This window comes from Lactuca virosa, chromosome 7, assembly GCF_052849685.1.
Source record: "Lactuca virosa cultivar CGN04683 chromosome 7, Lactuca_virosa_CGN04683_v6, whole genome shotgun sequence".
Taxonomy (NCBI): Eukaryota; Viridiplantae; Streptophyta; class Magnoliopsida; order Asterales; family Asteraceae; genus Lactuca; species Lactuca virosa.
The window spans coordinates 239,349,170-239,421,258 of record NC_136432.1 but is presented as its reverse complement, the minus strand read 5'-3'; the positions used below and the strand labels follow the sequence as shown (position 1 = coordinate 239,421,258).

At 40.5% G+C, this 72,089-nt stretch overlaps 4 long non-coding RNA genes across 4 annotated transcripts; all 4 read left to right on the top strand.

Annotated features, from left to right (window-relative positions):
* Positions 1 to 25,102: 25,102 nt before the first annotated feature.
* LOC145124506 (uncharacterized) lies at positions 25,103 to 26,714 on the top strand. The gene is made up of 3 exons (XR_013715642.1): positions 25,103 to 25,145; positions 25,236 to 25,320; positions 26,673 to 26,714. It is a non-coding gene; the product is annotated as an uncharacterized LOC145124506 (long non-coding RNA).
* A 6,664-nt stretch (positions 26,715 to 33,378) lies between these two features.
* LOC145124507 (uncharacterized) lies at positions 33,379 to 34,990 on the top strand. The gene is made up of 3 exons (XR_013715643.1): positions 33,379 to 33,421; positions 33,512 to 33,596; positions 34,949 to 34,990. It is a non-coding gene; the product is annotated as an uncharacterized LOC145124507 (long non-coding RNA).
* A 6,664-nt stretch (positions 34,991 to 41,654) lies between these two features.
* Positions 41,655 to 43,266, top strand: LOC145124508 (uncharacterized). Its single transcript, XR_013715644.1, has 3 exons — positions 41,655 to 41,697; positions 41,788 to 41,872; positions 43,225 to 43,266. It is a non-coding gene; the product is annotated as an uncharacterized LOC145124508 (long non-coding RNA).
* A 6,664-nt stretch (positions 43,267 to 49,930) lies between these two features.
* LOC145124510 (uncharacterized) lies at positions 49,931 to 51,542 on the top strand. Its single transcript, XR_013715645.1, has 3 exons — positions 49,931 to 49,973; positions 50,064 to 50,148; positions 51,501 to 51,542. It is a non-coding gene; the product is annotated as an uncharacterized LOC145124510 (long non-coding RNA).
* Positions 51,543 to 72,089: the final 20,547 nt, after the last annotated feature.

Sequence of the window (72,089 nt, the reverse complement as noted above, 5' to 3'; positions counted from 1 at the left end):
TAATTTATTTTAATTAAACCTCATTAATTAATTTAAATTCTTTTTTTTTTATATTTTTTATTTTGTTTTCTCGTCTTTCCAACGCGGCTATTTTTTTGAATTCTTTGACTTTTTGATCTCGTTTTTCTTCGTGTAATTTCTTTCACTTCTTTTTGCGGATTTTTGCACATTTTCTTCTCCTTTTTCTTCAGAAATGATTTTTAGCTGTAAAATGGAATTTCAAACTTCATAAGTACCTTTTATCTTAAATCATACCAAAATATAGCTAAAAATACATAAATATCGCTCGAAATATATGTATAATTATTGCGATATCAATAGCCTACGCGTCGCGACAACTGAAGCTGCACGAGACGAGATACCATACTCATGATCTGGAGTTAGGAGTGGTGGTATTCACTCTCAAGATTTGGAGACATTATCTCTATGGGGTCCGCTGTACCATATACACGGACCAGAAGAGTTTGACACACATCATGGATCAGCCGAACCTGAACATGAGACAATACAGGTGGATGGATGTAGTCAAGGACAACGACTGTGAGATCCTTTACCACCCAGGTAAAGCGAACGTGGTTGCAAAAGCTTTGAGCCGCAAGTCAGCTGGATCTTCTACTCCGACGATATGTATGAGGATATCAGTGGATTCTCCACTAGTGAGTTTGACCAGGGAAGCTCAGGCTGAAGGTATGCGACAGGAGAAGTGGAAGCTCGAGAAGATTAGGGTGAGAACACCCGATTTGTGTAGGATAGTCGGGGATTATTGACCCGTTGCGGTCGGGTCTGGGTTCTGATGTCTGGTGGGGTCAGACAGGTTGTTCTGGAAGAGGCTCATAAGTCTCGCTTCTCTATTCACCTGGAGGCCACCAAGAGGTACCGGGATTTGCGATTGAGTTAATGGTGGCCATGCATGAAGAGGGAGATTGCATGGTACGTGGAGAGGTGCTTGACCTGCCGGATGGTCAAGGCCGAGCATCAAAGGCCGCACAGCCCGCTGCAGCCCCTGGAGATTCCCATGTGGAAGTGGGAACATATCACGATGGATTTTATCACCAAACTGCTGAGGACGGTGAAGGGCTTCGATGCTATTTGGGTCATCGTGGATCGGTTGACCAAGAGCGCCCACTTTTTAGCAATACAGGAGAGTTTATCGTCAGAGAAGCTGGCCGACTTGTATAACTGCGAGATCGTTGCTCGCCATAGGGTATAAAATTGGGGGAGAATTGTAACATCCCGACTCCCAGGTATAAAATTTAAAGTTTATAGTCATGTTCTTGGACCTACTCGGCGAGTTGGATTCCCCAACTCGTTGTGTAGATACTATTCAAGCTGCGTGACTTTATGAGGTCTACCCGACGAGTTGGAGGACCCCAACTCGACGAGTAGGAGCTGGAAAATGAAACCCTTTCCAGGGTTTTGCACCCTATTTAAAGGGTCATTAGCCTCCCTCAGCCTCCCTTACCATCCTCCTTGAGCTCAGAGAAACCCTAATCGTGCCTACTCTCCATTCTTGTGTGTTAGGAAGCTTGGAAGGTGGATATTGTGAAGAAGGCTTGAAATCTAAGGAGCTTGGAGCAAAGAAAAGCTTGTGGATCTGACTCTACTTCATCATGGCATCATTTTGAAGGTAACAAGTCGTTACCTTGACTTATCTTCAGCTAGATCTATTCATGCATAGGTTTAGGGCCATTTTTAGCATATTTGTGAATCATTTCAGGTATTGGTCATGATCTGAAGTTGTAACTTCAGATCTGGACTCCTCTAAGTCCCTATAGTAATAAAGTTATCAGATTTAGCAATCTTTGGCCTTTCTCCTTGGGTTAAACCTTTCCCTTAGCTTGGTTTTGGCATTTAGGACCATGCATGTACGCATAGTTTGCAACTTTACGTGCAAACCATGCCCTAGGAGGTTAGTGATAGGTTTTCAGCATTCTAACACTCCTATGGTGTACATGCAACCCTAGAAACCTTGGATCTATGTTTGACTAAGATACATGCAAATAATTATTTTTCCAAGGTTCTTATCCTAACTAGCATGGCATGGGGTACTTGAATCAAATAAAACTAGTAGAATTACTTACCTTGTAGTAGTAGTTGATTGCTTGGAGTTTGAGAGCCTAGCACCAATAATGTGGATGCCTTAAATGGAAGTCACAAATCACCACAAACTTGGAAACTTGAGAGAATAGTCACAAACTTCTTGAAATCGGCCCTCTTAGTTTACACACATCAACTAGTGCCATTTCAAGAACCAAAGCCTCCTTTATATAGTATGGTGGATTAGGGTTACATCCATGTAAACCCTAATACCCATGTCTTTTCATTTCCATGAGATCCATGGGTTAAAGCTCCATGGAGTATCCATGGACTTTCCATGCAAGCCTAGCCCATTCCAAATAAGCATTAGCCCACACTATATAAATACAAGAGCCCATATTTAATTAGTCATACTTTTGATCTCTAAATTAATTCTAAATTAATTATAGATCAACACTAATTAAATAATATGATTTTATATTAATATATTAGAATTTATAATATATTAATAAATCATAACTTATACTATTCTCAAAAGATTATCCGTAAATTGTTCGGGTGAAGTGCAACCCAAATGGACCATGCCGGGTCGGGTCAAGTACATACCAAATATAGTTATGGACTTAGACACTATATCCAACGGTCTCCCACTTGGATAAGTCTAATAACTATAGTTGCAAGTATGACTTCAGGAACCGATCAGCAATCGTAGCTCTTTAAACTCTGTTGAACTATGAAGCGCCATTTTAGATAAGTGATCATATAATCCTCTGTTCTAGATATCAGCCGGACAAATACATGGAACATGGTCTTGCTTATTGTCCAGCATTTGTTTCCCGATTTCCGATTTGTTTGACATAGAACTTAACTGAACACATCAATTTAGTTCTGACCGGGCCCGGTACATAGGTCAAAACAAAATCATCGAGGGGCCCAGATATCGCTTCTAATCCTAGAAGGAACAGATAAACTTCGACTCATATGTTTGCTCTACTACTTGTTGAACTACACACAAAAGCACGGTTTATAACATCGAGTTACCAATGCATTTTCGTGCAATCAATACATAACCAACTCATAGGCAACAAATCATATCTCTAGGTTTGAAGACTTATAGGATATTACCGTCTCACGATCACTCGAGATAAATTCCATGAAGTGATACAAGTGAGCGTGGGTTGAATCCAATACTCAGAACTTATGAGAACTCATGAGTGCTGTAGCCCCGCTTTGTCTAACATCTTAAACCTCTACAAGCCAACCCATGACAATCTTGATTCATATCTACTTCCAACATATGACCAACTGTGGAGAGTTTGAATAATATGATATAAACCATAACATAATTATTCTGGAAGTCAAAACATGCAAAAAGAAATAATAGTAAACGATTGACAAGAGATAGCAACACTTTACTCATAAATAACAGCTTCTATTTATCATCAAATGTCAATTCCATTTTACAAATTTCAAGATTATCTAACTACTAAAACTAATATCATCCTTCAGCCCTATGCTCCGAGCATGCTGGAGATGCTTAGCCCGAGTCAGTCCCTTCGTGAGGGGATCTGCTGGGTTCTCATCCGATGATACCCTCTTTGCCACGAGGATTCCTTCTTCTATTCGATGTCTGATGAAGTGAGATTTTCTGTCAGTGTGTCTGGATCTCCCATGATCTCTTGGTTCCTTAGCTAAGGCAACCACACTATTGCTGTCACAGAAAATCTCCATTGGCTCCTTTATAGCTGGTACAACTCCAAGGTCTCCGATGAAGTTCTTTAGCCATATAGCCTCCTTTGCTGCCTCGCTTGCTGCTATATACTCTGATTCACAAGTGGAATCAGCCACTGTCTTCTGCTTGGAACTTTTCCAAGTAATTGCCCCTCCGTTTAGAGTAAAGACCCAGCCCGACTGAGAGCGGAAATTATCCCTGTCAGTCTGAAAGCTAGCATCACTGTACCCTACAACTCTCAAGTCCTCACTGCCACCGAGGGTAAGGACCCAGTCCTTAGTCCTCCGTAGGTACTTGAGGATATTCTTTACCGTAGTCCGGTGTGCCTTGCCAGGGTTCCCTTGATACCTGCTAACCATGCTCAAAGCAAAGGCTACATCAGGTCGAGTACACGCATAACATACATGATCGATCCTACAACTGAAGCATAAAGTATTCGACTCATTTCTGCTATCTCAGCCTCAGTACTAGGGCTTTGTGTCTTACTCAATCTGGCGTTACTCTGGATGGGTAACTCTCCTTTCTTGGAGTTATGCATGTTGAACCTTTTCAACACTTTGTCCACATAGGTGCTTTGACTAAGTCCAATTAGTCTTTTACTCCTGTTTCTCAAAATCCTTATCCCTAGGATATAGGCAGCTTCTCCAAGGTCCTTCATAGCGAAACACTTCCCAAGCCAGGACTTTACTTCCTGCAGGGTTGGGATGTCATTTCCTATGAGTAGTATGTCATCCACATACAGTACCAAAAAGCTGACTATACTCCCACTAGCCTTGATATAGACACAAGATTCATCTTCACTCCTTGAAAAGCCAAATTCTTTGACTTTCTCATCAAAGCAAAGATTCCATCTTCGAGGTGCCTGTTTTAATCCATAAATGGATTTCTCGAGCTTACACACTCTACTGGGGTACTCTGTACGGACAAAACCCTCTGGCTGAACCATGTAAACATCTTCAGCTAACTTTCCATTAAGGAAAGCGGTTTTGACATGCATTTGCCATATTTCATAATCATGAAATGCAGCATTGGCTAACAGAACCCTAATAGACTTAATCTTGGCCACTGGTGAAAAGGTCTCATCATAATCACCTCCCGGAGTTTGAGAATAACCCTTTGCAACCAGTCGTGCCTTATAAGTGTGTACATTACCATCCATGTCGGTCTTCTTCTTGAAGATCCATTTGCACCCAACTATCTTACGATCAGGTACATTGTCAACCAAGTTCCAAACTTGATTGTCATACATGGACTGTATCTCGCTATCCATAGCCTCTTTCCATTTAGCAGCCTCAGGGCCTGCCATGGCTTCAGTGTAGCTGTTAGGCTCATCCAGATTTACCAGTGTGTTATCACTGATAAGTGTCTCACCTTCTGTAGTAATATGAAAACCATAATAATGCTCAGGTGCATTCCTAACTCTGGTGGAACGCCTCAGAGGTATAGATTCTTCAGTCGGCTCAACAGGAGTTTCCTCCTCAGGTTGAGGGCTAGGGTTTGAGGTTCCTTCACCACTTGACTCTTGAATTTCCTCAAGGTCAATTTGCCTCCCACTGTCTCCTTGGCTCATGAATTCTCTCTCTCGAAAGAATCCTCTTCTTGCTACAAACACCACATTATCACTGGGTCTGTAGAAGATGTAACCAAAGGATTTCTGTGGGTAGCCGATGAAAATACACCTTTCGCTTCGGGGTTCGAGCTTATCGTGAGTCTCGCGTCTCACGAAAGCCTCGCAACCCCAAATCTTGATGTGGTCTAGATTGGGAACTTTTCCAGTCCACACCTCGTGAGGTGTTTTGGCAACCTTCTTTGTAGGGACTAGATTAAGGATATGGGCGGAAGTCTCTAAGGCATACCCCCAAAATGAGATTGGTAGCGAAGCTCGACTCATCATGGAATGAACCATGTCCAACAAGGTCCGATTGCGCCTCTCAGCTACACCATTCAACTGTGGTGTCCTAGGAGGTGTCAATTGTGAGACAATCCCACATTCCTTAAGATAGTCAAGGAACTCAGTACTAAGATACTCACCACCACGATCGGATCGAAGCATCTTAATGTTCCTGCCCAACTGATTCTCCACTTCTTGCTTAAACTCTTTGAATTTCTCAAAGGTTTCTGACTTATGCTTGATTAGGTAGACATATCCATATGTACTAAAATCATCAGTAAAAGTCACATAGAACCGATTAGCATCTCTTGTGGCGGTTCTGAAGGGTCCACACACATCCGTGTGTATGAGGTCCAACAAACCTTCACCCCTAGCACAAGTGCCAGTAAAAGGTGACTTTGTCATTTTACCAAGCAAACAAGATTCACAACTATCATCTGACTTTAGGTCAAATGACTCCAAGACTCCATCCTTTTGGAGTTGGCCTATGCGTTTCTTGCTTACATGTCCAAGACGACAATGCCATAAGGATGCTTTATCTAAGCTAGTGGAAGAGTTAATACACAATACATTATTTCCTAGATTATCTACAACAGATACAGTTTCATACACGCCATCACAAGGTAATGCTTTAAAATAAAGAACATTATTAAAGAAAGCATCAATACTACCATTATTATTATCAAAATAAAAGGTAAAACCTTGTTTATACAATGCATGAAAGGAAATAACATTTCTTGCCATTTCTGGCGAATAATAACATTTATTCAAATCTAATGTAAACCCACTATTTAGCACTAAGGAATAAACTCCTATCTTGGTGACAGGTGAAGCTTTCCTGTTTCTCATGATCAAGTTTATCTTTCCCTGCTCCACATTCTCACTTCTTTTTAGTCCCTGCAAATCACAACATATGTGAATACCACAACCTGTATCAAGGACCCAAGACTTAGAATGAGGTGAGTTATTAGACAATATAGTGTATATACCTGCATGGTTGGGTTTTACTTTCCCATCCTTCAAATCTTGCTGGTACTTTGGGCAGTTTCGCTTCCAGTGCGACTTTTCATGGCAATAGAAGCATTCAGCCTCATTAGGGTTAGCAGAAGGAGTGACGAAACCTTTCTTGGTTTTGCTTGAAGAGGAGCCTTCAAGGGTCTTACCCTTGGTACCCTTGGAAGGGTTCTTTCTCTTCTTCCCTTTGCCATGCCCGATTGCCAAGACATTGGCCGCAGTTGGAGTAGGAGTAGGAGTAGTAACAACCGACTTACCCTTTAGACCACTTTCGGCGGTCTTCAAGAGTCCTTGAAGTTTGCTGAGGGTGACTTCTTCCTTGTTCATGTGATATGTCATGCGGAATTGATCATAACACGATGGCAAGGAGTGCAAAATGATGTCTATTGCTAACTCCTTGGGGAAGTTCACATTCAGCTTCCGTAAACGGTCCACATACCTTTGCATTTTCTGCATGTGGCCCGTGATGGGTTCACCATCCTTCATTCGGGTTGTTATCATGGAGGAGATTATTTCATATCGCTCTTGACGAGCACTTTGATGGTAGCGCTCCATTAAGTCCTGGTGCATCTCAAAAGGATAATTGTCCTCATAGGACTTTTGGAGCTCGGCTGTCATGGTGGTCATCATGATGCATGCCACTTTTGTAGCATCTCTTTCATGTACCTCATATTCAGCAAGCTCTTCAGGAGTAGCAGTTGGCTCGGGTACCTTCAGCTCCTTGTCGAGAACATATTCTTTGTTCTCATACCGAGTGACCATCCTGATGTTTCTGATCCAATCTGTAAAGTTGGACCCATCAAAGATGACTCTCCCACAAAGATTCATGAGAGAGAAGGAGCTAGTAGGGTTTGAGCCAGAAGCATTGTTATTGGAAGACATCTGAAAAGAAGAGGGAATAGATTAGATTAGATATAGAGATAGTCCTTAACAAAACACCCAAATGTAATATTAAGGCTAGGACCCAACACAATATTTTATAACTTAGAAGTGGGATGCCGTAAGCTAAACTATAAGATATTTGAAGGTAGGTGAATGACGATTCACCAATTTCCACCATGAAAAACGAAATATTTAATTAGGTTTTAATTGGTTTAGAAACTCCTAGATTCTTTGAGATTCATTGAACTTTCTTCAATGGCATGTTTCAATCTCGAGTGTGCCCTTCAAGTTTTGTGACTGGGATGCCGAGGATCACAAAACAAGGTGTGAAGTAACCATGCAAATTACTTGGTACCCTTAATGTATTATCCATCAATCGATGTGCCGGTTAACCACACACGCTCCATCGATACTATGATAAACATTAAGTCACCCTTTACCTACCTTGTTAAGTTCAAGTTAGTGTGCCGGTTAACCACACACGCTCCACTAACGACTTAAACAAAGTGTAAAGTGTAATTTCATGGATTAGCACCTTATTCACATTTTCCTAAAATAACTAAGATTGAGAATTCAATAAAGTTTAGTTACTTTAGTATTATCATTATACTTTTAATGAGAATTTATAAGTCCTTGTCCTACCCGTTCGGCTAACGACCCTCCACCGATCAAGGAAGCGGTGGGTGAGAGTGGACACCCATTAAGTTGCCATTTTATAGGCAACAACCTTATACCCCCCTTATAGACCGGCTTCGTGAATGAGGCGTACCAGCGGTAAGACGACTTGATCTTATACATATATAAATATTATTAAACTTATAATATTATAAAGTATAAGGGTTGAATTTTAACTTTTCAAATTCTAGGGGTTGGAACTAAAGTTTTTAATATGACTTTACATGTTCCAAAACTTGAGGGCAAGTTTTGTAAACTTTCAAGACTTTTCATTTCTCATAATTTATGAGTTAATGGTTATTAAAAATGAAGACTCTTCATTTTTTGTAACCTATGTGTTCTTTTAATGGTTATTTATAAATGTGACTTTTGGTTATCCATAACTTAAGAACTAGTTATGGACTCTATTAAAACACATAAAGATCAAGAATTAATCTAATCAATTATTAGCACATAATTTCTATGATCTTCTAAACTCATATGCTTATGAATGTTCATATCAAAAATTTCAAGAATCGTAAGTACATATACAAAACTTGAAATTTTGATACGAGCTTTTGAACAAAACTTCGATTTTCAAGTTTTTTTTTTTTGCATCAAGTATCAAATAAACAAACCAGGCTCAGACACCACTGATGGGTTTTCAGCATTCTAACACTCCTATGGTGTACATGCAACCCTAGAAACCTTGGATCTATGTTTGACTAAGATACATGCAAATAATTATTTTTCCAAGGTTCTTATCCTAACTAGCTTGACATGGGGTACTTGAATCAATTAAAACTAGTAGAATTACTTACCTTGTAGTAGTAGTTGATTGCTTGGAGTTTGAGAGCCTAGCACCAATAATGTGGATGCCTCAAATGGAAGTCACAAATCACCACAAACTTGGAAACTTGAGAGAATAGTCACAAACTTCTTGAAATCGGCCCTCTTAGTTTACACACATCAACTAGTGCCATTTTAAGAACCAAAGCCTCCTTTATATAGTGTGGTGGATTAGGGTTACATCCATGTAAACCCTAATACCCATGTCTTTTCATTTCCATGAGATCCATGGGTTAAAGCTCCATGGAGTATCCATGGACTTTCCATGCAAGCCTAGCCCATTCCAAATAAGCATTATCCCACACTATATAAATACAAGAGCCCATATTTAATTAGTCATACTTTTGATCTCTAAATTAATTCTAAATTAATTATAGATCAACACTAATTAAATAATATGATTTTATATTAATATATTAGAACTTATAATATATTAATAAATCATAACTTATACTATTCTCAAAAGATTATCCGTAAATTGTTCGGGTGAAGTGCAACCCAAATGGACCATGCCGGGTCGGGTCAAGTACATACCAAATATAGTTATGGACTTAGACACTAAATCCAACAGTTAGATCTTCAATTTGGATCTTTGGGGTAGCTTAAAAACGTCTGAATGAGAAATGGACTGAAGGGACTCGACAAGTTGCATGGTCAACACGACGAGTCAGATGAAGAGTGGCCGTTGTGGGTTTCTGCATGGACTCGGTGAGTCAACTAGGGTTTTCACGATTTCTCAAGTTCTGGAAGGACTCGACGAGTCAGTGAGCTGCACTCGACGAGTTGGGTCAACATGGACTGTTGACCTTGACCGTTGACTTTGACTTTAACCAAGGGTTGACCAGTTTGACTTCTGGGAGTATTTTAGTAAATTGGGAATTTATGGAAGTGGTCCTATGGTGAATATAGGTGGTGGAGTTCGTGGCTGTGATTCGAGAGTTTGATCTTATCACTAGAGTTCGACATTTGTGAGGTGAGTTTTCCTCACTATAATCAAGGGTCAAAGGCACCAAGGGCGGCCCTTTTTGGATTGTTATCCTGATATGTTATACGCTCGAGTATCGTATGATCTGTTAGATCGGTATCCTGGTAGATAGGATGTTATTATGCTATTATGATCTGTTAGATCAGTATCCTCGTAGATAGGATGTTATTATGCTATTATGATCTGTTAGATCGGTATCCTGGTAGATAGGATGTTATTATGCTATTACGATCTTTTAGATCGGTATACTGGTAGATAGGATGTTATCATGTTGTTATGATCTGTTAGATTGGTTTGTCTGTCTATAGACTGTTATGTGATTATCTGATATATGTGCACATGTTTGATTAGTGGTTGAGGCTTATCTGCTTTGTGCGAGGGACAATAGACCTGGGCATTCCAACCCGATGGTTGTGGGCCGTGAGTATTCCATCCTGAGGATGATTGGACTCGTAGTATGTGGGCATTCCAACCTGATGGTTGTGGGCCGAGGGTATTCCATCCCGAGGATGACTGGACCCATAGTATATTGGCATTCCAACCCAATGGTTAAGGGCCAAGGGTATTCCAACCTGATGGTTGATTGGACCCATAGTATGTTGTTTGTGATTATGTGTATATTATTGTGTGTATGGGTATTTTGGGGGAAACTCACTTAGCTTCGGGCTTACAGTTTTGGATTTTTTTTTCAGGTACTTCAGATGACCGTCAGAAGGCGAAGGCGTGATCGTACACCTCCTCACATTTTTATGATATGGATTTATGGGATAATCTGATGTTTAAAATATTTTGAAAACACTTTGTAATAACTTAATGGTTTTGAATGGTTGAAAAAGTTTTAAATTGTCTTGATTTTTAAGGGTGTTACAAGGAGTCCACCACAAGCTCAGATCTAAAAGAACAAGCCCTTAAAACGTATTAACTCTTCAATCAACCCAAAATGGGACCAAAAGCATAACAAAACCAACTATGAGGAGATCTAAACATCTACTAGCCAATGTATGAAGTTGATACCTCAAAGAGATTTCAATAAGTGAGATGGATCTGGATGTATGACCTTCCTTCCAAGCAAAGCACCTGCAATCTTCAAAGACCGAAGATCCACTAATCCGAGGCCCAACCTACTGAGTACGCGGGGCATATTCAGCTCGTACGTACAACGTACTCGCCTTAGGGCTTGTACGCTAAGCGTACTTGCCTTAGGGTGTTGTACGCTAAGCGTACTTGCTTGTACACCCAACGTACCCTCGCATACAGCCAACTTCCATTTTAATCTCTTATTCCATAAAGACTTTACACCACAACCTAGATCTGACTTCCTTGGACTGATTAGTTACGTAAAGTTACTAACTTTACATTCATGCATGGCTAAATGAAACTCTTAAGCTTAAAGAGGACTCAACAGGTGACTTAATGCATGCATTGTTGGATAAGGTGTCTAAGTCCATAACTATATTTGGTATGTACTTGACCCGACTTGGTATGGTCCATTTGGGTTGCTCGGCATCTCAACATTTGGATAGACAAAATGTGAAAAAGGACACTTATGATTTATTAATATATTATAAGTTCTAATATATTAATATGAAATCATATTATTTAATTAGTGTTGATCAAGAATTAATTTGGAATTAATTTTTTGATCAAAAAGAGACTAATTAAATATATAAGGATCGATTATGTAAATCATTCATTCTTATGTAGTGGGCTTATGGTTCATGATTCACTAGACTGGGCTAGGACCCATTGGGTGCTCCATAGATACTCCATGGAGGTTAAAACCCATGGATCATAGGGGAAATGAAAAGCCATGCATGTTAGGGTTTACATGGTGTAACCCTACATGTGGCACACTATAAAAGGAACCTCATATGGAGCAAAATCGGCCACCATTACAAGACAAGGAGGGCTAGCCGATTTTGTGATCAAAGTGTTCTATTCTCAAGTTATTCCAAGTGTTGTGGTGTTGTGTGAAACATTTGAGGCATCAAATTTGGGGTGCTAGGATCACAAGGTCTTAAGGAATCCAACCAACAACAAAGGTATGTCATTCTACTAGTTTTTATATTACAAGTACCCCATGCTATGCTAGTTAGGATGAAAACCTTGGAAAAAATTCTTATTTGCATGTATATTAGAGAAAACATAGATCCAAGGTTTCTAGGGTTGCATGTACACCATAGGAGTGTTAGAATGCTCAAAACCCATCAGTGGTATCAGAGACTAGGCTTGTTTTCAATTATACTTGATGCTACATGTTTTTCCAAAGTAGAAATTCTGCCATTTTTGCATCTGACTGCTCACCATGACGTGGCAGTACTTACCAGGATGTGGTGATGCACCTGTGTGCAGAATTTCGAGTTTTGCTGCTGGAAATGGACTAGGATCATTACCCTAAACTGTTTTGGACTTATAAAACCTATTTTTGATGGTGTAATGATTATGCTAATCCATTTACAATGGTTATTATCAAAATTTTAAGTTTTATATGTGTTTATATGATTCTTGAAATTGTTGATATGAATGTTCATGCTTATGAGTTTTAGTAAAATGATAGGAATTATTTGCAAATTATTTGATGATATAATTCTTAATCTAAATGTTATTGATGGAGTCCATAATTTGTCCTCAAGTTATGGATTACCAAAAGTCACTTCTTTAAATTGTCATTAAAGAACCATAGATTACATAAAGTGAAGAGTCTTCATTTTTAATAAACCATTAAACTCATAAGTTTTGAATATGAAAGGTTTTGAATAGTTTCAAAACTTGCCCTTAAGTTTTGGAATTTGCAAAGTCACTTTAGAAAACTTTAATTCCAAACCCTAGAGTTTTAAAAGTTAAAATTCAACCCTTATACTTTATAGTATTATAAGTTAATAATATATATATATATATATATATATATATATATATATATATATATATATATATATATATATATAAATGGCATCTTAATGGGTGTCCATTCTCACCCACCGCTTCCTTGACTGGTGGAGGGTCGTTAGCCGAATGGGTAGGACAAGGACTATAATTCTCATTAAAAGTATAATGATAAATATAAAGTAACTAAATCTTTTATAAATTCCCAATCTTAGTTACTTTAGGAAAATGTGAAATTGGTACTAACCCATGAAATTACACTTTGTACCTTACCAAGTCGTTGGTGGAGCGCATGTGGGTAACCGACACACTAACATGGACTAGTAAGAGTGGCAAAGGGTGACTGAATATTTATCATAGATCGGTGGAGCGCGTGTGGGTAACCGACACATCGATTAGGTGATAAAGATTAAGGGTACCAAGTTAATTTGCATGGTTATTCACACATTGTTTGTGATCCTCGGCATCTCAGTCACAAACTTGAGAGGGCACAATCGAGATTTAAACATGCCATTGAAAAGTTCAATGAATCTCAAAAGATCTAGGAGTTTCAATCCAATTAAAACTTTATAATTTATTTTGTTTTCATGGTGAAAATTGGTGAATCGTCATTCGCCTACCTTCAAATATTTTATAGCTTGGATTACGGCATCCCTCTTCCAAGTTATAAAGTATTGTGTTGGGTCCTAGCCTTAATATTACATTTGGGTGTCTTATTAAGGATTCAATATCTAATCTAAACTTGTCTTTCTTCTTTTCAGATGTCTTCCAACAATGCTGCTTCTGGATCTTGAAGACCGCTGAATCTAGTCTTAAGGGAAAATCGGTTATTACTACTCCTACTCCTACCGCCTCCCCTGTTCTGGCAATCGGGCAAAGTAGAGGGAAGAAGAGGAAAACCCCTTCGAAGGGTACCAAGGGAAAGTCTCTTGATGGCTCCTCTTCAAGTGGAACCAAAGCTGGTTCTATCACTCCTTCTTCCAACCCAAAAGAAGCTCAATGCTTCTATTGTCTGGAAAAGGGGCACTTGAAACGAAACTGCCCCAAGTACCTGCAAGATGTGAAGGATGGGAAGGTCAAGCCTACCCATGCAGGTATTTACACTATATTGTCTAATAACTCACCACATACTACTTCTTGGGTTCTTGATACAGGTTGCGGTATTCATATATGTTCTGATTTGCAGGGCCTAAGAAGAAGTGAGGATGTGGAGCACGGAAAGATAAACTTGATCATGGGGAATAGGAAAGTTTCACCTATCACCAAGATTGGAGTTTATTCTTTGTTGCTAAGTAGTGGGTTAGTGTTAGATTTGAATAAGTGTTGTTACTCGTCTGAAATGGCGAGAAATATTATTTCTTTACACGGTTTGTACAAACAAGGGTTTACTTTTTCATTTGATAATGAATGTGGTGGTATTAATGTTTTTTATAATAATGTTCTTTACTTTAAAGCATTACCTTGTGATGGTGTATATAAAACTGTGTCGGTTGTAGATAACTTAGGAAATAATGTATTACATATCGATTCTTCCACTAGTTTGGATAAAGCATCCTTGTGGCATTATCGTCTTGGACATGTTAACAAGAAGCGCATAGGCCAAATCCAGAAGGCTGGAGTCTAGGAGTCATTTGAATTAAATTCGAATGATAGTTGCGAGTCTTGTTTGGTTGGAAAAATGACAAAGTCACCCTTCACTGGTACTTGTGCTAGGGGTGAAGGTTTGTTGGATCTCATACATACAGATGTGTGTTGACCCTTCAGAACCGCCACAAGGGATGCTAACCGCTTCTATGTGACTTTTACTGATGATTACAGTAGATATGGTTATGTTTACTTAGTCATGCATAAGTCAGAAACCTTTGACAAGTTCAAAGAGTTTAAACAAGAAGTGGAGAATCAGTTGGGCAGGAACATTAAGATGCTCTGATCCGATCGAGGAGGAGAGTATCTTAGTACAGAGTTCCTTGACTATCTTAAGGAATGTGGAATTGTTTCACAATTGACACCTCCCAGAACACCACAGCTTAATGGTGTGGCTGAGAGGCGCAATCGAACCTTGTTAGACATGGTTCGTTCCATGATGAGTCGAGCTTCGTTACCAATCTCATTCTGGGGGTATGCCTTAGAGACTGCCGCCCATATCCTTAATCTAGTCCCTACCAATAAGGTTGCCAAAACACCTCACGAGATGTGGACTGGGAAAATTCCCAATTTATACCACATCAAGATTTGGGGTTGCAAGGCTTTCGTGAGACGTGAGACTCAGGACAAGCTCGAACCTCATAGTGAGCGGTGTATTTTCATTGGCTACCCACAAAATTCTTTTGGTTACCTCTTCTACAGACCTAGCGAGAATATGGTCTTTGTGGCAAGGAGAGGGGTCTTTCGAGAGAGAGAGTTTATAAGCCAAGGAAACAGTGGGAGACAAATTGAACTTGAATAAATTCAAGAGTCAAGCGGTGAAGGAACCTCAAACCCTAGCAGTCAACCTGCGGAGGAAACTCCTGTTGATGAATCCGTACCTCTGAGGCGTTCCACAAGAGTTAGGAATCCACCTGAGCATTACTATGGTTTTCATATTACTGTGGAAGGTGATGAATTTATCAGTGATAGGACACTAGTAAATCTGGATGAACCAAACAGTTTTAAGGAAGTCATGGCAGGCCCTGAATCTGCCAAATGGAAAGATGCCATGGATAGTGAGATTCAGTCCATGTATGACAATCAAGTTTGGAACTTGGTTGACAATGTACCGGGTCGTAAGACAGTCGGGTGCAAATGGATTTTCAAGAAGAAGACCGACATGGATGGGAATGTGCACACTTATAAAGCGCGACTGGTTACGAAGGGCTTTACTCAAACACCGGGAGTTGACTATGATGAGACCATCTCACCAGTAGCGAAGATTAAGTCTATTAGGGTTTTGCTAGCCATAGCTGCATTTCATGGTTATGAAATATGGAAAATGGATGTCAAAACCGTTTTCCTTAATGGAAAGTTGGCTGAGGATGTTTACATGTGTCAGCCAGAGGGTTTTTTCGATGCAAAGCACCCTAATAGAGTGTGTAAGCTTGAAAAATCTATCTATGGATTAAAACAAGCGTCTCGCAGATGGAATCTTTGTTTCGATGAGAAAGTCAAAGTGTTTGGCTTTTCGAGGAGCAAAGATGAGTCCTGTGTATACGTTAAGGCTAGTGGGAGTATAGTTAGCTTTTTGGTATTGTATGTCGATAACATACTACTCATAGGAAATGACATCCCAACCCTGCAGGAAGTTAAATCCTGGCTTGGGAAGTGTTCGCTATGAAGGACCTTGGAGAAGCTGCATATATCCTAAGGATAAGGATATTAAGAGAAAGGAGTAAGAAACTAATTGGACTTAGTCAAAGTACCTACTTGGATAAGGTGCTGAAAAGGTTCAGCATGCAGGATTCCAAGAAAGGTGACTTACCAATCCAGAGCAACGCCAAACTGAGTAAGACTCAGAGTTCGAGTACAGAGGCTGAGATAGCTGAGATGAGTCATGTACCATATGCTTCCGATGTGGGCTAAATCATGTATGCTATGACTTGTACTCGCCCTGATGTGGCCTTTGCTTTGAGCATGGTCAACAGATATCAAGGGAATCCGGGCAAGGATCACTGGACTGCGGTGAAGAATATTCTCAAGTACCTACAGAGGACTAGGAACTGGGTCCTTACCCTTGGTGGGAGTGATGACTTGAGAGTAGTAGGGTATAGTGATGCTGGTTTCCAAACTAATAGGGATAATTTACGCTCTCAGTCGGGCTGGGTCTTTACCCTAAATGGAGGAGCAATTACTTGGAAAAGTTCCAAACAGGAAACAGTAGCTGATTCAACTTGCGAATCAGAGTACATAGCAGCAAGCGAGGCAGCAAAGGAGGCAATATGGCTAAAGAACTTCATTGGAGACCTTGGAGTTGTACCAGCTATTAAGGAGCCTATGGAGATTTTCTGTGATAACGAGGGTGCAGTTGCCTTAGCTAGGAACCAAGGGATCATGGCAGATCCAGGCACATCGACAGAAAATACCATTTCATTAGACATCGGATAGAAGAAGGACTCCTCGTGGTGAAGAGGGTATCATCGGATAAGAACCCAATAGATCCCCTCACGAAGGGACTGTGTAGGACTAAGCATTTGCAGTATGCGAGGCGCATCGGGCTGAAGGATGATATTAGTTTTACAGATTAGATAGCTATTTCTAAAACTTGTAAAATGTAATTGACATTTGATGATTAAATAAAGGTTATTGTTTATTTATAAGTAAAGTGTTTCTATCTTGTGTCAATTGTTTACTATTGTTTCAATTTTGCATGTTTTGACTTCCAGAATAATTACTTTATTCAAACTCTCCACAGTCAGTCATATGTTGGAAGTAGATATGAATCAAGACTGTCATGAATTGGGTTTGTAGATGTCTAGGATGTTAGACATAGCAAAAGTTGCTACAACATTCATGAGTGGTCATAAGTTCTGAGTATTGGATTCAACCCACACTAACTTGTATCACTTCATGGAAATTATCTCGAGTGATCCTGAGACGGTAATATCATATAAGTCTCCAAACCTAGAGATATGAGTTGTTGATTATGAGTTGGTTGTGCATTGATTGTACGAAAACTCATCGGTAACTCGATGTTATAAAACATAGTTTTGTGTATGATTCAACAAGTAGTTAGTACAAGCATATGAGTCGAAGTTTATGTGTTCCTTTTAGTCCTTGGAGGATTAAAAGCGATATCTGGGCTCCTCGATGATTTTGTTTTGACCTATGTATTGGGCCCGGTCAGAACCAAATTGATGTGTTCAGTTTAGTTCTATGTCAAACAAATCGGAAATCGGGAAACAAATTTCTAGACAATAAGTATGACGTTGTTCCATGTATTTGTCCGGCTGATATCTAGAACATAGGATTACATGATCACTTATCTTAAATGGCGCATCATCATCTCAGTTCCGTGAGACTTTGAAAGAGCTACGATTGCTGGTCGGTTCCTGAAGTCATACTTGAAAGTATAGTTATTAAGACTTATCGAAGTGGGAGACTGTTGGATAAGGTGTCTAAGTCCATAACTATATTTGGGATGTACTTGACCCGGCTTGGCATGGTCCATTTGGGTTGCTCGGCATCTCAATATTTGGATAGACAAAATGAGAAAAAGGACACTTATGATTTATTAATATATTATAAGTTCTAATATATTAATATGAAATCATATTATTTAATTAGTGTTGATCAAGAATTAATTTGGAATTAATTTTGTGATCAAAAAGAGACTAATTAAATATATGAGGATTGATTATGTAAATCATTCATTCTTATGTAGTGGGCTTATGGTTCATGATTCACTAGATTAGGCTAGGACCCATTGGGTTCTCCATGGATACTCCATGGAGGTTAAAACCCATGGACCATGGGGGAAATGAAAAGCCATGCACGTTAGGGTTTACATGGTGTAACCCTACATGTGGCACACTATAAAAGGAACCTCATATGGAGCAAAATCGGCCACCATTACAAGACAAGGAGGGCTAGCCGATTTTGTGATCAAAGTGTTCTATTCTCAAGTTATTCCAAGTGTTGTGGTGTTGTGTGAAACATTTGAGGCATCAAATTTGGGGTGCTAGGATCACAAGGTCTTAAGGAATCCAAGCAACAACAAAGGTATGTCATTCTACTAGTTTTTATATTACAAGTACCCCATGCTATGCTAGTTAGGATGAAAACCTTGGAAAAAATTCTTATTTGCATGTATATTAGAGAAAACATAGATCCAAGGTTTCTAGGGTTGCATGTACACCATAGGAGTGTTAGAATGCTCAAAACCCATCATGCATGTGACCAAAATTTCCATATAACTGTTGGATAAGGTGTATAAGTCCATAACTATTTCTGGTATGTAGTTGACCCGACCCGGCATGGTCCATTTGGGTTGCATGGCACCATGCAATTGGATAAACTAAAATGAGAGAAATAACACTTATGGTTTATTAATATATTATAAGTTCTAATATATTAATAATATTATTTAATTAGTTTGATCAAGAATTAATTAAGTGATCAAAAGATAACTAATTAAATATATGGGTAGAATATGTAAATCTTCCATATCTTATATAGTGGGCTAAGAGGCTCCATGGATTATCAAGTTGGGTTCCACCCATAGGATGCTCCATGGATGCTCCATGGGAGTTACAAACCCATGGTTCATGGAAATGAAGAGTCATGACACATTAGGGTTTACATGGTGTAACCCTAGATGTGTCAACAGTATATAAGAAACCCATTCTCCACCAAAATAGGGGACACTAAGAAACAAGAGGGCTAGAGCCGATTTTGCAAGTGTAAGATTCTCTCAAAGTTTACTCCTTTGCATTTGGTGTTGTGTGAAGCATTTGAGGCATCACACTTGGGGTGCTAGGCTCACAAGGTTTCAAGGATCATAATCAACAACAAGGTAAGTTATTCTATCTTTCATTCAAGTTAAAAATGTTCCCCATGTATGCTAGATAGGAATATAACCTTGGAATTCAACTTTGCATGATTATTAGACAAACATAGATCCAAGGTTATTAGGGTTGCATGTACACTTAGGAAGTGTTAGAATGCTCAAAACCCATCAGTGGTATCAGAGCCTAGGTTTGTTTGTTATTTTTTTTTTGTGTGCAAACAGCTTGAAAAAAAATCGTTTTTCTGTTTTCTGCTCGTATGAAAGTTTGCACATTTGTTGCTGGAAATGGACTAGAAACATTACCCTAAACTGTTTTGATGTTTCAAAGCTTGTTTTAGATGGTGTAATGTTTATGCTAATCCATTTACAATGGCAATTATTAAAATTATAAGTTTTTTTAAGTGTAATTTTTGATTCTTGAAAGTGTTCATATTCATGTTCTTGAACTTATGAAGATTAGATGATCATAGGAATTGTTTGTAACCTTCATGGTAGTTTAATTCATGATCATAATGTGTTTTAATGGAGTCCATAACTTGTCCTCAAGTTATGGAAAACCAAAAGTCTCACTTTTATTAAAGCCATTAAAAGAACACAAGAGTTATAAAAAATAAAGAGTCTTCATTTTTATTACTCAATTAATTCATAAGTTATAAGAAATGAAAAGTTTTGGAAGTTTACAAAACTTGCCCTCAAGTTTTGGAACATGTAAAGTCTTGATTAAAACTTTAGTTCCAACCCTTAGAATTTTAAAAGTTAAAATTCAACCCTTATACTTTATAATATTATAAGTTACTAATATATATATGTATAACGTCAAGTCGTCTTACCGCTAGTACGCCTCATTCACGAAGCCGGTCTATAAGGGGGGTATAAGGTTGTTGCCTATAAAATGACAACTTAATGGGTGTCCACTCTCATCCACCGCTTCCTTGATCGGTGGAGGGTCGTTAGCCGAACGGGTAAGACAAGGACTTATAAATTCTCATTAAAAGTATGATGAATATTATAAAGTAACTAAATGCTTTTATTAAATTCCCAATCTTAGTTACTTTAGGAAAATGTGAATAAGGTGCTAATCCATTAAATTACACTTTACACTTTGTTTAAGTCGTTGGTGGAGCGTGTGTGGTTAACCGGCACACTAACTTGGACTTAACAAGGTAGGTAAAGGGTGACTTAAGGTTTACCATAGCATCGGTGGAGCGTGTGTGGTTTACCGGCACATCGATTGAGTGATAAACCTTGAGGGTACCAAGTGATTTGCATGGTTACTTCACACCTCGTTTTGTGATCCTCGGTATCCCAGTCACAAAACTTGGAGGGCACACTCGAGATTGAAACATGCCTTTGAAAAGTTCATTGAATCTCAAAAGAATCTAGGAATTTCTAAGAACCAATTAAAAACCTAATATTTATATTTCGTTTTTCATGGTGGAAATTGGTGAATCGTCATTCACCTACCTTTCAAATATGTTATAGCTTGGATTACGGCATACCTCTTCTAAGTTATAATATATTGTGATTGGATCCTAGCCTTAATATTACATTTGGGTGTTTTATTAAGGACTCTCTTAATATCTAAACTAATCTTGTCCTCTTCTTTCAGATGTCTTCAAACAATGCTGCTTCTGGCTCTAATCCTAATGGCTCCTTTACCCTTATGAACTTGTATGGGAAAGTCACTTTTGATGGATCCAACTTCAATGAATGGATCAGAAACATCAGGATGATTACCCGCTACGAGGACAAAGAATATGTCCTTGACAAGGAGCTTAAGGAGATTGATGAGACCACTGCAACTCCCCAGGAGATCGCTGACTTCCGGGCACATGAAAGGGATGCTACAAAAGTGGCATGCATCATGTTGGCCACCATGACAGCGGAACTCCAAAAGTCCTATGAGGACTTCTACCCTTTTGAAATGCACCAAGATCTGAAAGAAAGATACCATCAAAGTGCACGACAAGAGAGGTATGAAATCATATGCTCTATCATAACAACCACGATGAAGGACGGGGAATCCGTCACGAGCCACATGCAGAAAACGCAAAGGTATGTGGATCGGTTGCTGAAGCTTAATGTGAACTTCCCTGAGGAGCTTGCAATAGATATCATTTTGCACTCCTTACCATCGTGCTATGATCAATTCTGCATGACAAATCACATGAATAAGGAAGAGGTCACACTCAGCAAACTTCAGGGACTCCTCAAGACCGCAGAAACAGGTCTTAAGGGTAAGTCGGTTGTTAACACTCCTACTCCAAACTCCACCCTGGTTTTGGCAATCGGGAAAGGTAGAGGGAAGAAGAGGAAGAGCTCTTCGAAGGGTACCAAGGCTAGGACCCTTGATGGCTCTTCTTCAAGTGGAACCAAGAAAGGTTTTGTCACTCCTTCTTCTGACCCTAAAGAGGCTGAATGCTTCTATTGCCATGAAAAGTCACATTGGAAGCGGAACTGCCCAAAGTACCAGCAAGATGTGAAGGATGGGAAAGTTAAACCCAACCATGCAGGTATTTACACTATCTTATCTAATAACTCACCCCATTCTAACTCTTGGGTCCTTGATACCGGTTGTGGTATTCATATCTGTTCTGATTTGCAGGGACTAAGAAGAAGTGAGAATGTGGAGCATGGAAGAATAAACTTAATCATGGGGAATAGGAAAGATTTACCTGTCACCAAGATTGGAGTTTATACTTTATCGCTAAGTAGTGGGTTTAGTTTAGATTTGAATAAATGTTGTTATTCGCCAGAAATGGAAAGAAATATTATTTCCTTTCATGCATTGTATAAACAAGGTTTCACCTTTTTATTTGATAATGAAGTTGGTTCGATTAATGATTTCTTTAATAATGTTCTTTATTTTAAAGCATTACCTTGTGATGGTGTGTATGAAACTGTATCTGTGGTTGATAACTTAGGAAATAATGTATTGTGTATTGATTCTGTTAATGATAATAACTTGGATAAAGCATCATTATGGCATTGTCGTCTTGGACATATAAGCAAGAAACGCATAGGCCAACTCCAAAAGGATGGAGTATTGGAGTCATTTGACCTAAAGTCAGATGATAGTTGCGAATCATGCTTACTTGGAAAAATGACAAAGTCACCCTTCACAGGTTCTTGTGAGAGGGGTGAAGGTTTGTTGGATCTTATACACACGGATGTGTGTGGGCCCTTCAAACATGCCACAAGGGATGCTAATCGTTATTATTTGACTTTTACTGATGATTACAGTAGATATGGATATGTCTACTTAATCAAGCATAAGTCAGAGACTTTTGAGAGGTTTAAAGAGTTTAAACAGGAAGTCGAGAATCAATTGGGCAGGAACATTAAGATGCTTCGATCCGATCGAGGTGGTGAGTATCTTAGTTCAGAGTTCCTCGACTATCTTAGGGAATGTGGGATTGTCTCACAATTGACACCTCCCAGGACACCGCAGTTGAATGGTGTAGCTGAGAGGCGTAATCGAACCTTGTTGGATATGGTTCGTTCCATGATGAGTCGAGCTTCGCTACCAATCTCATTTTGGGGGTATGCCTTAGAGACTGCCGCCCATATCCTTAATCTAGTTCCCACAAAGAAAGTTGCCAAAACTCCTCATGAGATGTGGACTGGTAAAGTACCCAAACTAGACCACATTAAGATTTGGGGTTGCGAGGCTTTCGTGAGACGCGAGACTCATGATAAGCTCGAACCTCGAAGTGAGAGGTGTATTTTCATCGGCTACCCACAGAAATCCTTTGGTTACTTCTTCTACAGACCTAGTGAGAATGTGGTCTTTGTAGCTAGGAGGACTTTCTTTAGAGAGAGAGAGTTCATAAGCCAAGGAGACAGTGGGAGGCAAGTTGACCTTGAAGAAATTCAAGAGTCAAGTGGTGAAGGAACTTCAAACCCTAGCACTCAACTTGAGGAGGAAACTTCTGTTGAGCCAATTGACAAGTCTGTACCTCTGAGGCGTTCCACAAGGGTTAGGAATGCACCTGAGCATTACTATGGATTCCATATTACTGCGGAAGGTGATACACTTATCAGTGATGAGACGCTGATAGGTCTGGATGAACCTAACAGTTACGCGGAAGCCATGGTAGGCCCTGAGTCAGCCAAGTGGAAAGAGTCAATGGACAGCGAGATACAGTCCATGTATGACAATCAAGTTTGGAACTTGGTTGAGAATGTACCAGGTCGTAAGACTGTAGGGTGCAAATGGATCTTCAAGAAGAAGACCGACATGGATGGTAATGTACACACTTATAAGGCACGACTGGTTGCAAAGGGTTTCTCACAAACTCCGGGAGTTGATTATGATGAGACCTTTTCTCCAGTGGCCAAGATTAAGTCTATTAGGGTTCTGTTAGCCATAGCCGCATTTCATGACTATGAAATATGGCAAATGGATGTCAAAACCGCTTTCCTTAATGGAAAGTTGGCTGAGGATGTTTACATGAGTCAGCCAGAGGGTTTTGTCAACACAGAGTACCCTAATAGAGTGTGTAAGCTTGAGAAATCCATTTATGAGTTAAAGCAAGCACCTCGCAGATGGAATCTTTGCTTTGATGAGAAAGTCAAGGAATTTGGGTTTTCTACGAGTGAAGATGAATCTTGTGTATATGTCAAGGCTAGTGGGAGTATATGTGACAACCGTCAAATTTCAGTCAATTCAAAGTCAACAAGTCAAACCGGTCAACTCCAATAACCCTTGTATGCTAGGGTTTACGTTATGTAATCACTATACAATTCGCTATTTTAATGAGAAATCCTTATTTGGAAAGTTCATGTGTTTGATTTTCCTTAGCCTTAACGGTGCTAAACAACGAACCAAAGCAATAAAACACTATTGCACAATCATCGGGATTGTGTACGACACTAAAACACGGTTTAATGGGGTTTACGAACCTTGCGTTGTGAAGCCGGACACTCAAATTAATCACAAACGAAACCTCTCTAAATCGTTTTCACTCTATTTGAAATCTCTCCCAAATCTCTCCCAAATCTCTCTCAAAAGTTACTTTAACTTTTTGTAATCATTTGGGTCATCTCGACCCTTAACCGGGTCAAAAATCGCTTGAAACTGGGTAAAAACGAGTAAAATAGCTTTAAGGATCCGAAACCGGAGCTTCAGGACCGAAGCCTCGCATCCGAGGCCTCTGATCCGAAGCCGAGGCTGCGTCCGAGGTAGCGTCCGAAGGTCCGAAGCCTCGTCCGAGGTTGCGTCCGAAGTTGCGTCCGAAGTTGAGTCCGAAGCGAGCATCCGAGAGGTCTCGCAGACAGTCCATTTTTACCGGTTTTTCGACTACGACTTCGTTTTAACTCCGTTTTTCATTATTTTAACGTGGGATTTTCACCCAAAACTTTATTTTATAAACTAAGGCCCCAAAATATATAAATCTCCAGGGTTTTTATAAAATATATTAAAAGAATTGGTGATTGAACTAATTATTGAGGGAATATTTGCTTTTCCTTAATTTATGGCAAAAGCAACCCACTACCACCTCACTCTATGACCAGCCACTCCTTCCCACTACCCCTTGTCTCCTTAGTGGACCTTTACAGCCAATCTCCAGCTCTTCCCACGTTCTAAGAGCTGGAGGATTGATCCTCTCTCCTCATTCTCCATAAAACTCTTTCATTCTACACTTAGCAACCAAGAACACTCTCCCAAAATTCTCTCATCTTTTCTCTCAACTTCAAGAACTTCAAGGCTTTCTCCAGGGATTTCTTTCTTCAATTAGTAAGTATCTTCATCATTCACATAATTATTAAACTCCATTCTACTCAAATCATTGATATCTTACACAAATTCCATCTTATTCGGTGTTAGATTCTCGAATTATCAAGACATCTTCTTAGTATTCTTGAGTTGAACACTTCCTCTCTCTCACTTTCATCTACTGAAACCACAAAAGGTGAGTTCATACCCATACATTTACATGTTTTTCTTAAGTTTTAAAGGGGTAATACAAGTAAAATCATCAAGAACACAATTAAACTTTTTCTAACAGATTGCATCAGAAAAGATGGACGTTAATCACGGACTGTTTTGGTCAACTTAAAAATTTTAGTTTTCAAAACTGTTTTAGGTGCAAGTAGTTCAAACTCTTAGCTTTAAAATGACTACTTGCACATCTCCAAATGATTTTTCTACAATTAATGGTGATTTTTACAAAACTGCCTGTCATTTCAGAGGCAAACCCCGACCAGTCTGTGATTATGAACATTTTCACCTCTGTTAGAGATCACTAAAAATCATGATAAAATTTACGAACAAAATAGACTCATATTCCAAGCTCTCAAAATTTGCGGATTTGGATTTAGAGCTGTGATGATTTTTCTATAAATTTTCTAAGAACGGTAACAGAAACTGTTTTTAACGAAAAGTTGCTGTTAATTTCATTTCACCTTGTAACATGTTGAGCAAGGTGTATATCTTTATGTGACTATATGTTACTGCAATATATGACATTTTATCTTAATATTTAGACACACATCAGTTTACAAATGGATTTGGTCATATAAAATATAAAGAATAACAAGTGATTATAATCAAAGTACAATCGATACATTCAAACATTAAATAAACTATTTTGAATATAGTTTGCATACATTACCACGTACTACCCTTGGTTGATAAACTATAATAGGTATAGTTTATGATACATTACATAACACATACATTTAAAAAGGGTACATTTATACAAAGGATATTTTCATTAAGCAAGGTACGGCCATACGGTACCAAGTTTTCATAACACGTAATTCCGTTAATGACTTGTGAGACAACTGCTTCAAATTACCATTAAGTCCTGTATTGTAACCAGAGTCTCCTTGAGGGAGAGCGTGATACTTGTGTATAGATCTATATTGGGTTTGACAAACCCACACCTAAACTGCATGCAACAGTTAGACCGATAGGTCTGGGGTGACAAATGTCATAACATTTCCGACGCCTGAAGAACGTCGTTTTAGGCCACCTTGGTCATAGTATGGTTATAATAAACTCACATAAAGTATTAACAAACATTGGAATTTACGGGAACTTCATTAATATTTAACGAGTTTATGTCGATTTAAACTTGCATTGTTTTACTATAAATATGACAAATTACTTGTACATTTCGGACTTTGGGTTTTAAGACTACATTTACACATTAAGGAAAATATTGGATTTTTCTAACACGAATACTACTTTTACAAACGAAAAGCTTATGAACTCACCAACCTTTGTGTTGACACTTTTTCAAACAACTTGTATTCTCAGGAAATCATTAAACAGGTAATCAAGTGCTTTTGAGGATGGGACGCTAAGGCGTCTACTATTTCATATTTTATCAATATATTGTAATTGATTCGTAAACATGTAATTCATACAATGATGTAATTTTTTTCAATTATATATATGTTGGTTGTGTTTGCTTGAATTACTATTACAATTGCTGTTATGATACTATACATGAAGTCCTCCACCCCCGGACGTTTCCGCCATCCTTGGTTTGGGGGTGTGACAGATTGGTATCAGAGCGCAGTTTATAGTGAATTAAGTATATCAAACCACATAAGATATACAAACTATAAACACAATTGGGACTAATAGTCTCTGATTTGTGCATTTTTCAAGTAAATATACTTTTAGAAAATAAATGATTCTTTTTATTAAAAAGTATAAATACATGCATACATGCTCACATAGTGTCATAACTAGAAGAACATAAAATAAAAGAAGAGGAGTTGTACATTATGGGTATGCCTTGGTATATGTAAGTCAAGTCTGGGAAGGATATAGCCTGATCAACTATATCTGTCCGGGAATTAACTTGCATATACCGGGGGATGGTCATGATGGACAATAAATCTAACAAACTCGTCTTACCGCTAGTACGCCTCATTCACGAAGCCGGTCTATAAGGGGGGTATAAGGTTGTTGCCTATAAAATGGCAACTTAATGGGTGTCCACTCTCACCCACCGCTTCCTTGATCGGTGGAGGGTCGTTAGCCGAACGGGTAAGACAAGGACTTATAAATTCTCATTAAAAGTATGATGAATATTATAAAGTAACTAAATGCTTTAAGAACTCAAAACTAAACATTTACAAATACTATAGGAGTATTTTGTGTTACTATAATAAAAATATTTTATACTTTCATTTTACCTCATAACCCAATGTATTGGGTCAATAAAAAGTATAAAATCGTATGTATCGTAAACATACCGGAAAACAACGTAATAATATACTTTATGTATAAAAGATTTCTCTCCCTATAAATACACTTTTACTAAAAGTACATTGGTTTACGACTTATGACAGAACCATGCCGCCAAGAAGAAGACCAAGACCTTCCAGCAACACAGCAACACCTCCTCCGCCGCCGCCTCCACAGTTTGATCCCGCGATGTTCCAGGCTGCAGTAACAGCAGCCGTAGCGGCCGCAATGTTGCAGATAGGGACCAACGGAGCTGGTGGTTCGGGATCGGGAGCTACACACTCTAACCACGGAGACAGTACGTGGCGTGCAAAAGAGTGTTCATACAAGGACTTCACAAATGGCAAACCCGACAACTTCAATGGAAGCGGGGGAGTCATCACGTTGATGCAATGGTTTGAAAAGATCGAAGTAGTCTTTCAGGTGTGCTCCTGCCCCGAAGCGAGCAAAGTTAAGTTCGCAACCTTAACCTTCACCGGTCGGGCCCTTACTTGGTGGAACTGCCGGGTTAAGTCACTTACTCTCGAAGTGGCTAGCTCTATAACCTGGGCAGAACTAAAAACGTTGATGATGAAGGAGTACTGCCCGAGAGGTGAAATTCAAAAGCTGGAACAAGAACTCTGGAACCTCAGGATGACGGGCTCTGACCTTGAAACCTACACCACCCGATTCAATGAATTGGCTCTCCTCTGCCCAACAATGGTTACTCCGGAGGAGACAAAGGTGGAGCGATACCTTTGGGGACTGTCTCTCCACGTGCAAAGTAGTGTCCTGGCTTCAAGGCCAACTACTTTTGACAGTGCCAGGGAGCTGGCACAACAACTTGTTGACCACCGAGCCGGTCATAATACTACAACCACCACCACTGATAAATCAAAAGGGGGAAACAACAAAAGGAAGTTCTGGAACGAAAAGAAGAGCCAACCAGCACAGGACCCCGCTAAGAAGCAACAAATTGTTGCTGTCCATGCTGCCACTAATGCTGCCACTACTGCTACCACTCCAGCACCACCGAAGCCATATGCGGGAAAACTACCTAAGTGCAACAAGTGCAACTTTCACCACAATGGTGCTTGTAGGGAGATGCACTGTAACAACTGCGACAGGAAGGGGCACACTGCTCGTTTCTGTAAAGCGCCGGCTCAACCAATCAACCAAGTCGCCAGTACGGGGGCAACCCGGACCTGCTACAACTGTGGAGACGCAGGTCACTTCAAAAGAGACTGCCCAAAGCACAAGCCCCTAATGCTGGTGGAGTAGGAAGAGTCCTGGCAATAGGACATGGGGAAGCAGTCGAGGATCCCACGGTGGTTACCGGTACGTTTCTCCTCAATAACTCTTATGCATGCGTACTATTCGATAGTGGAGCGGAGAGAAGTTTCGTGAGCCACCAATATAAACATTTACTTGAACAAAATCCCCAATCACTAAAGGATACTTATGTAGTAGAAATGCTAAATGGGAAAGTAGAAAGCACTAGCGATATATACTCAGAATGTACTCTCACTCTAGACAACCATACATTTAAAATTGACCTGATGCCAGTCACCATAAAAAGCTTCGACGTAATCATCGGGATGGATTGGTTAGTTCCTCACCGTGCCGACATTCTATGTTACGAAAGGGTCGTTCGCCTCAATCTACCAAATGACGAAACCCTTCTCATCTATGGTGACAAACCTAGTGCGAATTTACAAATCATCTCATGCATCAAAGCCCAAAAGTATCTCCGGAAGGAGTACCACGCCTTCTTAGCCCATGTAGTAGACAAGAAACAAGACGTAAAAGACATCAAGGACATCCCCGAAGTGTGTAACTTCCCGGATGTGTTCCCAGAGGATCTTCCTGGTGTACCACTCGCACGACAAGTCGATTTCAGAATTGACTTAATACCCGGAGCTACCCCCGTAGCCAGAGCTCCATACCGCCTCGCACCATCAGAAATGCAGGAGTTGTCCAGTCAGTTGACCGAGCTTTTGAACAAAGGGTTCATCAGACCAAGCTTCTCACCTTGGGGAGCACCAGTCCTTTTTGTAAAGAAGAAGGACGGATCCTTTCGCATGTGCATCGACTATCGGGAACTAAACAAGCTCACCATCAAAAACCGATATCCTCTGCCCCGAATCGACGACCTTTTCGACCAACTCCAAGGAGCAAATTTCTTCTCAAAGATCGACCTAAGGTCAGGCTACCATCAGCTACGAGTTCAAGAAGAAGATATTCCCAAAACTGCATTCAGAACTCGCTATGGGCACTACGAGTTTGTGGTGATGTCCTTCGGTTTAACAAACGCACCTGCGGTATTCATGGACCTAATGAATAGAGTGTGTCGACCCTACCTAGACAAGTTTGTAATCGTATTCATCGACGATATCTTGATCTACTCGCGAAGCGAAGAAGAGCATCGTCTACATCTACGCCAAGTGCTAGAGACACTAAGAGCGGAGAAGCTTTATGCTAAGTTCTCTAAGTGTGAATTCTGGATTAGAGAAGTGGATTTCCTTGGACATGTGGTAAGTGAGAAAGGCATACATGTGGATCCCTCCAAGATCAAGGCAATCGAGAATTGGTCAGCACCCAAGACGCCAACCGAAATTCGACAATTCCTTGGGCTTGCTGGCTACTACCGAAGATTTATACAAAACTTCTCCAAGATTGCGAAACCACTCACCACCTTGACGTAGAAAGGTGTGATATTCAAGTGGGAAAATAAACAAGAAACTGCTTTCCAAACATTAAAACAAGCCCTATGCAGCGCACCGATCTTGTCTCTCCCAGAGGGAACCGAGGACTTCGTAGTGTACTGTGATGCTTCGAATCAAGGCCTCGGATGTGTGCTCATGCAGAGAGGGAAGGTTATCGCGTATGCATCAAGACAGCTTAAGACGCATGAGGTTAATTATACTACGCATGACCTGGAATTAGGAGCAGTGGTATTCGCTTTGAAGATCTGGAGACACTACCTCTACGGCACGAAATGCACTATCTTCACTGATCACAAAAGTCTTCAGCATATCCTCAATCAGAAAGAGCTCAACATGCGACAGAGGAGATGGGTGGAGTTGCTGAATGACTACGAGTGCGAAATTAGTTATCATCCGGGCAAGGCCAATGTAGTGGCCGATGCTCTAAGCAGGAAGGAGTACTCGGGCCGCCGAGTAAAATCCTTAACAATGACAATCCATTCCCACCTGACCATACAAATCAAGGAAGCTCAACTGGAAGCTTTGAAACCAGAAAAGGTGGCAGGAGAGACATTAAGGGGAATGGATAAAAACTTAGAAGTCAAGGATGATGGAGCACGTTATATCATGAACCGGATTTGGACACCGAAGTTCGGTGGACTCCGAGATGTCGTCATGAATGAAGCACACAAGACTCGATACTCCATCCATCCCGGGTCGGATAAGATGTATCTGGACCTCAAGAAATTATACTGGTGGCCGAACATGAAAGCTGAGATTGCTACCTATGTGAGCAAGTGCCTGACTTGCACTAAGGTCAAAGCCGAATACCAGAAACCATCCGGGCTATTACAACAGCCGGATATACCTGAGTGGAAGTGGGAACGAATAACAATGGACTTCATAACCAAGCTGCCTAAGACATCGGGCGGTCTTGACACAATATGGGTAATTGTAGACAGATTGACCAAATCAGCACACTTTCTACCAATAAAAGAAACCGACAAGATGGAGAAGCTGACTAGAACGTACATCAGAGAGATTGTACGACTCCATGGTGTGCCGATATCCATTATCTCCGATAGAGATAGTAGATTTACCTCACGGTTTTGGCAGTCTCTACAAAAATCATTGGGAACTAGGCTTGACATGAGTACGGCCTACCACCCACAAACCGACGGACAGAGCGAGCGAACCATTCAAACGTTGGAAGACATGTTAAGAGCTTGTGTGATAGACTTCGGTAAAGCATGGGATACCCATCTACCGCTTATCGAATTCTCCTACAATAACAGCTATCATACTAGCATCAAAGTCGCTCCATTCGAAGCTCTTTACGGTTGCAAATGCAGATCACCCCTGTGTTGGGCTGAGGTGGGGGATACACAGCTAGCTAGAGGGCAAGTCTCTAATAGCACTCTCACCGGTCCAGAAATCATCCGCGAAACCACTGAAAAGATCGTACAAATCCGAGCACGACTTAAAGCCTCAAGAGACCGACAGAAAAGCTACGCAGACAAGCGGAGGAAACCCTTGGAATTCCAGGTGGGAGACCGAGTCCTTTTGAAAGTCTCACCCTGGAAAGGCTTGATACGCTTCGGAAAGCGTGGGAAGCTGAATCCAAGATACATAGGGCCTTTTGAGATTCTCGCTAGAATCGGCCCCGTAGCTTACAAACTCAATCTACCCCGCGAACTTAGTAATGTGCATCCTACCTTCCACATCTCGAACTTGAAAAAGTGCCTATCCGATGAGACTCTCATTATTCCACTCGAGGAAATCGAGATCAATGAGAGCCTCAACTTCGTAGAAGAACCTGTGGAGATCATGGACCGGGAAATCAAACGAACGAAACAAAGTCGTATTCCCATCGTGAAGGTATGTTGGAACGCTAAACGAGGACCCGAATTCACCTGGGAACGCGAGGATCAGATGAAACAAAAGTATCCACATCTCTTCCCAAACTCTTGAAATCCCAGTCAAAATGAAAATTTCGGGACGAAATTCCTTCTAACGGGGGGATGATGTGACAACCGTCAAATTTCAGTCAATTCAAAGTCAACAAGTCAAACCGGTCAACTCCAATAACCCTTGTATGCTAGGGTTTACGTTATGTAATCACTATACAATTCGCTATTTTAATGAGAAATCCTTATTTGGAAAGTTCATGTGTTTGACTTTCCTTAGCCTTAACGGTGCTAAACAACGAACCAAAGCAATAAAACACTATTGCACAATCATCGGGATTGTGTACGACACTAAAACACGGTTTAATGGGGTTTACGAACCTTGCGTTGTGAAGCCGGACACTCAAATTAATCACAAACGAAACCTCTCTAAATCGTTTTCACTCTATTTGAAATCTCTCCCAAATCTCTCCCAAATCTCTCTCAAAAGTTACTTTAACTTTTTGTAATCATTTGGGTCATCTCGACCCTTAACCGGGTCAAAAATCGCTTGAAACGGGGTAAAAACGAGTAAAATAGCTTTAAGGATCCGAAACCGGAGCTTCAGGACCGAAGCCTCGCATCCGAGGCCTCTGATCCGACGCCGAGGCTGCGTCTGAGGTAGCGTCCGAAGGTCCGAAGCCTCGTCCGAGGTTGCGTCCGAAGTTGCGTCCGAAGTTGAGTCCGAAGCGAGCATCCGAGAGGTCTCGCAGACAGTCCATTTTTACCGGTTTTTCGACTACGACTTCGTTTTAACTCCGTTTTTCATTATTTTAACGTGGGATTTTCACCCAAAACTTTATTTTATAAACTAAGGCCCCAAAATATATAAATCTCCAGGGTTTTTATAAAATATATTAAAAGAATTGGTGATTGAACTAATTATTGAGGGAATATTTGCTTTTCCTTAATTTATGGCAAAAGCAACCCACTACCACCTCACTCTATGACCAGCCACTCCTTCCCACTACCCCTTGTCTCCTTAGTGGACCTTTACAGCCAATCTCCAGCTCTTCCCACGTTCTAAGAGCTGGAGGATTGATCCTCTCTCCTCATTCTCCATAAAACTCTTTCATTCTACACTTAGCAACCAAGAACACTCTCCCAAAATTCTCTCATCTTTTCTCTCAACTTCAAGAACTTCAAGGCTTTCTCCAGGGATTTCTTTCTTCAATTAGTAAGTATCTTCATCATTCACATAATTATTAAACTCCATTCTACTCAAATCATTGATATCTTACACAAATTCCATCTTATTCGGTGTTAGATTCTCGAATTATCAAGACATCTTCTTAGTATTCTTGAGTTGAACACTTCCTCTCTCTCACTTTCATCTACTGAAACCACAAAAGGTGAGTTCATACCCTTACATTTACATGTTTTTCTTAAGTTTTAAAGGGGTAATACAAGTAAAATCATCAAGAACACAATTAAACTTTTTCTAACAGATTGCATCAGAAAAGATGGACGTTAATCACGGACTGTTTTGGTCAACTTAAAAATTTTAGTTTTCAAAACTGTTTCAGGTGCAAGTAGTTCAAACTCTTAGCTTTAAAATGACTACTTGCACATCTCCAAATGATTTTTCTACAATTAATGGTGATTTTTACAAAACTGCCTGTCATTTCAGAGGCAAACCCCGACCAGTCTGTGATTATGAACATTTTCACCTCTGTTAGAGATCACTAAAAATCATGATAAAATTTACGAACAAACTAGACTCATATTCCAAGCTCTCAAAATTTGCGGATTTGGATTTAGAGCTGTGATGATTTTTCTATAAATTTTCTAAGAACGGTAACAGAAACTGTTTTTAACGAAAAGTTGCTGTTAATTTCATTTCACCTTGTAACATGTTGAGCAAGGTGTATATCTTTATGTGACTATATGTTACTGCAATATATGACATTTTATCTTAATATTTAGACACACATCAGTTTACAAATGGATTTGGTCATATAAAATATAAAGAATAACAAGTGATTATAATCAAAGTACAATCGATACATTCAAACATTAAATAAACTATTTTGAATATAGTTTGCATACATTACCACGTACTACCCTTGGTTGATAAACTATAATAGGTATAGTTTATGATACATTACATAACACATACATTTAAAAAGGGTACATTTATACAAAGGATATTTTCATTAAGCAAGGTACGGCCATACGGTACCAAGTTTTCATAACACGTAATTCCGTTAATGACTTGTGAGACAACTGCTTCAAATTACCATTAAGTCCTGTATTGTAACCAGAGTCTCCTTGAGGGAGAGCGTGATACTTGTGTATAGATCTATATTGGGTTTGACAAACCCACACCTAAACTGCATGCAACAGTTAGACCGATAGGTCTGGGGTGACAAATGTCATAACATTTCCGACGCCTGAAGAACGTCGTTTTAGGCCACCTTGGTCATAGTATGGTTATAATAAACTCACATAAAGTATTAACAAACATTGGAATTTACGGGAACTTCATTAATATTTAACGAGTTTATGTCGATTTAAACTTGCATTGTTTTACTATAAATATGACAAATTACTTGTACATTTCGGACTTTGGGTTTTAAGACTACATTTACACATTAAGGAAAATATTGGATTTTTCTAACACGAATACTACTTTTACAAACGAAAAGCTTATGAACTCACCAACCTTTGTGTTGACACTTTTTCAAACAACTTGTATTCTCAGGAAATCATTAAACAGGTAATCAAGTGCTTTTGAGGATGGGACGCTAAGGCGTCTACTATTTCATATTTTATCAATATATTGTAATTGATTCGTAAACATGTAATTCATACAATGATGTAATTTTTTTCAATTATATATATGTTGGTTGTGTTTGCTTGAATTACTATTACAATTGCTGTTATGATACTATACATGAAGTCCTCCACCCCCGGACGTTTCTGCCATCCTTGGTTTGGGGGTGTGACAGATTGGTATCAGAGCGCAGTTTATAGTGAATTAAGTATATCAAACCACATAAGATATACAAACTATAAACACAATTGGGACTAATAGTCTCTGATTTGTGCATTTTTCAAGTAAATATACTTTTAGAAAATAAATGATTCTTTTTATTAAAAAGTATAAATACATGCATACATGCTCACATAGTGTCATAACTAGAAGAACATAAAATAAAAGAAGAGGAGTTGTACATTATGGGTATGCCTTGGTATATGTAAGTCAAGTCTGGGAAGGATATAGCCTGATCAACTATATCTGTCCGGGAATTAACTTGCATATACCGGGGGATGGTCATGATGGACAACAAATCTAACAAACTCGTCTTACCGCTAGTACGCCTCATTCACGAAGCCGGTCTATAAGGGGGGTATAAGGTTGTTGCCTATAAAATGGCAACTTAATGGGTGTCCACTCTCACCCACCGCTTCCTTGATCGGTGGAGGGTCGTTAGCCGAACGGGTAAGACAAGGACTTATAAATTCTCATTAAAAGTATGATGAATATTATAAAGTAACTAAATGCTTTAAGAACTCAAAACTAAACATTTACAAATACTATAGGAGTATTTTGTGTTACTATAATAAAAATATTTTATACTTTCATTTTACCTCATAACCCAATGTATTGGGTCAATAAAAAGTATAAAATCGTATGTATCGTAAACATACCGGAAAACAACGTAATAATATACTTTATGTATAAAAGATTTCTCTCCCTATAAATACACTTTTACTAAAAGTACATTGGTTTACGACTTATGACAGAACCATGCCGCCAAGAAGAAGACCAAGACCTTCCAGCAACACAGCAACACCTCCTCCGCCGCCGCCTCCACAGTTTGATCCCGCGATGTTCCAGGCTGCAGTAACAGCAGCCGTAGCGGCCGCAATGTTGCAGATAGGGACCAACGGAGCTGGTGGTTCGGGATCGGGAGCTACACACTCTAACCACGGAGACAGTACGTGGCGTGCAAAAGAGTGTTCATACAAGGACTTCACAAATGGCAAACCCGACAACTTCAATGGAAGCGGGGGAGTCATCACGTTGATGCAATGGTTTGAAAAGATCGAAGTAGTCTTTCAGGTGTGCTCCTGCCCCGAAGCGAGCAAAGTTAAGTTCGCAACCTTAACCTTCACCGGTCGGGCCCTTACTTGGTGGAACTGCCGGGTTAAGTCACTTACTCTCGAAGTGGCTAGCTCTATAACCTGGGCAGAACTAAAAACGTTGATGATGAAGGAGTACTGCCCGAGAGGTGAAATTCAAAAGCTGGAACAAGAACTCTGGAACCTCAGGATGACGGGCTCTGACCTTGAAACCTACACCACCCGATTCAATGAATTGGCTCTCCTCTGCCCAACAATGGTTACTCCGGAGGAGACAAAGGTGGAGCGATACCTTTGGGGACTGTCTCTCCACGTGCAAAGTAGTGTCCTGGCTTCAAGGCCAACTACTTTTGACAGTGCCAGGGAGCTGGCACAACAACTTGTTGACCACCGAGCCGGTCATAATACTACAACCACCACCACTGATAAATCAAAAGGGGGAAACAACAAAAGGAAGTTCTGGAACGAAAAGAAGAGCCAACCAGCACAGGACCCCGCTAAGAAGCAACAAATTGTTGCTGTCCATGCTGCCACTAATGCTGCCACTACTGCTACCACTCCAGCACCACCGAAGCCATATGCGGGAAAACTACCTAAGTGCAACAAGTGCAACTTTCACCACAATGGTGCTTGTAGGGAGATGCACTGTAACAACTGCGACAGGAAGGGGCACACTGCTCGTTTCTGTAAAGCGCCGGCTCAACCAATCAACCAAGTCGCCAGTACGGGGGCAACCCGGACCTGCTACAACTGTGGAGACGCAGGTCACTTCAAAAGAGACTGCCCAAAGCACAAGCCCCTAATGCTGGTGGAGTAGGAAGAGTCCTGGCAATAGGACATGGGGAAGCAGTCGAGGATCCCACGGTGGTTACCGGTACGTTTCTCCTCAATAACTCTTATGCATGCGTACTATTCGATAGTGGAGCGGAGAGAAGTTTCGTGAGCCACCAATATAAACATTTACTTGAACAAAATCCCCAATCACTAAAGGATACTTATGTAGTAGAAATGCTAAATGGGAAAGTAGAAAGCACTAGCGATATATACTCAGAATGTACTCTCACTCTAGACAACCATACATTTAAAATTGACCTGATGCCAGTCACCATAAAAAGCTTCGACGTAATCATCGGGATGGATTGGTTAGTTCCTCACCGTGCCGACATTCTATGTTACGAAAGGGTCGTTCGCCTCAATCTACCAAATGACGAAACCCTTCTCATCTATGGTGACAAACCTAGTGTGAATTTACAAATCATCTCATGCATCAAAGCCCAAAAGTATCTCCGGAAGGAGTACCACGCCTTCTTAGCCCATGTAGTAGACAAGAAACAAGACGTAAAAGACATCAAGGACATCCCCGAAGTGTGTAACTTCCCGGATGTGTTCCCAGAGGATCTTCCTGGTGTACCACTCGCACGACAAGTCGATTTCAGAATTGACTTAATACCCGGAGCTACCCCCGTAGCCAGAGCTCCATACCGCCTCGCACCATCAGAAATGCAGGAGTTGTCCAGTCAGTTGACCGAGCTTTTGAACAAAGGGTTCATCAGACCAAGCTTCTCACCTTGGGGAGCACCAGTCCTTTTTGTAAAGAAGAAGGACGGATCCTTTCGCATGTGCATCGACTATCGGGAACTAAACAAGCTCACCATCAAAAACCGATATCCTCTGCCCCGAATCGACGACCTTTTCGACCAACTCCAAGGAGCAAATTTCTTCTCAAAGATCGACCTAAGGTCAGGCTACCATCAGCTACGAGTTCAAGAAGAAGATATTCCCAAAACTGCATTCAGAACTCGCTATGGGCACTACGAGTTTGTGGTGATGTCCTTCGGTTTAACAAACGCACCTGCGGTATTCATGGACCTAATGAATAGAGTGTGTCGACCCTACCTAGACAAGTTTGTAATCGTATTCATCGACGATATCTTGATCTACTCGCGAAGCGAAGAAGAGCATCGTCTACATCTACGCCAAGTGCTAGAGACACTAAGAGCGGAGAAGCTTTATGCTAAGTTCTCTAAGTGTGAATTCTGGATTAGAGAAGTGGATTTCCTTGGACATGTGGTAAGTGAGAAAGGCATACATGTGGATCCCTCCAAGATCAAGGCAATCGAGAATTGGTCAGCACCCAAGACGCCAACCGAAATTCGACAATTCCTTGGGCTTGCTGGCTACTACCGAAGATTTATACAAAACTTCTCCAAGATTGCGAAACCACTCACCACCTTGACGCAGAAAGGTGTGATATTCAAGTGGGAAAATAAACAAGAAACTGCTTTCCAAACATTAAAACAAGCCCTATGCAGCGCACCGATCTTGTCTCTCCCAGAGGGAACCGAGGACTTCGTAGTGTACTGTGATGCTTCGAATCAAGGCCTCGGATGTGTGCTCATGCAGAGAGGGAAGGTTATCGCGTATGCATCAAGACAGCTTAAGACGCATGAGGTTAATTATACTACGCATGACCTGGAATTAGGAGCAGTGGTATTCGCTTTGAAGATCTGGAGACACTACCTCTACGGCACGAAATGCACTATCTTCACTGATCACAAAAGTCTTCAGCATATCCTCAATCAGAAAGAGCTCAACATGCGACAGAGGAGATGGGTGGAGTTGCTGAATGACTACGAGTGCGAAATTCGTTATCATCCGGGCAAGGCCAATGTAGTGGCCGATGCTCTAAGCAGGAAGGAGTACTCGGGCCGCCGAGTAAAATCCTTAACAATGACAATCCATTCCCACCTGACCATACAAATCAAGGAAGCTCAACTGGAAGCTTTGAAACCAGAAAAGGTGGCAGGAGAGACATTAAGGGGAATGGATAAAAACTTAGAAGTCAAGGATGATGGAGCACGTTATATCATGAACCGGATTTGGACACCGAAGTTCGGTGGACTCCGAGATGTCGTCATGAATGAAGCACACAAGACTCGATACTCCATCCATCCCGGGTCGGATAAGATGTATCTGGACCTCAAGAAATTATACTGGTGGCCGAACATGAAAGCTGAGATTGCTACCTATGTGAGCAAGTGCCTGACTTGCACTAAGGTCAAAGCCGAATACCAGAAACCATCCGGGCTATTACAACAGCCGGATATACCTGAGTGGAAGTGGGAACGAATAACAATGGACTTCATAACCAAGCTGCCTAAGACATCGGGCGGTCTTCACACAATATGGGTAATTGTAGACAGATTGACCAAATCAGCACACTTTCTACCAATAAAAGAAACCGACAAGATGGAGAAGCTGACTAGAACGTACATCAGAGAGATTGTACGACTCCATGGTGTGCCGATATCCATTATCTCCGATAGAGATAGTAGATTTACCTCACGGTTTTGGCAGTCTCTACAAAAATCATTGGGAACTAGGCTTGACATGAGTACGGCCTACCACCCACAAACCGACGGACAGAGCGAGCGAACCATTCAAACGTTGGAAGACATGTTAAGAGCTTGTGTGATAGACTTCGGTAAAGCATGGGATACCCATCTACCGCTTTTCGAATTCTCCTACAATAACAGCTATCATACTAGCATCAAAGTCGCTCCATTCGAAGCTCTTTACGGTTGCAAATGCAGATCACCCCTGTGTTGGGCTGAGGTGGGGGATACACAGCTAGCTAGAGGGCAAGTCTCTAATAGCACTCTCACCGGTCCAGAAATCATCCGCGAAACCACTGAAAAGATCGTACAAATCCGAGCACGACTTAAAGCCTCAAGAGACCGACAGAAAAGCTACGCAGACAAGCGGAGGAAACCCTTGGAATTCCAGGTGGGAGACCGAGTCCTTTTGAAAGTCTCACCCTGGAAAGGCTTGATACGCTTCGGAAAGCGTGGGAAGCTGAATCCAAGATACATAGGGCCTTTTGAGATTCTCGCTAGAATCGGCCCCGTAGCTTACAAACTCAATCTACCCCGCGAACTTAGTAATGTGCATCCTACCTTCCACATCTCGAACTTGAAAAAGTGCCTATCCGATGAGACTCTCATTATTCCACTCGAGGAAATCGAGATCAATGAGAGCCTCAACTTCGTAGAAGAACCTGTGGAGATCATGGACCGGGAAATCAAACGAACGAAACAAAGTCGTATTCCCATCGTGAAGGTATGTTGGAACGCTAAACGAGGACCCGAATTCACCTGGGAACGCGAGGATCAGATGAAACAAAAGTATCCACATCTCTTCCCAAACTCTTGAAATCCCAGTCAAAATGAAAATTTCGGGACGAAATTCCTTCTAACGGGGGGATGATGTGACAACCGTCAAATTTCAGTCAATTCAAAGTCAACAAGTCAAACCGGTCAACTCCAATAACCCTTGTATGCTAGGGTTTACGTTATGTAATCACTATACAATTCGCTATTTTAATGAGAAATCCTTATTTGGAAAGTTCATGTGTTTGACTTTCCTTAGCCTTAACGGTGCTAAACAACGAACCAAAGCAATAAAACACTATTGCACAATCATCGGGATTGTGTACGACACTAAAACACGGTTTAATGGGGTTTACGAACCTTGCGTTGTGAAGCCGGACACTCAAATTAATCACAAACGAAACCTCTCTAAATCGTTTTCACTCTATTTGAAATCTCTCCCAAATCTCTCCCAAATCTCTCTCAAAAGTTACTTTAACTTTTTGTAATCATTTGGGTCATCTCGACCCTTAACCGGGTCAAAAATCGCTTGAAACGGGGTAAAAACGAGTAAAATAGCTTTAAGGATCCGAAACCGGAGCTTCAGGACCGAAGCCTCGCATCCGAGGCCTCTGATCCGACGCCGAGGCTGCGTCTGAGGTAGCGTCCGAAGGTCCGAAGCCTCGTCCGAGGTTGCGTCCGAAGTTGCGTCCGAAGTTGAGTCCGAAGCGAGCATCCGAGAGGTCTCGCAGACAGTCCATTTTTACCGGTTTTTCGACTACGACTTCGTTTTAACTCCGTTTTTCATTATTTTAACGTGGGATTTTCACCCAAAACTTTATTTTATAAACTAAGGCCCCAAAATATATAAATCTCCAGGGTTTTTATAAAATATATTAAAAGAATTGGTGATTGAACTAATTATTGAGGGAATATTTGCTTTTCCTTAATTTATGGCAAAAGCAACCCACTACCACCTCACTCTATGACCAGCCACTCCTTCCCACTACCCCTTGTCTCCTTAGTGGACCTTTACAGCCAATCTCCAGCTCTTCCCACGTTCTAAGAGCTGGAGGATTGATCCTCTCTCCTCATTCTCCATAAAACTCTTTCATTCTACACTTAGCAACCAAGAACACTCTCCCAAAATTCTCTCATCTTTTCTCTCAACTTCAAGAACTTCAAGGCTTTCTCCAGGGATTTCTTTCTTCAATTAGTAAGTATCTTCATCATTCACATAATTATTAAACTCCATTCTACTCAAATCATTGATATCTTACACAAATTCCATCTTATTCGGTGTTAGATTCTCGAATTATCAAGACATCTTCTTAGTATTCTTGAGTTGAACACTTCCTCTCTCTCACTTTCATCTACTGAAACCACAAAAGGTGAGTTCATACCCATACATTTACATGTTTTTCTTAAGTTTTAAAGGGGTAATACAAGTAAAATCATCAAGAACACAATTAAACTTTTTCTAACAGATTGCATCAGAAAAGATGGACGTTAATCACGGACTGTTTTGGTCAACTTAGAAATTTTAGTTTTCAAAACTGTTTCAGGTGCAAGTAGTTCAAACTCTTAGCTTTAAAATGACTACTTGCACATCTCCAAATGATTTTTCTACAATTAATGGTGATTTTTACAAAACTGCCTGTCATTTCAGAGGCAAACCCCGACCAGTCTGTGATTATGAACATTTTCACCTCTGTTAGAGATCACTAAAAATCATGATAAAATTTACGAACAAACTAGACTCATATTCCAAGCTCTCAAAATTTGCGGATTTGGATTTAGAGCTGTGATGATTTTTCTATAAATTTTCTAAGAACGGTAACAGAAACTGTTTTTAACGAAAAGTTGCTGTTAATTTCATTTCACCTTGTAACATGTTGAGCAAGGTGTATATCTTTATGTGACTATATGTTACTGCAATATATGACATTTTATCTTAATATTTAGACACACATCAGTTTACAAATGGATTTGGTCATATAAAATATAAAGAATAACAAGTGATTATAATCAAAGTACAATCGATACATTCAAACATTAAATAAACTATTTTGAATATAGTTTGCATACATTACCACGTACTACCCTTGGTTGATAAACTATAATAGGTATAGTTTATGATACATTACATAACACATACATTTAAAAAGGGTACATTTATACAAAGGATATTTTCATTAAGCAAGGTACGGCCATACGGTACCAAGTTTTCATAACACGTAATTCCGTTAATGACTTGTGAGACAACTGCTTCAAATTACCATTAAGTCCTGTATTATAACCAGAGTCTCCTTGAGGGAGAGCGTGATACTTGTGTATAGATCTATATTGGGTTTGACAAACCCACACCTAAACTGCATGCAACAGTTAGACCGATAGGTCTGGGGTGACAAATGTCATAACATTTCCGACGCCTGAAGAACGTCGTTTTAGGCCACCTTGGTCATAGTATGGTTATAATAAACTCACATAAAGTATTAACAAACATTGGAATTTACGGGAACTTCATTAATATTTAACGAGTTTATGTCGATTTAAACTTGCATTGTTTTACTATAAATATGACAAATTACTTGTACATTTCGGACTTTGGGTTTTAAGACTACATTTACACATTAAGGAAAATATTGGATTTTTCTAACACGAATACTACTTTTACAAACGAAAAGCTTATGAACTCACCAACCTTTGTGTTGACACTTTTTCAAACAACTTGTATTCTCAGGAAATCATTAAACAGGTAATCAAGTGCTTTTGAGGATGGGACGCTAAGGCGTCTACTATTTCATATTTTATCAATATATTGTAATTGATTCGTAAACATGTAATTCATACAATGATGTAATTTTTTTCAATTATATATATGTTGGTTGTGTTTGCTTGAATTACTATTACAATTGCTGTTATGATACTATACATGAAGTCCTCCACCCCCGGACGTTTCTGCTATCCTTGGTTTGGGGGTGTGACAGATTGGTATCAGAGCGCAGTTTATAGTGAATTAAGTATATCAAACCACATAAGATATACAAACTATAAACACAATTGGGACTAATAGTCTCTGATTTGTGCATTTTTCAAGTAAATATACTTTTAGAAAATAAATGATTCTTTTTATTAAAAAGTATAAATACATGCATACATGCGCACATAGTGTCATAACTAGAAGAACATAAAATAAAAGAAGAGGAGTTGTACATTATGGGTATGCCTTGGTATATGTAAGTCAAGTCTGGGAAGGATATAGCCTGATCAACTATATCTGTCCGGGAATTAACTTGCATATACCGGGGGATGGTCATGATGGACAACAAATCTAACAAACTCGTCTTACCGCTAGTACGCCTCATTCACGAAGCCGGTCTATAAGGGGGGTATAAGGTTGTTGCCTATAAAATGGCAACTTAATGGGTGTCCACTCTCACCCACCGCTTCCTTGATCGGTGGAGGGTCGTTAGCCGAACGGGTAAGACAAGGACTTATAAATTCTCATTAAAAGTATGATGAATATTATAAAGTAACTAAATGCTTTAAGAACTCAAAAGTAAACATTTACAAATACTATAGGAGTATTTTGTGTTACTATAATAAAAATATTTTATACTTTCATTTTACCTCATAACCCAATGTATTGGGTCAATAAAAAGTATAAAATCGTATGTATCGTAAACATACCGGAAAACAACGTAATAATATACTTTATGTATAAAAGATTTCTCTCCCTATAAATACACTTTTACTAAAAGTACATTGGTTTACGACTTATGACAGAACCATGCCGCCAAGAAGAAGACCAAGACCTTCCAGCAACACAGCAACACCTCCTCCGCCGCCGCCTCCACAGTTTGATCCCGCGATGTTCCAGGCTGCAGTAACAGCAGCCGTAGCGGCCGCAATGTTGCAGATAGGGACCAACGGAGCTGGTGGTTCGGGATCGGGAGCTACACACTCTAACCACGGAGACAGTACGTGGCGTGCAAAAGAGTGTTCATACAAGGACTTCACAAATGGCAAACCCGACAACTTCAATGGAAGCAGGGGAGTCATCACGTTGATGCAATGGTTTGAAAAGACCGAAGTAGTCTTTCAGGTGTGCTCCTGCCCCGAAGCGAGCAAAGTTAAGTTCGCAACCTTAACCTTCACCGGTCGGGCCCTTACTTGGTGGAACTGCCGGGTTAAGTCACTTACTCTCGAAGTGGCTAGCTCTATAACCTGGGCAGAACTAAAAACGTTGATGATGAAGGAGTACTGCCCGAGAGGTGAAATTCAAAAGCTGGAACAAGAACTCTGGAACCTCAGGATGACGGGCTCTGACCTTGAAACCTACACCACCCGATTCAATGAATTGGCTCTCCTCTGCCCAACAATGGTTACTCCGGAGGAGAAAAAGGTGGAGCGATACCTTTGGGGACTGTCTCTCCACGTGCAAAGTAGTGTCCTGGCTTCAAGGCCAACTACTTTTGACAGTGCCAGGGAGCTGGCACAACAACTTGTTGACCACCGAGCCGGTCATAATACTACAACCACCACCACTGATAAATCAAAAGGGGGAAACAACAAAAGGAAGTTCTGGAACGAAAAGAAGAGCCAACCAGCACAGGACCCCGCTAAGAAGCAACAAATTGTTGCTGTCCATGCTGCCACTAATGCTGCCACTACTGCTACCACTCCAGCACCACCGAAGCCATATGCGGGAAAACTACCTAAGTGCAACAAGTGCAACTTTCACCACAATGGTGCTTGTAGGGAGATGCACTGTAACAACTACGACAGGAAGGGGCACACTGCTCGTTTCTGTAAAGCGCCGGCTCAACCAATCAACCAAGTCGCCAGTACGGGGGCAACCCGGACCTGCTACAACTGTGGAGACGCAGGTCACTTCAAAAGAGACTGCCCAAAGCACAAGCCCCTAATGCTGGTGGAGTAGGAAGAGTCCTGGCAATAGGACATGGGGAAGCAGTCGAGGATCCCACGGTGGTTACCGGTACGTTTCTCCTCAATAACTCTTATGCATGCGTACTATTCGATAGTGGAGCGGAGAGAAGTTTCGTGAGCCACCAATATAAACATTTACTTGAACAAAATCCCCAATCACTAAAGGATACTTATGTAGTAGAAATGCTAAATGGGAAAGTAGAAAGCACTAGCGATATATACTCAGAATGTACTCTCACTCTAGACAACCATACATTTAAAATTGACCTGATGCCAGTCACCATAAAAAGCTTCGACGTAATCATCGGGATGGATTGGTTAGTTCCTCACCGTGCCGACATTCTATGTTACGAAAGGGTCGTTCGCCTCAATCTACCAAATGACGAAACCCTTCTCATCTATGGTGACAAACCTAGTGCGAATTTACAAATCATCTCATGCATCAAAGCCCAAAAGTATCTCCGGAAGGAGTACCACGCCTTCTTAGCCCATGTAGTAGACAAGAAACAAGACGTAAAAGACATCAAGGACATCCCCGAAGTGTGTAACTTCCCGGATGTGTTCCCAGAGGATCTTCCTGGTGTACCACTCGCACGACAAGTCGATTTAAGAATTGACTTAATACCCGGAGCTACCCCCGTAGCCAGAGCTCCATACCGCCTCGCACCATCAGAAATGCAGGAGTTGTCCAGTCAGTTGACCGAGCTTTTGAACAAAGGGTTCATCAGACCAAGCTTCTCACCTTGGGGAGCACCAGTCCTTTTTGTAAAGAAGAAGGACGGATCCTTTCGCATGTGCATCGACTATCGGGAACTAAACAAGCTCACCATCAAAAACCGATATCCTCTGCCCCGAATCGACGACCTTTTCGACCAACTCCAAGGAGCAAATTTCTTCTCAAAGATCGACCTAAGGTCAGGCTACCATCAGCTACGAGTTCAAGAAGAAGATATTCCCAAAACTGCATTCAGAACTCGCTATGGGCACTACGAGTTTGTGGTGATGTCCTTCGGTTTAACAAACGCACCTGCGGTATTCATGGACCTAATGAATAGAGTGTGTCGACCCTACCTAGACAAGTTTGTAATCGTATTCATTGACGATATCTTGATCTACTCGCGAAGCGAAGAAGAGCATCGTCTACATCTACGCCAAGTGCTAGAGACACTAAGAGCGGAGAAGCTTTATGCTAAGTTCTCTAAGTGTGAATTCTGGATTAGAGAAGTGGATTTCCTTGGACATGTGGTAAGTGAGAAAGGCATACATGTGGATCCCTCCAAGATCAAGGCAATCGAGAATTGGTCAGCACCCAAGACGCCAACCGAAATTCGACAATTCCTTGGGCTTGCTGGCTACTACCGAAGATTTATACAAAACTTCTCCAAGATTGCGAAACCACTCACCACCTTGACGCAGAAAGGTGTGATATTCAAGTGGGAAAATAAACAAGAAACTGCTTTCCAAACATTAAAACAAGCCCTATGCAGCGCACCGATCTTGTCTCTCCCAGAGGGAACCGAGGACTTCGTAGTGTACTGTAATGCTTCGAATCAAGGCCTCGGATGTGTGCTCATGCAGAGAGGGAAGGTTATCGCGTATGCATCAAGACAGCTTAAGACGCATGAGGTTAATTATACTACGCATGACCTGGAATTAGGAGCAGTGGTATTCGCTTTGAAGATCTGGAGACACTACCTCTACGGCACGAAATGCACTATCTTCACTGATCACAAAAGTCTTCAGCATATCCTCAATCAGAAAGAGCTCAACATGCGACAGAGGAGATGGGTGGAGTTGCTGAATGACTACGAGTGCGAAATTCGTTATCATCCGGGCAAGGCCAATGTAGTGGCCGATGCTCTAAGCAGGAAGGAGTACTCGGGCCGCCGAGTAAAATCCTTAACAATGACAATCCATTCCCACCTGACCATACAAATCAAGGAAGCTCAACTGGAAGCTTTGAAACCAGAAAAGGTGGCAGGAGAGACATTAAGGGGAATGGATAAAAACTTAGAAGTCAAGGATGATGGAGCACGTTATATCATGAACCGGATTTGGACACCGAAGTTCGGTGGACTCCGAGATGTCGTCATGAATGAAGCACACAAGACTCGATACTCCATCCATCCCGGGTCGGATAAGATGTATCTGGACCTCAAGAAATTATACTGGTGGCCGAACATGAAAGCTGAGATTGCTACCTATGTGAGCAAGTGCCTGACTTGCACTAAGGTCAAAGCCGAATACCAGAAACCATCCGGGCTATTACAACAGCCGGATATACCTGAGTGGAAGTGGGAACGAATAACAATGGACTTCATAACCAAGCTGCCTAAGACATCGGGGGGTCTTGACACAATATGGGTAATTGTAGACAGATTGACCAAATCAGCACACTTTCTACCAATAAAAGAAACCGACAAGATGGAGAAGCTGACTAGAACGTACATCAGAGAGATTGTACGACTCCATGGTGTGCCGATATCCATTATCTCCGATAGAGATAGTAGATTTACCTCACGGTTTTGGCAGTCTCTACAAAAATCATTGGGAACTAGGCTTGACATGAGTACGGCCTACCACCCACAAACCGACGGACAGAGCGAGCGAACCATTCAAACGTTGGAAGACATGTTAAGAGCTTGTGTGATAGACTTCGGTAAAGCATGGGATACCCATCTACCGCTTATCGAATTCTCCTACAATAACAGCTATCATACTAGCATCAAAGTCGCTCCATTCGAAGCTCTTTACGGTTGCAAATGCAGATCACCCCTGTGTTGGGCTGAGGTGGGGGATACACAGCTAGCTAGAGGGCAAGTCTCTAATAGCACTCTCACCGGTCCAGAAATCATCCGCGAAACCACTGAAAAGATCGTACAAATCCGAGCACGACTTAAAGCCTCAAGAGACCGACAGAAAAGCTACGCAGACAAGCGGAGGAAACCCTTGGAATTCCAGGTGGGAGACCGAGTCCTTTTGAAAGTCTCACCCTGGAAAGGCTTGATACGCTTCGGAAAGCGTGGGAAGCTGAATCCAAGATACATAGGGCCTTTTGAGATTCTCGCTAGAATCGGCCCCGTAGCTTACAAACTCAATCTACCCCGCGAACTTAGTAATGTGCATCCTACCTTCCACATCTCGAACTTGAAAAAGTGCCTATCCGATGAGACTCTCATTATTCCACTCGAGGAAATCGAGATCAATGAGAGCCTCAACTTCGTAGAAGAACCTGTGGAGATCATGGACCGGGAAATCAAACGAACGAAACAAAGTCGTATTCCCATCGTGAAGGTATGTTGGAACGCTAAACGAGGACCCGAATTCACCTGGGAACGCGAGGATCAGATGAAACAAAAGTATCCACATCTCTTCCCAAACTCTTGAAATCCCAGTCAAAATGAAAATTTCGGGACGAAATTCCTTCTAACGGGGGGATGATGTGACAACCGTCAAATTTCAGTCAATTCAAAGTCAACAAGTCAAACCGGTCAACTCCAATAACCCTTGTATGCTAGGGTTTACGTTATGTAATCACTATACAATTCGCTATTTTAATGAGAAATCCTTATTTGGAAAGTTCATGTGTTTGATTTTCCTTAGCCTTAACGGTGCTAAACAACGAACCAAAGCAATAAAACACTATTGCACAATCATCGGGATTGTGTACGACACTAAAACACGGTTTAATGGGGTTTACGAACCTTGCGTTGTGAAGCCGGACACTCAAATTAATCACAAACGAAACCTCTCTAAATCGTTTTCACTCTATTTGAAATCTCTCCCAAATCTCTCCCAAATCTCTCTCAAAAGTTACTTTAACTTTTTGTAATCATTTGGGTCATCTCGACCCTTAACCGGGTCAAAAATCGCTTGAAACGGGGTAAAAACGAGTAAAATAGCTTTAAGGATCCGAAACCGGAGCTTCAGGACCGAAGCCTCGCATCCGAGGCCTCTGATCCGAAGCCGAGGCTGCGTCCGAGGTAGCGTCCGAAGGTCCGAAGCCTCGTCCGAGGTTGCGTCCGAAGTTGCGTCCGAAGTTGAGTCCGAAGCGAGCATCCGAGAGGTCTCGCAGACAGTCCATTTTTACCGGTTTTTCGACTACGACTTCGTTTTAACTCCGTTTTTCATTATTTTAACGTGGGATTTTCACCCAAAACTTTATTTTATAAACTAAGGCCCCAAAATATATAAATCTCCAGGGTTTTTATAAAATATATTAAAAGAATTGGTGATTGAACTAATTATTGAGGGAATATTTGCTTTTCCTTAATTTATGGCAAAAGCAACCCACTACCACCTCACTCTATGACCAGCCACTCCTTCCCACTACCCCTTGTCTCCTTAGTGGACCTTTACAGCCAATCTCCAGCTCTTCCCACGTTCTAAGAGCTGGAGGATTGATCCTCTCTCCTCATTCTCCATAAAACTCTTTCATTCTACACTTAGCAACCAAGAACACTCTCCCAAAATTCTCTCATCTTTTCTCTCAACTTCAAGAACTTCAAGGCTTTCTCCAGGGATTTCTTTCTTCAATTAGTAAGTATCTTCATCATTCACATAATTATTAAACTCCATTCTACTCAAATCATTGATATCTTACACAAATTCCATCTTATTCGGTGTTAGATTCTCGAATTATCAAGACATCTTCTTAGTATTCTTGAGTTGAACACTTCCTCTCTCTCACTTTCATCTACTGAAACCACAAAAGGTGAGTTCATACCCATACCTTTACATGTTTTTCTTAAGTTTTAAAGGGGTAATACAAGTAAAATCATCAAGAACACAATTAAACTTTTTCTAACAGATTGCATCAGAAAAGATGGACGTTAATCACGGACTGTTTTGGTCAACTTAAAAATTTTAGTTTTCAAAACTGTTTCAGGTGCAAGTAGTTCAAACTCTTAGCTTTAAAATGACTACTTGCACATCTCCAAATGATTTTTCTACAATTAATGGTGATTTTTACAAAACTGCCTGTCATTTCAGAGGCAAACCCCGACCAGTCTGTGATTATGAACATTTTCACCTCTGTTAGAGATCACTAAAAATCATGATAAAATTTACGAACAAACTAGACTCATATTCCAAGCTCTCAAAATTTGCGGATTTGGATTTAGAGCTGTGATGATTTTTCTATAAATTTTCTAAGAACGGTAACAGAAACTGTTTTTAACGAAAAGTTGCTGTTAATTTCATTTCACCTTGTAACATGTTGAGCAAGGTGTATATCTTTATGTGACTATATGTTACTGCAATATATGACATTTTATCTTAATATTTAGACACACATCAGTTTACAAATGGATTTGGTCATATAAAATATAAAGAATAACAAGTGATTATAATCAAAGTACAATCGATACATTCAAACATTAAATAAACTATTTTGAATATAGTTTGCATACATTACCACGTACTACCCTTGGTTGATAAACTATAATAGGTATAGTTTATGATACATTACATAACACATACATTTAAAAAGGGTACATTTATACAAAGGATATTTTCATTAAGCAAGGTACGGCCATACGGTACCAAGTTTTCATAACACGTAATTCCGTTAATGACTTGTGAGACAACTGCTTCAAATTACCATTAAGTCCTGTATTGTAACCAGAGTCTCCTTGAGGGAGAGCGTGATACTTGTGTATAGATCTATATTGGGTTTGACAAACCCACACCTAAACTGCATGCAACAGTTAGACCGATAGGTCTGGGGTGACAAATGTCATAACATTTCCGACGCCTGAAGAACGTCGTTTTAGGCCACCTTGGTCATAGTATGGTTATAATAAACTCACATAAAGTATTAACAAACATTGGAATTTACGGGAACTTCATTAATATTTAACGAGTTTATGTCGATTTAAACTTGCATTGTTTTACTATAAATATGACAAATTACTTGTACATTTCGGACTTTGGGTTTTAAGACTACATTTACACATTAAGGAAAATATTGGATTTTTCTAACACGAATACTACTTTTACAAACGAAAAGCTTATGAACTCACCAACCTTTGTGTTGACACTTTTTCAAACAACTTGTATTCTCAGGAAATCATTAAACAGGTAATCAAGTGCTTTTGAGGATGGGACGCTAAGGCGTCTACTATTTCATATTTTATCAATATATTGTAATTGATTCGTAAACATGTAATTCATACAATGATGTAATTTTTTTCAATTATATATATGTTGGTTGTGTTTGCTTGAATTACTATTACAATTGCTGTTATGATACTATACATGAAGTCCTCCACCCCCGGACGTTTCCGCCATCCTTGGTTTGGGGGTGTGACAGTATAGTTAGCTTTTTGGTATTGTATGTGGATGACATACTACTCATAGGAAATGACATCCCAACTCTGTAGGAAGTTAAGTCCTGGCTTGGGAAGTGTTTCTCTATTAAGGACCTAGGAGAAGCTGCCTATATTCTAGGGATAAGGATCTTGAGAGACCGGAGTAAAAGACTAATTGGACTTAGTCAGAGTACTTACTTGGATAAGGTGTTGAAGAGATTCGGCATGCAGGACTCCAAGAAAGGAGAGTTACCCATCCAGAGTAATGCCAGATTGAGTAAGACACAAAGCCCTAGTACTGAGGCTGAGATAGCAGAAATGAGTCGAATACCTTATGCTTTGGCTGTAGGATCGATCATGTATGCTATGACGTGTACTCGACCTGATGTAGCCTTTGCTTTGAGCATGGTTAGCAGGTATCAGGGGAACCCTGGCAAGGCACACTGGACTGCGGTAAAGAATATCCTCAAGTACCTACGGAGGACTAAGGACTGGGTCCTTACCCTCGGTGGGAGTGAAGACTTGAGAGTTGTAGGGTATAGTGATGCTAGCTTTCAGACTGATAGGGATAATTTCTGCTCTCAGTCAGGCTGGGTCTTTACCTTAAATGGAGGAGCAATTTCTTGGAAGAGTTCCAAGCAAGAGACAGTGGCTGATTCAACTTGCGAATCAGAGTATATAGCAGCTAGCGAGGTAGCAAAGGTGGCGATATGGCTGAAGAACTTCATTGGAGACCTTGGAGTTGTACCAACTATTAAAGAGCCAATGGAAATTTTCTGTGATAGTGAAAGTGCAGTTGCCTTAGCCAAGGAACCAAGGGATCATGGGATATCCAGACACATTGATAGAAAATACCATTTCATCAGACATCGAATAGAAGAAGGACTCCTCGTGGCAAAGAGGGTATCATCGGATGAGAATCCAGCAGATCCCCTCACGAAGGGACTGACTCGGGTTAAGCATCTCCAGCATGCTCGGAGCATAGGGCTGAAGGATGATATTAGATTTAGTAGTTAGATACCTTGAAATTTGTAAAGTGTAATTGACATTAGATGATGAATAAAAGGTGTTTTATTTATGAGTAAAGTGTTGCTATCTCTTGTCGATCGTTTACTATATTTCTTTTGCATGTTTTGACTTCCAGAATAATTATGTTTGGTATATCATATTATTCGAACCTCCACAGTCGGTCATATGTCGGAAGTAGGTATGAATCAAGACTGTCATGATTGGTTGCAGAGGTCTAAGTTGTTGGACATGACTACAACACTCATGAGTGCTCATAAGTTCTGAGCATTGGACTCAACCCACGCTCACTGGAATCACTTCATGGAATTTATCTCGAGTGATCGTGAGACGGTAATATCATATAAGTCTTCAAACCTAGATATATGATTTGTTACTTATGAGTTGGTTATGCATTGATTATACGAAAACGCATTGGTAACTCGATGTTATAAAACGTGCTCTTGTGTATAATTCAATGAGTAGTAGAACAAACATATGAGTCGAAGTTTATCTGTTCCTTCTTGGATTAGAAGCTGATATCTGGGCCCCTCGATGATTTTGTTTTGACCTATGTACCGGGCCCGGTCAGAACTAAGTTGATGTGTTCAATTGAGCTCTATGTCAAACAAATCGGAAATCGGGAAACAAACTGCTGGACACAAAGTAAGACACTGTTCCATGTATTTGTCCGGCTGATATCTAGAACAGAGGATTATATGATCACTTATCTTAAATGGCGTATCATCATCTTCTCAGTTCCGAGAGACCTTGAAAGAGCTACGATTGCAGATCGGTTCCTGAAGTATTGCAGTTATAGTTATTAGACTTATCCAAGTGGGAGACTGTTGGATAAGGTGTATAAGTCCATAACTATTTCTGGTATGTACTTGACCCGACCCGACATGGTCCATTTGGGTTGCATGGCACCATGCAATTGGATAAACTAAAATGAGAGAAATAACACTTATGGTTTATTAATATATTATAAGTTCTAATATATTAATAATATTATTTAATTAGTTTGATCAAGAATTAATTAAGTGATCAAAAGATAACTAATTAAATATATGGGTAGATTATGTAAATCTTCCATATCTTATATAGTGGGCTAAGAGGCTCCATGGATTATCAAGTTGGGTTCCACCCATAGGATGCTCCATGGATGCTCCATGGGAGTTACAAACCCATGGGTCATGGAAATGAAGAGTCATGACACATTAGGGTTTACATGGTGTAACCCTAGATGTGTCAACAGTATATAAGAAACCCATTCTCCACCAAAATAAGGGACACTAAGAAACAAGAGGGCTAGAGCCGATTTTGCAAGTGTAAGATTCTCTCAAAGTTTACTCCTTTGCATTTGGTGTTGTGTGAAGCATTTGAGGCATCACACTTGGGGTGCTAGGCTCACAAGGTTTCAAGGATCATAATCAACAACAAGGTAAGTTATTCTATCTTTCATTCAAGTTAAAAATGTTCCCCACGTATGCTAGATAGGAATATAACCTTGGAATTCAACTTTGCATGATTATTAGACAAACATAGATCCAAGGTTTTTAGGGTTGCATGTACACTTAGGAAGTGTTAGAATGCTCAAAACCCATCAATAACTTGCACCTTTATGCTCAAGGAGTCCACTACAATCTCAGATCTAAAAGAACATGCCCTTAAAACGTATTAACTCTTCAATCAACCCAAAATAGGACCAAAATCATAACAAAACCAACGATGAGGAGATTTAAACATCTACAAGCGAATGTATGAACTTGATACCTTAAATAGATTGCAATAAGTGAGATGGATCTGGATCTATGACCTTCCTTACAAGCAAAGCACCGTCAATCTTCAAAGCTTCCTTCACAATGAGTAAAACAACCAGTAACATCCTCTGAAGGGCTCAAGAACACCACCAAGGAAGCTTAACGGACAATTTAGGGTTTTAGGAGGTTTGGGGGCTTGTAAAGAGGCCAGCCCAAAAGACTTAAGGTGCTGGAATAGGGTACAACACACTTAAATTAGGGTTTCTTGAATTCTTCATACGCCCAGCGTACGAGGCGGAAGCTTCGCGATGAAACTGCTGACTACACTCAGTTTACGCCAAGGTACACCTTGTGTAAGGGTCCTCGCATGAGTATGCTTTGCGTACTCCCCATGTACGCCCCGCGTACTAGGGTTTTTCCCCGAAACCCTAAATTCTTCCGATTGCCATAACTTCTTCATTATAAATCCAATTTCGACGATCCTTATATCCATGAAAAGGTAACGAGAAGCTCTATGCTTTTATCATATCACAATTACATTAAAATTTTCCGAATAAAAATCCACTATCAAAGTCCGAGCTGACACTTTTCCAAAATACCCCTTGGCTCCAAAACACAAACCGAACCCTTGGATCATCTAGATTTACATCATCCACATCCAGAAATGTCCAAATCTTATTTTCTCATCGGTCATAAGCCTGATAATTCCCGATCTTTGGTCACCACCCAGAAATAGGAAACGATTCGGAACAGGGTGTTACATTAGGAGTCGGGTATAGCCAGTTGTCGGAGCAAGGATTTGTTTAGACTGTTTTCGGACTAAGAGGTGAGTTTTCCTCACTGTACCCGTGGGTCGAAGGCACCAATTCCAGCCCACTAGATTATGTGTTCACGTTATGGGATAGTACAATGCTAGTATATGACTGATTTGTAGATCTATAGGATTACCTATATTTGTTGGCTTTGTGTTTATGTTTTTATGTTACATATTTCGACATATTGTGGTTGGGTTGAGGTGGTCCTGATTTATGCTGTAAGACAAGACACCCAGGGACAACCAGATAGGCTGTAGGCCCTACGAGGCGGTCCAGTCAGGTTGATGGCCTGTGGAGCAGTCCAGATAGGCTGTAGGCCCTGCGAGGCGGTGCAGTCAGGTTGGCTACTCATATTTGTATGCTTGTTTGTCATTAGATGTATTGGTACTTTGGGGGAACTCATTAAGCTTTGGCTTACAATTTTAGTTTATTGTTTCACGTACTTCAGAGGATCGCAAAAAAGGCGAAGGCGTGATCGTGCACGTCCTCATGTTATGTTTTGTTTCACGTACTCCAAGTCCCTGAGTTGTTCTAACAAAACCCTAGCCCCCTTGAGTGAGAGTGAGAGCCCTAAAGTGTATTCTTGGTGATTTAGAGACAAAGGAAGTGAATCAAGAAGCTTGGGAACGTGAAGCAAGGTTTGGATGTGGGAATTTGGATTCCTTCTCCATCATCTAAAGATATAAAGTTCATACCTTTATGATTGAATTGATAGATCTCTTGTTGGGTTCTTTTTATGCTTCTTTTTGGTCCCAAATGCTCCATTTTGAGCATGACATGTTATGGATGTTTTGAGTTGTCCTTTCAGACTCTTGGAGGGGTCCTTAATCATAAAAATGAGGTCCCAATGGCTAGAAGTGTCCCATGCATTTAGTAGAAGGGTCTTAATGAATTAAGACCTTGTATTAAGAACTTTTGGACGTCTAAAGTCATAAAGTTGGAGACTTTATGACTCTAAGGTGCATTTGGACCATGGATATGAAGTTTGGGCTTAAGTGCTTAATCCATTAAGCACTTATTGAAGTTTGGATTCTGCGAGGGTACTTCCCGTGTAAGGAGGAGTACGCCCGCGTACTCGGTCAGCCACCCCATTATGGGTCAATACGCGGCTCGGTGTACGCCCTACGTACCGAAGGATTACGCCGCGCGTACGCCTTCTGATGGTATTTTAGATTTTGGGTTTCGAGTGTTGGGCCACCTTTTGGGCTTGAATGCTTTGGCCTTTTTTGGTCTACCTGAGTACGAGTGTTTTGGGCCAAGGGAAGAGTTGGACCTTAGGATAAGCCCCAATAAGGGGTTTGGGCCCAATTTGGAAAATTGGGCCAATAATGGACCTTGTATAATTTTGGTCTTTAGATCAGGAATTGGGCCTATGTCTTCGCCCATTTGTGGATGGGGTAAAGTGGCCATTTACCCCAAGTTTGGGTCATTAGTCAAGGATGGTAATCCAATTGTTAATTGGATGTTTATTTGTTGTGATAGTTCGGGATTTTAGTGGGCCAACAGCCGGTGGTTTTCTGCGCGATTCGTTTGTGTGAGGTGAGTGTTCCTCACTGTACTTGTTGGGTTGAAGGCACCAAGGCCGGCCCTTTGGATTGTTATCCTGGGTATTGCATGATTGAGTATTGTAGTGATCTGTTAGATCTATATCCTGGTAGATAGGGTGATGCTATGCTTAGTGATCTGTAAGATCTTGTAACATCCTGTTTCGGATTGTTCCCATTTTGAATTGGTGATCAAGGATTAGGCATTAACATGCTTCGGACCCTCGAGGAGTTGGGTCCTAGACTTAGTTGGAGTGGTTAAGGTGTTTCGAATAGTTCGAGTATTCGGTTTGTGGTTCAGAATCAAAGGGACATTTTGGTAATTTTCCAGCTCGGGTTCTCATGGAAAGCGAATGTTAGTTCGGGACATCTTATGGTGCGTATAAATTGATATCAGGATGGAGCGTCTCGGTACCTTTCTAGGGATATATGAAGGGTTGGAAATCGGGGTTGTATCGAATGAGTTAGGGTCTTCGAAAGAATTAGGGTTTTGGGAAAAGCCCTAGTACGCAGGGCGTACCAAGGTGGTATGCAGGGCGTACCGCAGAAAAGGAACTATGTGAGGCATAACTGGGAGGAACGCGCATCGTAGGTGCGAGGATTTGGTCGGGGTGCACGGCCTCGTACGCGGGGTGTACAAGAAGGTACACAGGGCGTACGAGAGTCAGATTGAAAACTCTAAATCCAAGTTTCTTACCCTATATAAGCATAATGTTTACCCTACTTCTTCATTCTAATTGAGCCCCCACTCTCTAAAACCCTAGAAATCATCATATATCATTCATGGTAGCATTTTGAGCTTATGGAGTCCATTTTTTTGAGTATTTGGCCCGTTTTCAAGAAGATGGAGTGTAATGCAAAAGTGGGGATCAAGGAGGAGCTTATGGATTTGGCTTTTATGACTCATTTTCAGCTTGATGAAGATATAAAGCTTTGAACTTGATCATTCATCTCTTAGATCTACTATTTATGGGTTTTAGTTTTCTTTGGTCCCAAATATGAGATCTAGTGGTCTTGATTTCATTCCAGAAGCTTTGAGTTTCCCCTCTTAGTGTTTCTGAGGTTCAAGGTCCATAAAGTTGGCACCTTTAGAGTTTATGACCATCTATGTTGGAGTTTGACTCATTTCCATGAACGTAAAATGCTATTTGGTCTTTTTGGGGCATGTTAAGTCACCAAGTCAGTGACTTTATGGGTTTAGATGTTATTTGGGACTCAGATATGTGGTTTGGACTTATGGCTTAAATCCTTAAGTGCTTAATGGAAAAAGTGGATTAAGAGGGTAGTACGCTGGGCGTACAAGCCAGTACGTGCAGCATACAAGCCGTTAAGCAGGTACGCACAACGTACTACTGAGTACGCCCTGCGTACTCAGTCAGATTGAACTTTGCAATTATGGGCCTCGGGTTGGGCCATTCCATGGACTAGGTTGATGCGGGCCTTAGTGGGCCAATTGGAAACATGGTTATGGATTGAGGAAAGTATTGGGCTTTAGAATAAGGCCCATGAGAAAGGTTCGGGCCCAATTTGGAAAATTGGGCCATAAGTGGGCTATAATTGGGCTTTGATGATTATGAGTTATTGGACCATCGGATTGCTAAGTATGTTGGACTGAAAAGAATGATTGGGCCTCATGGCAAGAACATGTAGAGGTTTGGGCCCAATTTTCCATTGATGGATTTATGGACATTATATTGTTGGGATTTTATCATGGGTTTGGGCCTTAGTTTTGGATCATACTGGGCATGGGGTAGAATGGTAATTGTACCCATGTATGGATTAAGGATTATAGTATGGGACCCAATTGCTAATTGGGTTTATTGATTGGTATTGATAGCTCGGGAAGCCGTCGGGGCAGTACCTAAGGATTTTGCAGTGAGCTTCAGCATTCGAGGTGAGACTCCTCACCAAACCAATGGGTCGAAGGCACCAAGGTCGGCCCATTATTTGTTATGTGGTATGCTAGTTGAGTATGTGTATGTGGTATGCTAGTTGTCTTTGTGATACTTTCATGGAAGACCTCGAGGGGGGGGGTTCCCGAGGCACTAGGGTGTAAGACCTTGGAGGGTTTCCATGGAATCCTTAGTCAAGACCTCGGGGGGTTCCCGAGGCACTAGGGTGTAAGACCTTGTAGGGTTTCCATGGCATCTTTAGCCAAGACCTCGGGGGGTTCCCGAGGCATTGGGCTAAGACCCTGGAGGGTTTCCAGGGCACCTGGTGTAAGACCCTGGAGAGTTTCCAGGGCATCCTTATATGTTTGTATGTATGATTTATATGACAGTGGGCTAAGACCCTGGAGGGTTTCCAGGGCACCCGGAGTAATACCCTGGACGATTTCTAGGGCATCCCTATTTGTTTATATGCATGACTTGTGTAGTTGATACAGATTAGGTGATTATGTGTGTTAGACCTTGGAGGGTTTCCATGGCATCCTTATATGGTTTATGTGATTATGTGGGGTATGCTCTGGGGAACTCACTAAGCTTCGTGCTTATAGTTTTGTTTATGGTTTCAGGTATCATTGGTTTTGAAAGGAAGGACCCGGCTTGATCACAATGCACACACCCGTGTTTTTCGCATTATGTGATTTTGGGATGAACTCTGATAAATGTTTTTAATAGAAATATTTTTGGAATACTTGGATTTAAAAGATATCTGTGTTTTGACTAAAATAAAAATGAAATTTTTACCCTTGATTTTTGGGTCGTTACAGATCTGTCTGTTTGTCTGGTGACTGGTTATATGTTTATTTGTTATGTATATGTCGACATGTTATGTGGGGTTGGGTTGAGGCGGTCCTACTTTGTGATGAAGGCCAACAGACCCAAGGCATCCCGGATAGACTGAAGGCCAGTGGGGCATACCAGTCAGGCCGAAGGCCCGGAGAACGTTCCAGATAGGCTGAAGGCCCAAGGTGGCATACCAGTCATGCTGAAGGTTATGTGAGCGTACCCGATAGACTGTAGGCCTGTGGGGCGTTCCAGTCAGACTGAAGGCTCTTTATTCATGGTCTTTATTGTATTATTTTGGTTTTGTGTTGTGTTGGTACTTTGGGGGAAACTCACCAAGCTTTGGGCTTATAGTTTTTGATTATGTTTCAGGTACCTCAGAGGATCACAGAAAGGCGAATGCGTGGTCATGCACTGTGACAACCCGTAATTTCAAATCTTGAAAAAGTCAATCTTGGTCAACGAAAGTCAAACATATCAAATAAAGGTCAAACTTATTTCTTTAATTATCTTAATATGGTTAGATTAATGAGTTATGGGTGTATAAACCTTGTATTAGAAGTGTTGCTTGAATTAGGAGTGAATTGCATGAAACCAAGAAACCTTGTCCGAACCATCAACCCCTTCGCAGCCGCAAACCCTCGCATGAGCCGCAAAGGGTTCGCAGCCGCAAACCTCGACCATAAACTCCTCGGCCGCAAACTCCGGTCTTATCCTCTCGTTGTGGAAACCAATGAAGGTGTCCCATCAATTTTGACCCTATATGAGGGCTGAGCCATGAACTCCTCCTCACTTCATCTTATTCCAGCCGAAAACTCACCCCTTCTCTCTCAAGAACATCAACTGCAAACCCTCATTCTCTCTCAACTATCATCCTTCTTCCTTTGAATCTTCTTAGGATCTTGCTTAGGATCTTCAAGTGTTCTTTATATATTTATGTATAAATATGCTTTGACGGACTTAGGATTATTGTTAAATACCTTGACTCATGTTCCTTGTTTGGTTGTGGGCTTAGGGTAGGGCCACTAGTCCGACTGTCGGTTAAATCATAATTATATATTGCTAAATATATACATGAATACTAAATCCCATTTTCAAAGAACATACTTAACTCAGTTGCATATGTTAGACAATTGTGTCTTTTCTTCAAATCATTTACAATACATACAAACATACTAGTAAACTATAATAGGTATAGTTTAGGAAATCAATTCATACTATTTTCTAGATCAGAGAAACATTACAAGAAACAATTTACAAACATGTTAGAACACAACAGTTTTCATAACAAAACAGAAACAGACTTACAATTTATAACGAATATAGTTAAGGGACAAACGAAACTATTTTTACAAGGTTAAGTTATAAACAAAAAGGATTCTCAGTTATTACTCGTAATACGTTGAAACAATTTGTGAGTCATCTTTGTGTACTTATCTAAGTATGGGCAAAAGTCCTGAGCTTATAACCAGAGTCCCTTGTAGGGAGAGCGATGAAAAATGTGTATAGATCTATGTTGGGACTGACAATCCCACATCCCGACTGTTAGCTACAGTCAGGTCTGCAGACTTGGGATGACAAATGTTGTTACCAGTTTTGACGCCTGAAAAAAGTCGTTATCAGACAGACAGGGTTAGTATGGTTATAACAACTCACAGGGAGAAAATCCCGACCTAATTACGTGTAATATATATATATATATATATATATATATATATATATATATATATATATATATATATATAACTTCAATTGATTAGTAATCTTACAATTGGTTTACAAAACAAACTTACTTCAGTGGTGTTACTTTAACAATACTACTGCAAGTTATTATTTTCCATTATCTGCACACAGAAAGGTTCATACATGAACAAGCATACTATTTTTCTAGTAAAGATAGTCTACATTTATGGAAAACAGACATTATACAAGTTCAGAGAACAAACATACATTTACACTGTTACAGAGAACAAAACATACATTTACACTGTTACAGAGAACAAAACATACAAACATTTGAGTCTTAGGATTGAAGACTACTTTTCATTTATTATAGAAAATATAGGTTTTTCTGGAGAACGTAAACTAACACTTTCATAGATCAAATACAAACATTTTCATGAAACAACTACAAACAAATGACACTAAAATCTTATGAACTCACCAACTTAAATGTTGATACTCTCTTTCAAAATAACTTGTATTCTCAGGGAATCAGTAGACAGGTATACTGGATCAGGTTTTGATAGAAGACGGAGAATGTTCAAGACTCGTCTTTTATTTTGCTATACTTTTAGTGTCATACAACTATTCAATGAACACACATGTATTATGTCACACCCCAAAACCGGAACGGCGGAAACGTTCGGGGGCGGAGGACGTCATGTACAGTATCATAACAATGCAAAGTAGTAAATAAGCAACAACATCATCCATTGCATTAATAGTATAATTTCATACAAGTGTGTTCTTTAATAGTAATAAGACACCAAAAGAGAATAATCAAAATAAAAGACGAGTTTTGAACATGCTCCGTCTTCTCAAAACCTGCCATCGGTACCTCTCTACTGGTGACCTAAGAATACAAGTTATTTTGAAAGCGTAGATCAGCATTTAAGCTGGTGAGTTCATAAGTATTTAGTGTCAATGTTTGTATAAGTTTGATGAAAATGTTTGTGAATGTTCAATGTAAATGTTTGTATATGTTTGAAAACTAGTATTAAAAGTAGTCTTCTACCAAGACTCGAGTGTTTTGTATGTTTGTTTCTCTGTAAAGGTGGAAGCTTTTCCCAAATATGACTATCGTTACTATAATATAGTTTTATATTGCCCTTTATGTGAGAAGATCACAATTTGAATATAATGGGAAAAATGTATGTGTACTGCAGTATTATTTGTATTAACTATTGAAGTAATAACTACCTTAAAACCAATGGTTTAATTAAGGCAAAATGTGATAAGATTGTTACCATACTAAACCGACTATAACGCGACGATGAAAGACGTCGGAAGAAATGACATTTGGCACCCGTAGACTTGCAAGTACCACTGTAGCGAACAGCAAGGTGTAGGATAGTCAGTATAGATCTATACGCAAACTCACGCTCTCCCTCTAGGAGATTCTGGTTACAAAACGTGACATAACGAAATGGTCGATGTGTCATGAAGTAGTATCTCACATTATGTTATCTATGAATCTTGTTATAGTATACTTGTTATAGTAATAGTATTCTATGTATAGTATTCTCTGTATAGTATCCTTTGTATAGTGTTCTCTGTCTAGTATTCTCTGTTATAGTGTTCTCTGTTATAGTATTCTCTATTATAGTATTTGTATATGATAGTATTCTCCTAAACTATACCTATTATAGTTTACTAGCAATTTCTGTAGTTTGAATGAAGGAAGGTATGCCTTTGCTACCCAAAGGTACTGAACTGATTGATAGTACTTCTATATCTACATATGTATACATAATATATAATTGATATTTAAACGATCTTCGGACAAATAACCGATACTTTCAAGCCACATCCAAACAAGGAAAAGGAAATTAAGCGAGTTATCAGTCCTAAGTCCTTTAAACATTACTTATATAACTCTACATATATAGACATGCATTTGGCAATATATAAGTTTAAAAAGAAGTTCTGTAAAACATTTGAAGAGTTTAATAATAACTATTGATGACTTGATGACAATTTATAAAACGATTTAAAAGCAGTTTGATTGATAATACAGTTTGAAAGTGTAAGAAATCCTTTGTTTGAAACACAGTTTGAAGTATATGAAACCCTTTGTTTGAAACATAGTTATAAATCACATGTGATTGATTATATAACTAACATGTTTTCTACTTGTATTCCCCCCATAAAAGCATTTAAAATCATTTAAAAGATAGATTAAGGGGTATGAACTCACCTGTAGTGAGTGATACAGAAGTATGCTTGGAAATGGGATGTAGAGTGTCAGGTGAAACCTTGAGCACACAAGATCCTAATAAACATATAATGACATGTATGTATATTTGATTAGTGTATGACCAACTAATTATAAGGGATAACACCCTAATAGACTAGGAAACTCTTAGATTGAAGGGATACAATCCCATATGATTGCATAACTAGGGTGTATGGCCCCCTAAAGAGTTTACGGTCCAAATGACATGACCAAGTGAGTTTACGGTCAAAATGGTATGACCATAAGAGTTTACGGTTCAATGGGTTTACAGTCCTATGACCTTACGGTCCAATGGGTTCACGGTCCCATGTGTTTACGGTCCTATGACCTTACGGTCCAATGGGTTCACGGTCCCATGTGTTTATGGTCTAGTGAGTTTACCACCGTAAACTCACATCCTTTTGTGCATAGGATGATTTCTAAGCATTTCGAAGGATTCTATATTCCATTCTAGGCTTTAGGAGGGTTTAATGGTCACAATGCACCATTTATAAGGGTTTACGGTCTAAGGAGATGCACTAGACCGTAAACACCTTTTGTTCTTGGATAAATGATGATTTCAAGGCCTTAATCAACAATCCTAACCAGTTAACAAGTATAGAAGATAGATACTTACAATTTGGAAGCAAAGAAGGGTGTTTTCGGCTCTAAACACTTAAGTGTTCTTGATGTTCTTGACGATCTTGAAGATCTAGACTCAAAAGATGAGATTTTATGGATGAAATCATGTAATATCACTAGATAAAGAGATGTAACAACAAATCAAAGGAAAGAATTCTTACATTTTTGGAAGATCAAGATGAAGATCTTATGATACTTGAGAGAGAATTCGGGATTCTAGGCTTGGAAAGGAAAGAAATGATCAAAATGATCATGAATTATGTATATATGGGGAGTTTACGATCACCATGACCATAAGCTCTAAGCTTCCTGACCGTAAACTCCTTTTGAGGAGGTTTATGGTTTACTAGATGGTTTGGAACCTTAACTGATAAATCCAAACACTGATTCCTTTGATGTACTAGTCTCAGAATGCTCAAACAGACTCTAAACAGTGCTAAAAGTTAGCAGAAACAAGTCTGACTTTGATTGAAGTGAATGGTTGTACAAGATAGAAATTTCGGGTTGTCACATCATCCCCCCGTTAGAGAGAATTTCGTCCCGAAATTAGAGTTTAGGCAATAAATGTTACAAATAACTAAGCGAAAAGATGAGGATATTTCAGTTTGATTTGATCCTCGCGCTCCCAAGTGAATTCAGGTCCTCGCTTGACGTTCCAACGAACCTTCACTATCGGAATACGGCTTTGCTTCGTTTGCTTGACCTCTCGGTCCATGATCTCTACAGGTTCTTCAACGAAGTTGAGGCTCTCGTTGATCTCGATTTCGTCGAGTGGGATAACAAGAGTCTCGTCGGACATACACTTTTTCAAGTTCGAGACGTGGAAAGTAGAATGTACGTTACTGAGTTCGCGAGGTAGATTGAGTTTGTAAGCTACAGGGTCGATTCTAGCGAGAATCTCGAAAGGCCCTACGTATCTTGGATTTAGCTTTCCACGCTTTCTGAAGCGTATCAAGCCCTTCCAGGGTGAGACTTTCAAAAGGACTCGGTCTCCCACCTGGAATTCCAAAGGTTTCCTTCGTTTGTCTGCGTAGCTTTTCTGTCGGTCTCTAGAGGCTTTCAACCGTTCACGAATCTGAACGATCTTCTCTGTCGTTTCCCGTATGATTTCCGGACCTGTGAGAGTGCTGTCAGGAACGCGTCCTTTAGCTAACTATATGTCGCCCACCTCAGCCCAACACAGAGGGGATCTGCACTTACGGCCATAGTGGGCCTCGAATGGAGCACCCTTTATGCTCGTGTGATAACTATTGTTGTAGGAAAATTCGACAAGGGTAAATGAGTATCCCATGCCTTCCCAAAGTCGATCACACAGGCTCGCAACATATCTTCCAAGGTTTGGATAGTTCTCTCACTTTGTCCGTCGGTCTGTGGATGGTAGGCTGTACTCATGTCCAGCCTCGTTCCTAATGAACTTTGTAGTGACTGCCAGAACCACGAAGTGAATCTACTATCTCTGTCGGAGATAATAGATATAGGAATACCATGCAGTCGTACGATCTCCCTAATGTATGTTCTTGTGAGCTTCTCCATCTTGTCAGTTTCTTTGATGGGTAGGAAGTGTGCGGACTTGGTCAATCTATCGACGATGACCCAAATGGTATCAAGTCCACCCGTTGTCTTGGGAAACTTGGTTATGAAGTCCATTGTGATCCGCTCCCACTTCCATTCTGGTATCTCCGGCTGTTGAAGTAAACCTGATGGTTTCTGGTATTCGACCTTGACCTTTGTGCAAGTAAGACATTTACTTACGAAGGTAGCAATCTCTGCTTTCATGTTAGGCCACCGGTATAACTTTTTAAGATCCAGATACATCTTATCTGAAACTGAGTGGACGGAGTATCGAGTGTTGTGCGATTCGGTCATGACCAGGTGTTTGAATCCACCGTGTTTCAGTGTCCAGATCCGGTCCATGAGATATAAGGCTCCGCCACCCTTGACTTCCAAGTTCTTATCCATCCCTCTCAGGGATTTACTCTCCACGTTTTCGGGTTTCAAGGCTTCAAGTTGAGCCTCTTTAATTTGTGTGGACAAGTGTGAATGGATAGTCATAGTCAATGATTTGACTCTACGACCAGATTATTCTTTCCGACTTAGGGCGTCAGCTACTACGTTGGCCTTTGCTGGGATGATAACGAATTTCACATTCATAATCACTGAGTAGCTCGACCCACCGTTGTTGTCTCATGTTGAGCTCATTCTGGTCGAATATATGTTGTAGGCTTTTGTGGTCTGTAAAGATAGTGCTTTTTGTACCATACAGATAGTGTCTCCAGATCTTCAGAGCAAATACCACTGCTCCTAACTCAAGATCGTGTGTTGTATAGTTGACTTCGTGTGTCTTCAGCTGACGGGAGGCATAGGCAATAACCTTTCGTCTTTGCATAAGAACATAACCAAGCCCTTGGTTGGATGCATCGTAATATACCACGAAATCTTCTATCCCTTCTGGGAAGGATAATATCGGTGCGGTGCACAAGGCTTGTTTCAGTGCTTGGAACGCCTTCTCTTGTTTCTCTTCCCAGTCAAAGGCCACGCCTTTCTGGGTCATAGAAGTAAGCGGTTTCGCGATGCTTGAGAAGTTCTGTATGAACCTGCGATAGTAGCCAGCGAGACCTAGAAATTGACGAATTTCCATAGGTGTCTTCGGTGCTGACCAGTTCTCAATGGCTTTGATTTTGGAAGGGTCCACGTGTATTCCCTTCTCGCTAACAACGTGGCCCAAGAATTCGACTCTTCGAATCCAAAACTCGCACTTAGAGAACTTCGCATAGAGCTTCGCTGATCGTAATATTTCTAAGACTTTCCGTAGATGTTGACTATGTTCCTCCTTACTTCGGGAGTAGATAAGTATGTCATCGATGAAGACGATAACAAACTCATCCAAGTAAGGACGGCACACCCTATTCATTAGATCCATGAATACAGCTGGTGCGTTGGTTAATCCGAACGGAATTACTACAAACTCGTAGTGTCCATAACGAGTTCGGAAGGCTGTCTTGGGGACATCCTCCTCTAACACTCGTAATTGGTGATACCCGGATCTTAGATCTATCTTCGAGAAGTAGTTTGCTCCTTGAAGTTGATCAAATAAGTCGTCAATGCGCGGTAGAGGATAACTATTCTTGATGGTAAGTTTGTTCAGCTCTCTGTAGTCGATGCACATACGAAACGATCCTTCTTTCTTCTTTACGAACAAGGCCGGTGCTCCCCATGGTGAGAAGCTTGCCCTAATGAATCCCCTTCTGAGAAGTTTGTTAAGCTGACTGGAAAGTTCCTGCATCTCTGCTGGTGCCAGACGATAAGGCGATTTGGCTACTGGGGTAGCCCCTGGAACTAAGTCGATTCGAAATTCGACTTGACGTTGTGGTGGTAATCCCGGTAGTTTTTCTGGAAAGATGTCGGGAAAGTCACGAACTTCGGGGATGTTCTGAATGTCTTTCACTTCTTGGTTGGTATCGACGATGTGTTCAAGGAATGCATGATATTCCTTTCGTAAGCACTTCCTAGCTTGAATACACGAAATGATGCGAAGGTTCGTACTTGATTTGTCGCCGTAGATAACTAGAGTTTCGTTGTTAGGGAGGTTAAGACGAACTGCTTTATCAAAGCACATGATGTCGGCGCGAAGATGACTTAACCAATCCATGCCGATTATGACGTCGGAACTTTTAATTGAGACCGGCATGAGGTCAATTTGGAAAGAATGACTATCTAAAGTTAAAGTACAACCTATGTATATGCAGTTAGTACTTTCCGTTTTCCCGTTTGCCATTTCTACAATGAATGATTCCTCTACTTCACGTGGTTTTTGTTTGAGTAAATGAACAAATTTTTTGTTCACGAAACTCCTCTCCGCTCCACTATCAAATAGTATGCATGCATATGAATTATCGAGGAGAATCGTACCAGTAACCACCGTAGGATCAGCTACGGCTTCCTCGTGGCCTATCGCCAGAATTCTTCCCACTCCGCCAGCATTTCCTGCCTTCGGGCAGTCTCTCTTCAAATGACCAACCTCGCCACAACTGTAGCAAGCCTGGCCCACAACAATGTCGGGGACTTGGTTAATTGGCCTCGCCGGAGCCTTGCAGAATCGGGCAGTGTGCCCTTTCCTGTTGCAGTTAGTGCACTGCATTTCCCGACAGGCACCATTATGATGGAAGGTGCATTTGTTGCACTTGGGCAAATTTCCAGTATACTGCTGCCTTGGCACAGTAGCAGCAGGTGCAATCGCGGCATGAACCGCCACAACTTGCTGCTTCTTGGCAGAGTTATGTGCCGACTTGCCCTTTTTGTTATCCCAGAACTTTCGCTTGTTGTCTGCGGCTTTGGAGGGTTCTGAGATAGCCAGGGTTGTTGTCGTCGTTAGGGGTAGAGACTCCATGATCAATGAGTCGTTGTGCCAATCGCTTGGAACTATCGAAAGTAGTGGGGTTTGAAGCTAAGACATTCCCCTGAAATGGAGGCACCAGCCCCCAAATGTACCTCTCAATCTTCTTCCCCTCGTTGGGAACCATATTGGGACATAGTGCCACCAGATCGCTAAATTTGGCAGTGTATGCCACTATGTTGGAGCCCTTCATGGTCAGGCTCCAGAGTTCTTGTTCCAATTTTTGAACCTCGCCCCTCGGGCATTATTCTTCTATCATAAGCCTTTTAATAGCTTCCCAGCCCATTGCATTTGCCACTATTAAAGTTAGTGACTTGACATGGCTATTCCACCACGTCAGGGCTCTATCACTGAAGGTGCATGCAGCAAATTTGACTTTGCTTCCTTCAGTACAGGAACATATCTCAAAGATCGACTCCGTCTTCTCGAACCATTGCGACAGAGCAATGATTCCACCGATTCCATTGAAGACTCGGGGTTTACAGTTGGTGAAATCTTTATAAGAGCACTCTCGCGAGCGCACAATGACATCACCTGGTGTGGAATGAACGACTGTCCCACCTTCACTAGTACCCTGGTTGTTGTGGTATTGTGCCATGGCTGTAGCAACAGCCACAGCTACCGCAACATTAAGAGCTGCCGTATCGAATTGTGGAGGGGGTGGTGGAGGTTGTGTTTGAGTTGGAATAATCGGAGGATTACGCCTTGTTGACTTACGAGGATGCATCTTTCAACTATAAGTTTAAAAGATGAGTACAATGATAAGAATTCAATAGTGAAGTTAATGAATGAGTCCCATGAACTAAATCGCCATAGTTCAACAACTAGATGAGAGTATAAGTTCCATAGAGTTCTAGAATTTAGAAGAATGAAAGTATTTGAACAAAGATTATCTACAAAAGATTACATCATGTCAGCAGTAGAAAATTTTTGACAGCTTAGAAGTCTAGTTAAAGTTCTTGAATGACAAGAATATTTTACAGGAAAGTGCTTCATAGAGCACCGATACGAAAGGCTATTCCTTAAACCAAAAGAAAAGATGAGTCAGACATCTTCTACTGGTGACGGGTATTCCTCGGGCGAACCCTCAGATTTGCCAGTTGACGTACTACGTCTTGAAGATGTCGCTCATGAGCTCTCTGACGCACTCGAAGTTCTATGACTTCAGCTCGGGATGCAGCTAGCTGTTGCTGCAGAGCCTCATTGGTTCTCCTAGTCCTTTCCATGGCTTCTTCGAGTCGGCGAATGTGGACCGTGTTAACGCCAGAGTTAGCATCAATTTCCATGACTCGGTCGATGGCTGCTCTACCTTGCTCATTATTCCGAGCAATCCTGCGGACCATAATGGGCAAGACTCGGTCAGCTGAGCCTCCTTCGCTGAGATTGTAAAAGCTTCGGTCTCCATTGAAGGGTAATGGTTGACCCTGTTCATCACTCCAACGATTCAAGTTTGTCGCCCACAAGGGTGTGGGACCTTGAAATGCAGGTCGGGGGTTGAGATTTGGGTTTCGAACTTCTTGAGGTAGGTTGTTGACTTCTGGTTCGGAGTCAGAACCATCCGAAAAGCCTTCTGCGAGGTGATCATCCAAAGGGATTGGATGATCATCTTCTGGCTCTTCATCAAGCCATCCAACATTGCCCTGATTTGGGAAGTACGGGTCTCCGGGGATATGGAATCCAGCCATGTTATCTACGCGAGAAGTAGGGGTAAAAGAAATAGTTAACAGACGTACTAACTAAGATAATTATAAGATGATCCTTATCAGTTACTCCAACATTTGCGTAGTGTATACCAATCATATGTAACCAAAACAGGATAGACCTTCGAATAAGTGATCCTAACTCTAAGTCCACAACCAAACAAGGAACAGGAAGTAAAGCAAAGATCACAGATTCTAAGTCTATGACACCCTAGTTACATATAACCATAGTGTATACACTCAGAAACTATTGACATACTAATAAAGACCTGTTTAGTTCTCAAATAAGTAATTATAGTAACACAAAATACTCCTATAGTATTTTAAGTTTATGTTCTGTTCTAATGTTCTCATTGTAGTAGTGTTGGTAAGTTTTTAGACTTGTTGCTACATCACAACCATTCTCGACATATGCTAATCACTTTTCGGACCAACATAGTTGATCAGGCTATGTCACTCCCAGAACTGACCATACATCCCTGAGCTTACTTGTGATGTTCAACAATCGTAATAATTTTGTTATGTTCTAGTATGACACTGATCTATAGTAAGTATGTAGGTATGTAATTATGTATACTTCTAGTTAAGTATTTTAGTACTTAAAAGTATAAACTCTTGGTCAGAGTATTTTAATCCCGTTGTGTTTATAGTTTGTATATCTTTTATGGGTTGATATTCTCGATTCACTATAAACAATGCTCTGATACCAATCTGTCACACCCCACAACCGGAACGGCGGAAACGTTCGGGGGCGGAGGACGTCATTTACAGTATCATAACAATGCAAAGTAGTAAATAAGTAACAACATCATCCATTGCATTAATAGTATAATTTCGTACAAGTGTGTTCTTTAATAGTAATAAGACACCAAAAACAAATAATCAAAATAAAAGACGAGTCTTGAACATGCTCCGTCTTCTAAAAACCTGCCATCGGTATCTGTCTACTGGTGACCTGAGAATACAAGTTATTTTGAAAGGGTAGATCAGCATTTAAGTTAGTGAGTTCATAAGTATTTAGTGTCATTGTTTGTATAAGTTTGATGAAAATGTTTGTGAATGTTCAATGTAAATGTTTGTATATGTTTGAAAAACCCCTAGAAAATCCTATATTTTCTACTAGTATTAAAAGTAGTCTTCTACCAAGACCCGACTGTTTTGTATGTTTGTTTCTCTGTAAAAGTGGAAGCTTTTCCCAAATATGACTATCGTTACCAGAATATAGTTTTATATTGCCCTTTATGTGAGAAGATCACAATTTGAATATAATGGGAAAAATGTATGTGTACTGCAGTATTATTTGTATTAACTACTGAAGTAATAACTACCTTAAAACCAATGGTTTAATTAAGGCAAAATGTGATAAGATTGTTACCATACTAAACCGACTATAACGCGACGATGAAAGACGTCGGAAGAAATGACATTTGGCACCCGTAGACTTGCAAGTCCCACTGTAGCGAACAGCAAGGTGTAGGATAGTCAATCCAGTATAGATCTATACGCAAACTCACGCTCTCCCTCCAGGAGATTCTGGTTACAAAACGTGACATAATGAAATGGTCGATGTGTCATGAAGTAGTATCTCACATTATGTTATCTCTGAATCATGTTATAGTATACTTGTTATAGTAATAGTATTCTATCTATAGTATACTCTGTATAGTATGCTTTGTATAGTGTTCTCTGTCTAGTATTCTTTGTTATAGTGTTCTCTGTTATAGTATTCTCTATTATAGTATTTGTATATGATAGTATTCTCCTAAACTATACCTATTATAGTTTACTAGCAATTTCTGTAGTTTGAATGAAGGAA